A 52,715-nucleotide genomic window follows, 5' to 3' on the forward strand; every position below is an offset into this window, starting at 1 on the left:
TCCTCCCATTGAGGAGCGTTAGTCCTCCCAGTGATGTGAGCAGGAGTCCTCCCAGTGATGAGTAGGAGTTCTCCCGGTGATATTGTCACAATCCATTTTTGGTTGAGTGGCAGCTCTGGTTCCACTATGATTTAAATGTAGCTTTTTTCCTTTCAGGCCATGAGGGGTTAATGTCAGTTTCCCTTGCTGGTAGTGTACTGCAATTGCAGAGTTGCAAGGTCAGTAGATGTAGGTGGTGACCACTCCCACCATCCTTTAAATAGTCACCTGATGCTACAGCTGACAGTCCATGGTACAGCAATCTACCGTATGTTAACCAAGCCTGGCGTGCGGAGATCTCTGGTTGCAGTGGTGAATCTGCTGGTTTCGTAGAGTTCGTGGTCCAGGTGCCTTTCTTCTGCTGTGCGGTGCTTTGCAGCATAGAAGGCTATTAACCCCTCAGGGCTGGCTCCAGGTTTTTGAGGGCCCTGGGCGAAAGAGTCTCCGTGGGTCCCCCCCCCTTTAACACATACCACGATTCATGATGCACAGACACAGCAGAGAAATATAGGTATAGTACAATGCCAGATTTCACTTCTTACATGAGTGATAGCTACTGTAAATTCTACAATACCATACAGCAGAGGGGCTTTATATAAGTCTACCCCTTATATGCCAATTATGCGAGAGCGATGCGCGAGCCTTGCATTGCATCACCCGAACCGTCCGTATTTGTATGCATCTGCACACTCCTGTCCAAAGAAGGGGCGGCTGTGCAGGGTGAAGTGATGCGAGGCTCTCGCAAGTAGCACTCCGAGTCCGACCTAATATATAGTAATGATTGGTCACTTAGTCACTTACTAGTCCACGTGTGTGTTCTGGAAAATAAGTCCTGATAGTGGCGTTTCTGCACTGTCACTCTTGGAGTAGGTGACATGTGGATCCTGTGCTTTAGCACATGGCTAACTCTAGTGATCTAAGGTCCACAGGTCTAAGGGTATCAGTACCTGTAATATTACAGGCAAATCAACATTATAGAATACTTTTGGGTTTTCATTGGCTGTAAGCCATAATCATCTACATTAACAGAAATAAACACTGGAAATAGATAACTATGTTTATAATGACTATATAATATGAAGTTTCATTTTTTGTGTTGAGGACCTGAAATAAATTAACTTTGATATTCTAATTTTGTGACCAGCACCTGTATGCATACAACTTGATGAATAGGCTGTATTTTGTTTGTTTAGTATAATACACCCCATAGTCCTCCATATATTATAATGTTCGACACAGTACTCCATATAGTATAATACACTCCTCAGTCCTCCATATAGTATAATACACTCCTCAGTCCACCATATAGTATAGTGCACTCCTCAGTCCTCCATATAGTATAATACCCTCCTCAGTCCTCCATATACTATAATACACTCATCAGTCCTCAATATAGTATAGTTCACTCCTCAGTCCTCCATATAGTATAATACACTCCTCAGTCCTCCATATAGTATAATACACTCCTCAGTCCTCCATATAGTACAGTGCACTCCTCAGTCCTCCATATATTAAAATACACTGCTCAGTACTCCATATAGTATAATACACTCCTCATAGTCCTCCATATAGTATAATGCACCGCCATAGTCATCCATGTAGTACAATTCACTTCCCATAGTATAATGCACCCCATAGTTCTTCATATAGTGTAATGTATTCCCCATAGTCCTCGATACAGTATAATGTCGGCACTGATGGGGGGGGGGGTGAGTCGTTGCTGGCAGGGGGTGAGTCGCCTGTATCCCAGACAGCGTGAGTAGGCACCCCCCCTCGTCTCGCTAGGCCCCGGCACTTGCCCGTGTGCGCTGGGTGCTGACGCCGGCCCTGCCCTTAGTGACCAGGCCAGTTTTTACAGTTCTGACCACTGTCACCTTATGATGTTATAACTCTAGAACACTTCAGCAGATCCCACTGATTTTGAGATAGCTTTTTCATGACATATTGCACTTCATGTTAGCGGTAAAATTTCTTTGGTATAACTTGTGTTTATTTATGAAAAAAATGGAAATATGGCAAAAAATTTTGCAATTTTCCAACTTTGCATTTTTATGCCCTTAAATCAGAGAGATACTGTATGTCACACAAAATACTTAATAAATAACATTTCCCACATGTCTATTTTACATCAGCACAATTTTGGAAACAAAATTTTTTTTAGTTAGGAAGTTATAAGGGTTAAAAGTTGACCAGCGATTTTTCATTTTTACAACAAAAATTAGAAAACTATTTTCTTAGGGACCACCTCACATTTTAAGTCACTTTGAGGGGTGTACATGACAGAAAATGCCCAAAAGTGATACCATTCTAAAAACCGCACCCCTCAATGTGCTCAAAACCACATTCAAAAAGTTTATTAACCTTTTACGTGCTTCACAGTACCTGAAGCAATGTGGAAGGAAAAAAATGAACATTTAACTTTTTTCACAAACATTTTACTTCAGAAACAATTTTTTTTATTTTCACAAGTGTAAAAAGAGAAGATGAACCACAAAATTTGTTGTGCAATTTCTACTGAATGCACCGATACCCTCTATGTGGGGGTAAACCACTGTTTGGGCACACAGCAGAGCTCGGAAGTGAAGGAGCACCGTTTGACTTTTTCAACGCAGATTTGGTTGGAATTGAGATTGGACTCCATGTCTCATCTGGAGAGCCCCTGATGTGCCTAAACAGTGGACACCCCCACAAATGACACCATTTTGGAAACTATACTTCCAAAGGAACTTATCTAGATGTGTGGTGAGCACTTTGAACCCCCAAGTGCTTTACAGAAGTTTATAACGTAGAGCCGGGAAAATTAAAAAAAATCATATTTTTTCCACAAAAATGATCTTTCCGCCCAAAATTTTAATTTTACCAAAAGTAACAGGAGAAATTAAACCCCCAAAGTTGTTGTACAATTTGTCCTCAGTATGCTGATACCCCATACGTGGGGGTACACAACTGTTTGGGTGCATGGCAGGGCTTAGAAAGGAGGGAGCACCGTTTGACTTTTTGAACGCAAAATTGGCTGGAATCAATGGTGGCGCCATGTCATGTTTGGAAACCCCCTGATGTACCCCCTGAACCCCCCCAATTCTAACTCCCCAACCCTATCCCCAACACACCCCTAACCCTAATCCCAACCCTAGCCACAACCCTAACCCCAACACATCTCTAACCCTAATCCCAGCCCTAACCATAACCCTAACCACGAACCTAACCCTAACACACCTCTAACCCTAATCCTAACCCTAACCACAACCCTAACCCCAACACACCCCTAACCATAATCCCAACCACAACCCTAACCCCAACACACCTGTAATCCCAACCATAACCCTAACCAGAAACCTAACTCCAACAAACTCTTAAAGGGCCACTGTCACCCCCCTCCAGCCGTTATAAACTAAAAGAGCCACCTTGGGCAGCAGTAATGCTGCATTCTAACAAGGTGGCTCTTTTAGTTTTAGGTTCAAGTATACCCAAAATAAAGCATTTTTATACTTAGCCACAATTCCTGTCTCTAGCCAGGGAGGCGGGTCCTCACTCCCCAGCTCTAACCGCTCCTCTGCCGTCACTCCAATCTTCCTGTGCTTTCGGCGCCGCCCCCTCAGCGCTGTGTACGTTTCAAAACCTGCGCCTGCGCAGTGTACTGCTGTGCTGCGCAGACGCAGGAAGCTCTGGACGTCTGACGTCCCAGCCAGGCTTGCAGACTGCGCCTGCGCGGGCATTGCGGCCAGCCACCTTTGGAATCCCCGCCCCGCACTGTATTATGCACAGTGTTTGTCACTGTCCCCTGTTTTTTACCATCTGCAGTGGTGAGGCTAGCGACCTTACCGGCCAGTGCACTAGCCAGGGCAGTGTGAGGTGACAGTGAGGGACGAGGTTCGTGACAGCGGTGGGGGGGGGGAAGGACCCGCTTAGGCTGTTAGGGGAGTGTAGGGACAGGCTCAGGTTGGAGCAGGAGATGTCCATCCCTCATTCCCTATCGGTAGGGCCTTCCTCTCCCCATTTCCATCCCGTTGAGTGTGTGTTGTGCCGTCCGCTGATCGACCCCCTGTTGGGTCCTTACATTTCATGACAGATATAAATGGGAGTCCTCCCAGTGATGAGCTAGTGCTCAGGAGTCCTCAATATTCATGAGTTGACGATTATCCGCTCCCACCACTGATTGACACTTTCCTCCCTCAGTAATCAGTAGAGGATTGGTGCACACAGATCATTAATACTGAGGACTTTATCCTCACAGCGCAATGCATCTAATAAAGTGTCAATTTCACAAAAAGTGCAGGACAAGCAGAGAGCAGAGCCTGAGGAAAACTCGGGCGTCATGTAATAGCAGTCCTGACTGGTGCACAATCATGTCACGGCAGCCACTCACCTGATGGACATCTGGTTGTGATGCCGCAACAGTTGCCCAGGGACAGACACCAAAATGTATCTAATATCTGTCTCTATATATCTCTGTGTTACCATATCTCTTACAATATCTAATCTGCTAGTTTACATGTATGGAGCCCCTAGTACAGCAGTGCCCTCTACATACACAGCAGAGAAACCATCACTATATACAGTATATACAGTGCCATGAAAAAGTCTCTATACCTCGTGACCTTTTCACATTTTTCACATTACACCGGCAAACTTAACCCCTTCACCACCTTGGGATTTTCCATTTTTGCATTTTCGTTTTTTTTGCTCTCCTTCTTCCCAGAGCCATAACTTTTATTTTTCCGTCAATATGGTCATGTGAGAGCTTTTTTTTGTGGAATGAGTTGTGCATTTGAACAACGCCATTGATTTTACCATATTGTGTACTGGAAAACAAGAAAAAAAATTCCAGTGCAGTGAAATTACAAAAAAGTGCAATTCCACAATTGTTTTTTTTTTACCATGTTAACTAAATACTAAAACTGACTTGCCATTATAATTCTCCAGGTCATTACAAATTTTCAGATACCAAACATGTATAGGTTTCTTTTTTATTTATGTGGTAAAAAAAAATCTAAACTTTGTGAAAAACAAAAAAATTGGTGCCATTTTCCCAGACACATAGCGTCTCCGTTTTTCTGGATGTGAAGCTTGGTGAGAGCTTATTTTTTGCACGCCGAACTGCTTCTTAGTATAACTACAGCTGTTCTGTGAAGGCCTCAGAGGTTTGTGTGAGAACATTCGGGGACAAACAGAAACATGAAAACCAAGGAGCCCACCAGACAAGTCAGGGATAAATTTATGGAGATAAGTAAAGCAGGGTTAGGTTATAAAAAAAAAAAAAAAAAATAGCCCAAGCTCTGAACATCTCATGGATCACTGATCAATCCATTATCCAAAAATAAAGCGAGTATGGCACAACTGCAAACCAATCAAGACATGGCATCAACCTAAGCTGACATCCCACCAATCAGGAAAGCAGCCAAGAGGCCCATGGTCACTGGAGGAGTCGCAGAGATCCACAGCTCAGGAGGAAGGATCTGTCTACAGGACAAGTGTTAGTCGTGTACGCCACAAATCTACCCTTTATGGAAGAATGGCAAGAAGAAAGACATTTTTGAAAGCCAGCCATAAGAAGTCCTGTGTGCAGTTTGCAAAAAGCTATGTAGGGGACATGGTGAGCATGTGGAAGAAGGGGCTCTGGTCAGATGAGACCAAAGGAGAACTTTTTTGGGTAAGTGCAAAATGCTATACAGCTCTGGCAAAAATTAAGAGACCACTGCAAAATGTTCAGTTTGTCTGATTTTTCTCTTTATAAATTGTTCATTTAGTCTATAAACTTCTGACAACGTCTCCGAATTTCCAAGCAATAAATTTTGTATTTTTTTTCCTGAAAAGGAGAAATGGTCAAAATTAAAAAACAAAAACAAACAGTGTTTTCAGACCTCAAATAATGCAAAGAAAACAAGTTCATAGTCATTTAGAAACAACAATACTAATGTTTTAACCCCTTAACGACCGCCGATACGCCTTTTAACGGCGGCAGTTAAGGGTACTTAACAAAAGTAAATAGCGCCCCCCAGAATCCGATTTTCTCCGGGGTCTCGGCTGCCGGGGGTAGCCGAGACCCCAGAGAACATGATTCGGGTTTTTTTTTACTGACTCCGCTTTTGCGATCGCCGGTAATTAACCGTTTACCGGAGATCGCAAAAAAAAACAAAACGCGATTTCCCTTTTAATTTCTCTGTCCTCCGATGTGATCGCACATCAGAGGACAGAGAAATGGGGTCCCAGATAGCCCCCCAATACTCACCTGTCTCCCCCGGTGCTCCTCGTGGCTCCCGACGGGCGCTGCCATCTTTCTCCGGCCAAAAAATGGCGGGCGCATGCGCAGTGCGCCCGTCGGCCGGCATCGGGAGTATCTTTGGGGTCTCGGCTGCCGGGGGACCCCAAAGAACATGATCGGGGTCGGTTATACTCACCCCTGTTTTGCGATCGCCGGTAATTAACTGTTTGCCGGCAATTGCAAAAAAAAAAGTGGTGTGTAATTCTGTCGTCTGATGTGATCGCACATTAGAGGACAGAGAAATAGGGGGATTCGGGGACCCTATTATACTTACCGGTGTCCCTGGGTCCTCCTGCTTCTTTTCCTGGCCGCCGGCGTCTTCTTTGGCAAACAAAATGGCAGGCGCATGCGCAGTGCGCCCGCCTTCTGTCGCCATCTGCCGGCCGGCAGGAGAAGGCAGTTGGGGCTAAAATTAGGGTTAGGGCTAGGGATAGGGTTAGGGCTAAATTTAGGGTTAGGGTTGGGGCTAAATATAGGGTTAGGCTTCTTTCACACTTGCGTCGGTACGGGGCCGTCGCAATGCGTCGGCCCGACATACCGACGCATGTTGTGAAAATTGTGCACAACATGGGCAGCGGATGCAGTTTTTCAATGCATCCGCTGCCCAATCTATGTCCTGGGGAGGAGGGGGCGGAGTTACGGCCACGCATGCGCGGTTGGAAATGGCGGACGCTGTTGTGAATTCTGTGGCTGAATTCACTCCTGTGGTCACAAGTGGTACTGCAGCTTCTGAGCTTCCTCCCTCAGGTGTTCTGGTGAGCTCGTTAACTGCTTCATTACTTAACTCCGCCTGATGCTGCTATCCTTGCTCCTTGTCAATGTTTCAGTGTTGGATCTGAGCTTCTCCTGATTGTTCCTGTGACCTGCTGCTCTGTATAGCTAAGTGCTTTTTGCTTTTTTGTTGCTTTTTTTCTGTCCAGCTTGTCTTTTGTTTTGCTGGAAGCTCTGAGACGCAAAGGGTGTACCGCCGTGCCGTTAGTTCGGCACGGTGGGTTTTTTTTGCCCCCTTTGCGTGGTTTTGCTTTAGGGTTTTTTGTAGACTGCAAAGTTCGCTTTACTATCCTCGCTCTGTCCTAGAATATCGGGCCCCACTTTGCTGAATCTATTTCATCCCTACGTTTTGTCTTTTCATCTTACTCACAGTCATTATATGTGGGGGGCTGCCTTTTCCTTTGGGGAATTTCTCTGGGGCAAGTCAGGCCTATTTTTCTATCTTCAGGCTAGCTAGTTTCTTAGGCTGTGCCGAGTTGCCTAGGTAGTTGTTAGGCGCAATCCACAGCCGCTTTTAGTTGTGTTTAGGATAGGATCAGGTGTGCAGTCTACAGAGTTTCCACGTCTCAGAGCTCGTTCTTGTATTTTTGGGTATTTGTCAGATCACTGTGTGCGCTCTGATCGCTAAGCACACTGTGTTTCTGGATTGCCTTCATAACACCTGTCATTAGCAAACATAACAGTACAAGGAGACACACTAATGATTCTCAATAGAGGGAAAGAAAAAGTTCTGACATCATTTTTTTTTTTTTTTCTGCTCTGTGTTCACTTTTTTTTTTCCCCTAGACATTTGGGTGATTCTGGACACAGGTGTGGACATGGATATTCAGGGTCTGTGCTCTTCAATGGATAATCTCGTTATAAATGTACAAAAAATTCAAGATACTATTGATCAGAAATCTATGTTAGAACCAAGAATTCCTATTCCTGATTTGTTTTTTGGAGATAGAACTATGGGCGGCACGGTGGCGCAGTGGTTAGCACTGCAGCCTTGCAGCGCTGGAGTCCTGGGTTCGAACCCCACCAAGGACAACATCTGCAAAGAGTTTGTATGTTCTCTCCGTGTTTGCGTGGGTTTCCTCCGGGCACTCCGGTTTCCTCCCACATTCCAAAGACATACTGATAGGGAATTTAGATTGTGAGCCCCATCGGGGACAGTGATGATAATGGGTGCAAAAAATGTAAAGCGCTGCGGAATATGTTAGCGCTATATAAAAATAAAGATTATTATTAAGTTTCTAAGTTTCAAAAATAATTGTAAGCTATTTCTGGCCTTGAAACCTCATTCTTCTGGTAATCCTATTCAACAGGTTTTGATTATTATTTCTTTTTTGCGCGGCGACCCTCAAGACTGGGCATTTTCTCTTGCGCCAGGAGACCCTGCATTGAGTAGTGTCGATGCGTTTTTCCTGGCGCTCGGATTGCTGTACGATGAGCCTAATTCAGTGGATCAGGCTGAGAAAAATTTGCTGACTTTGTGCCAGGGTCAGGATGATATAGAAGTATATTGTCAGAAATTTAGGAAATGGTCAGTACTCACTCAGTGGAATGAATCTGCGCTGGCAGCTTTGTTCAGAAAGGGTCTCTCTGAGGCTCTTAAGGATGTCATGGTGGGATTTCCTATGCCTGCTGGTTTGAATGAGTCTTTGTCTTTGGCCATTCAGATCGGTCGACGCTTGCGCGAGCGTAAATCTGTGCACCATTTGGCGGTACTGCCTGAGGTTAAACCTGAGCCTAAGCAGTGCGATAGGACTATGACTAGAGTTGAACGGCAGGAATACAGACGTCTGAATGGTCTGTGTTTCTACTGTGGTGATTCCACTCATGCTATTTCTGATTGTCCTAAGCGCACTAAGCGGTCCGCTAGGTCTGCCGTCATTGGTACTGTACAGTCCAAATTCCTTCTGTCCATTACCTTGATATGCTCTTTGTCGTCGTTTTCTGTCATGGCGTTTGTGGATTCGGGCGCTGCCCTGAATCTGATGGATTTGGATTATGCTAAACGTTGTGGGTTTTTCTTGGAGCCTTTGCGGTGTCCTATTCCATTGAGAGGAATTGATGCTACACCTTTGGCCAAGAATAAACCTCAATACTGGGCCCAGCTGACCATGTGCATGGCTCCTGCACATCAGGAAGTTATTCGCTTTCTGGTGTTGCATAATCTGCATGATGTGGTTGTGTTGGGGTTGCCATGGCTACAAACCCATAATCCAGTATTGGATTGGAATTCCATGTCGGTATCCAGCTGGGGTTGTCAGGGGGTACATGGTGATGTTCCATTTTTGTCGATTTCGTCATCCACCCCTTCTGAGGTCCCAGAGTTCTTGTCTGATTATCAGGATGTATTTGAAGAGCCCAAGTCCGATGCTCTACCTCCGCATAGGGATTGTGATTGTGCTATCAATTTGATTCCTGGTAGTAAATTCCCTAAAGGTCGATTATTTAATTTATCCGTGCCCGAACACGCCGCTATGCGCAGTTATGTGAAGGAATCCCTGGAGAAGGGACATATTCGCCCATCGTCATCACCACTGGGAGCAGGGTTCTTCTTTGTAGCCAAGAAGGATGGTTCGCTGAGACCGTGTATTGATTACCGCCTTCTTAATAAGATCACTGTTAAATTTCAGTATCCCTTGCCATTGTTATCTGACTTGTTTGCTCGGATTAAGGGGGCTAGTTGGTTCACTAAGATAGATCTTCGTGGTGCGTATAATCTGGTGAGAATCAGGCAAGGAGATGAATGGAAAACTGCATTCAATACGCCCGAGGGTCATTTTGAGTATCTAGTGATGCCGTTCGGACTTGCCAATGCTCCATCTGTGTTTCAGTCTTTTATGCATGACATCTTCCGTGAGTATCTGGATAAATTCCTGATTGTTTACTTGGATGACATTTTGATCTTCTCAGATGATTGGGAGTCTCATGTGAAGCAGGTCAGAATGGTTTTTCAGGTCCTGCGTGCTAACTCTTTGTTTGTGAAGGGATCAAAGTGTCTCTTCGGTGTGCAGAAAGTTTCATTTTTGGGGTTCATCTTTACCCCTTCTACTATCGAGATGGATCCAGTTAAGGTCCAAGCCATCCAGGATTGGATTCAGCCGACATCTCTGAAAAGTCTGCAAAAGTTCCTGGGCTTTGCTAATTTTTATCGTCGCTTCATCTGTAATTTTTCTAGCATTGCCAAACCATTGACCGATTTGACCAAGAAGGGTGCTGATTTGGTTAATTGGTCTTCTGCTGCTGTGGAAGCTTTTCAGGAGTTGAAGCGTCGTTTTTGTTCTGCCCCTGTGTTGTGTCAGCCAGATGTTTCTCTTCCGTTCCAGGTCGAGGTTGATGCTTCTGAGATTGGAGCAGGGGCGGTTTTGTCACAGAGAGGTTCTGATTGCTCAGTGATGAAACCATGTGCTTTCTTTTCCAGGAAGTTTTCGCCCGCTGAGCGTAATTATGATGTGGGCAATCGAGAGTTGCTGGCCATGAAGTGGGCATTCGAGGAGTGGCGTCATTGGCTTGAAGGAGCTAAGCATCGCGTGGTGGTATTGACTGATCATAAGAACTTGACTTATCTCGAGTCTGCCAAGCGCTTGAATCCTAGACAGGCCCGTTGGTCGTTATTTTTTGCCCGCTTCGACTTTGTGATTTCGTACCTTCCGGGCTCTAAAAATGTGAAGGCGGATGCTCTGTCTAGGAGTTTTGTGCCCGACTCTCCGGGTTTATCTGAGCCAGAGGGTATCCTCAAGGAAGGAGTCATTGTGTCTGCCATCTCCCCTGATTTGCGGCGGGTGCTGCAAAAATTTCAGGCGAATAAACCTGATCGTTGTCCAGCAGAGAAACTGTTCGTCCCTGATAGGTGGACTAATAAACTTATCTCTGAACTTCATTGTTCGGTGTTGGCTGGTCATCCTGGAATCTTTGGTACCAGAGAGTTAGTGGCTAGATCCTTCTGGTGGCCATCTCTGTCACGGGATGTACGTACTTTTGTGCAGTCCTGTGGGATTTGTGCTAGGGCTAAGCCCTGCTGTTCTCGTGCCAGTGGGTTGCTTTTGCCCTTGCCGGTCCCAAAGAGGCCTTGGACACATATTTCGATGGATTTCATTTCTGACCTTCCCGTTTCTCAAAAGATGTCAGTCATTTGGGTGGTCTGTGATCGCTTTTCTAAAATGGTCCATCTGGTGCCCTTGGCTAAATTGCCTTCCTCCTCTGATTTGGTACCTTTGTTCTTTCAGCATGTGGTTCGGTTGCATGGCATTCCTGAGAATATTGTTTCTGACAGAGGTTCCCAGTTTGTTTCAAGGTTCTGGCGAGCCTTTTGTGGTAGGATGGGCATTGACCTATCCTTTTCCTCGGCTTTCCATCCTCAGACTAATGGCCAGACCGAACGAACCAATCAGACCTTGGAAACATATCTGAGATGTTTTGTTTCTGCAGACCAGGATGATTGGGTGTCCTTTTTGCCTTTGGCTGAGTTCGCCCTTAATAATCGGGCCAGCTCGGCTACCTTGGTTTCTCCATTTTTTTGCAATTCTGGGTTCCATCCTCGTTTCTCTTCAGGACAGGTTGAGTCTTCGGACTGTCCTGGTGTGGATTCTGTGGTGGATAGGTTGCAGCAGATCTGGACTCAGGTAGTGGACAATTTGATCTTGTCCCAAGAGAAAGCTCAACTTTTCGCTAATCGCAGACGCCGTGTGGGTCCCCGACTTCGTGTTGGGGATCTGGTTTGGTTATCTTCTCGTCATATTCCTATGAAGGTTTCCTCTCCTAAATTTAAACCTCGTTTTATTGGTCCGTATAGGATTTCTGAGGTTCTCAATCCTGTGTCTTTTCGTTTGACCCTCCCAGACTCCTTTTCCATACATAATGTATTCCATAGGTCGTTGTTGCGGAGATACGTGGCACCTATGGTTCCATCTGTTGAGCCTCCTGCCCCGGTTTTGGTGGAGGGGGAATTGGAGTATATTGTGGAGAAGATTTTGGATTCTCGTGTTTCTAGACGGAAACTCCAGTATCTGGTTAAATGGAAGGGTTATGCTCAGGAAGATAATTCCTGGGTTTTTGCCTCTGATGTTCATGCTTCCGATCTTGTTCGTGCCTTTCATGCGGCTCATCCTGGTCGGCCTGGGGGCTCTGGTGAGGGTTCGGTGACCCCTCTTCAAGGGGGGGGTACTGTTGTGAATTCTGTGGCTGAATTCACTCCTGTGGTCACAAGTGGTACTGCAGCTTCTGAGCTTCCTCCCTCAGGTGTTCTGGTGAGCTCGTTAACTGCTTCATTACTTAACTCCGCCTGATGCTGCTATCCTTGCTCCTTGTCAATGTTTCAGTGTTGGATCTGAGCTTCTCCTGATTGTTCCTGTGACCTGCTGCTCTGTATAGCTAAGTGCTTTTTGCTTTTTTGTTGCTTTTTTTCTGTCCAGCTTGTCTTTTGTTTTGCTGGAAGCTCTGAGACGCAAAGGGTGTACCGCCGTGCCGTTAGTTCGGCACGGTGGGTTTTTTTTGCCCCCTTTGCGTGGTTTTGCTTTAGGGTTTTTTGTAGACTGCAAAGTTCGCTTTACTATCCTCGCTCTGTCCTAGAATATCGGGCCCCACTTTGCTGAATCTATTTCATCCCTACGTTTTGTCTTTTCATCTTACTCACAGTCATTATATGTGGGGGGCTGCCTTTTCCTTTGGGGAATTTCTCTGGGGCAAGTCAGGCCTATTTTTCTATCTTCAGGCTAGCTAGTTTCTTAGGCTGTGCCGAGTTGCCTAGGTAGTTGTTAGGCGCAATCCACAGCCGCTTTTAGTTGTGTTTAGGATAGGATCAGGTGTGCAGTCTACAGAGTTTCCACGTCTCAGAGCTCGTTCTTGTATTTTTGGGTATTTGTCAGATCACTGTGTGCGCTCTGATCGCTAAGCACACTGTGTTTCTGGATTGCCTTCATAACACCTGTCATTAGCAAACATAACAGGACGCAACGTACAAAAAAATGATTTTTTTTGTGCCGACTGTCCTCCAAAACACAACTGATCCAGTGCACGTCACGATCCGTCGGCAATACAAGTCTATGGGCAAAAAACGCATCCTGCGGGCACATTTGCAGGATCCGTTTTTGTCCAAAATGACGGATTGCGACGGATGCCAAACGACGCAAGTGTGAAAGTAGCCTTAGGGTTAGGGTTGGAGCTAAAGTTAGGGTTGGGGCTAAATTTAGGGTTAGGGCTAGGGTTGGGGCTAAAGTTAGGGCAAGGGTTGCGGCTAAAGTTAGGGTTAGGGTTTGGATTAGGGTTGGCATTAGGGTTACGCTTGGGATTAGGGATAGGTTTGGGATTAGGGTTAAGGTTAGGGTTGGGATTAGGGGTGTATTGGGATTAGGGTTAGGGTTGAGATTAGGATTAGGGGTGTGTTGGATTTAGGGTTTTGATTAGGGTTATGGTTAGGGTTGACATTAGGGTTGTTTTGGGGTAAGGGTTGTGATTATCATTAGACTTGTGATTAGGATTATGGATCGGGTTGGGATTAGGGTTAGGGGTGTGTTGGGGTTAGGGTTGGAGTTAGAATTGGGGGGTTTCCACTGTTTAGGTACATCAGGGGGTCTCCAAACACGACAGCCAATTTTGCACTCAAAAAGTCAAATGGTGCTCCCTCCCTTCTGAGCTCTGCTGTGCGTCCAAACAGTGGGTTACCCCCACATATGGTGCATCAGCGTACTCGGGATAAATTGGACAACAACTTTAGTGGTCCAATTTCTCCTGTTACCCTTGTAAAAATAAAAACTTGGGGCTACAAAATCTTTTTTGTGGAAAAAAAAATATTTTTTATTTTCACGACTGCATTATAAACTTCTGTGAAGCACTTGGGCATTCAAAGTTCTCACCACACATCTATATAAGTTCCTTGGGGGTCTAGTTTCCAAAATGGGGTCACTTGTGGGGGGTTACTACTGTTTAGGTACATCAGGGGCTCTGCAATCACAACATAACGCCCACAGACCATTCTATCTAAGTCTGCATTCCAAAACGGCGCTCCGTCCCTTCCGAGCTCTGCTGTGCGCCCAAACAGTGGTTTACCCCCACATATGGTGCATCAGCGTACTCGGGATAAATTGGACAACAACTATTGCTGTCCAATTTCTCCTGTTACCCTTGTGAAAATAAAAACTTGGGGGCTACAATATCTTTTTTGTGGAAAAAAATATATATTTTTTATTTTCACGACTCTGCATTTTAAACTTCTGTGAAGCACTTGGGCATTCAAAGTTCTCACCACACATCCAGATAAGTTCCATTGGGGGTCTAGTTTCCAAAATGGGGTCACTTGTGGAGGGTTTCTACTGTTTAGGCACATCAGGGGCTCTCCAAACGCGACATGGCGTCCGATCTAAATTCCAGCCAATTCTACATTGAAAAAGTAAAACGGCACTCCTTCTCTTCCAAGCTCTGCGGTGCGCCCAAACAGTAGTTTACCCCCACATATGGGGTACCGACGTACTCAGGAGAAATTGCACAACAACTTTGTTGTCTAATTTCTCCTGTTACCCTTGTGAAAATAAGAATTTGTGGGCGAAAAGATCATTTTTGTGTAAACAAATGCAATTTTTTATTTTCACGGCTCTACGTTATAAACTTCTGTGAAGCACTTGGGGGTTCAAAGTGCTCACCACACATCTATATAAGTTCCTTAAGGGGTCTCGTTTCCAAAATGGTGTCACTTGTGGAGGGTTTCAACTGTTTAGGCACATCAGGGGCTCTCTAAACGTGACATGGCGTCCGATCTCAATTCCAGCCAGTTCTGCATTGAAAAAGTCAAACAGCACTCCTTCACTTCCAAGCTCTGCGGTGCGCCCAAAAAGTGGTTTACCCCCACATATGGGGTATTGGCATGTTCAGGAGAAATTGCATAACAAAATTTATGGTTGCATTTCTGTTTTTACACATGTGAAAATAAAAAAAAATGGTTCTGAATTAAAATGTTTGCAAAAAAAAAAGTTAAATGTTCATTTTTTCCTTCCACATTGTTTCAGTTCCTGTGAAGCACGTAAAGGGTTAATAAACTTATTGAATGTGGTTTTGAGCACCTTGAGGGGTGCAGTTTTTAGAATGGTGTCACACTTGGTTATTTTCTATCATATAGACCCCTCAAAATGACTTCAAATGTGATGTGGTCCCTAAAAAAAATGGTGTTGTAAAAATGAGAAATTGCTGGTCAAATTTAACCCTTATAACTCCCTAACAAAAAAAAATTTTGTTTCCAAAATTGTGCTGATGTAAAGTAGACATGTGGGAAATGTTATTTATTATCTATTTTTCCTGACATATCTCTCTGATTTAAGGACATAAAAATACAAAGTTTGAAAATTGCAAAATTTTAAAAATTTTCGCCATATTTCCGTTTTTTTCATAAATAATCACAAGTAATATCGAAGAAATGTTACCACTAACATGCAATAGAATATATCACAAAAAAAACATCTCAGAATCAGCGGGATCCGTTAAAGCGTTCCAGAGTTATAACCTCATAAAGTGACTGTGGTCAGAATTGTAAAAATTGGCTCGGTCATTAAGTACCAATTTGGCTCTGTCACTAAGGGGTTAACTCAGGAAGAGATCATAAATCAGTATTTTGTGGAATAACCATGATTTTTAATCACAGCTTTCATGCGTCTTGGCATGCTTTCCACCAGTCTTTCACACTGCTCCTGGCGCAAAAATGTAAGCAGTTCTTCATTGTTTAATGGCTTGTAGTCCAGTCAAAATACAGTTTGACCCGGAACAAATTCCAAGAAAGCGGTTTATGATTTTTTTTATTACTATTATATGTGGGGAACAACATATTAAAAGTTTTCCAAAAATTGATCACCACAAAGGTCCTAACTATAACGTCATAAGACGATGACAGCCATCGCACTAAAAATAACGAATATTTCCCTATTTCAAAGCTGTAGCTTTAGGTTACAGAAGAGTTTGCATTTTGTATACTATATATTTTCATATAACAATTTTTATACAAAGTTTTATACTACCTACATGGATAGGCGAGGTCATGACGTCATGACATATATGTACATTTCTAGAAATCATAGAATTAATACACAGTGCATTTTAAGACCTACTTCATCACTGAATAAGCGTGTCAAGTCAATAGTCACTATTTTCATCATCAGACACTGTTTCCTCACTCATATTGTCACAATGCCCTTCTTGACATGGTCCACATACCCATGAACAGGTAAGTCCGTGTCTTTTGCAAGTGCACCGAAGTGTACTACAACCACGAGAACAATTGCAGTGAATTATTTTCAGAAGTGTTTCTGGCGCGGGTGAAGTATCCATCATCACTGGAACTAGACCGTTGTTCTGCAATTCCCATCCCCATTCAGAAGTGTCCATGGCCTCACCATTGTCCATCCAAAGCATCACTTGGAGGTAACTCCGAAGGGCATGATACTTCATTGCAGAGGAGGTCGGTGGCAGTCGTTCAGGTGTAACAAAGATTTTGGCTGAACCAACTTTTTTGCAGAGAGTAGAATACCTCATTGCAGACAGATTGTCTCCAGGTTTGCCCCCGAACAATGCCACCATTGCTTTACACCCAGCGTCTTCAATCTCAGCTCTGGTTTTGTTAGGTGTGGAAAAGATTTTAGCACAGCTATTTAAGACCGAGTCTCCCTTCAAAACCTTGTGTAGACCAAGTTTTTTTCCAATTCCAAAAACCGCGGAAGTGGTATGGCAACCTGTGAATGCATGAAGGAACAGAAGACTGCTGCAGACATGGTTTCCCAGGAACTTCTTCATAACCTTAATGTCATATTTTATTGCAGGACTCCCTTTATCTGAGTAGAAATAAAGCTCGTTGCCATCGCTGGTTGACGCGTGATGAAGTAACAACACCAAAAGATCTGTATCTTCGCCAATGAGACTAGTACCTTTGTTGGAGGACATTGACACTGCTGCCTTAACAATCTCCACATCTGCATCCCCCTCTGATTGTATTATGTAGCAACCTCTGTCATTCATGCGCTGTGAAACGAGATTGATAAGAGACTGTTTGTTCTCCACATTCAAAAGGAAGTCCTCCTTTTTCCCAACAAATTTCGTTCCTTCAGCAATGTTCACTTTGTTACTTGTTCGTTTTTTGCGCCGTCGCTGATGGGTAATGTCCTTAGTGTTTGGTCCTCCAATGTAACCATCAAATACTATTACAGCCTTACCATAGTGCTTTAGTGTGACAGATGCATAGTCTTCAGCGATTGAACAATATGTCTTTCCTTCTGACCACTTCAGTCGATGGAGAAGAGAACCTCCGTCAAGAACATAATGTTCTAACTTCTGGTACATCCTTGAGTACTGCGTCATCTGAACTCTGTTCTTTTATAGCAGCCATCAGTTATGCTTTGTTTGGTTTGCGTGTGAGATGTTTTGCCTCAGAGAGGGTTGGTGGGTATGGTGAAAGTTCATAAGCCATCACCTCATCAAGGGAAAGATCAGCAGTTTGAGACACCACAAGAAACCTTTGGAACAAAAGAGCGGGGTCTATTGTTTTGTCCTTAGCAACGTCAATAGCCTCACTGGATGCCAGGGTCTTGGCTTTCATTGACTGCTTGTACTTAACTGAAAACAGTGATTGACCCTCCATGAACAGGTTATGGACATTCACATCCTTATTTGCATTGACACCGGTGATAATGTTGTAAAGAGACACTTCATCAGAGAAAGGTGAAAAGGTCTTGAGTTTATCTGCAATTTTCTCCATGTCTTCACGATCTCTTCTCCACAGATACTCAAGAGTAGAGAAGATGCATGACTTGTCTCCGGAATACATGTCAATGATGGGCAGGAAGATTACCGAAGATGACCCCGGAAGATCACAGTCTTTATGTAGCATGTGCATCATTCCATTCCAGCTCGGTGCAGGCTGTTTGAAGCGTAAAGACATCTTCCACAATACATCAACACGATGGTCAATGGCGTCGAGAAATGGCAAGGGCTTGAATTTTATGTTTTTGTGTGTTTTGCGAAACGGTATTCCCTTACATCATCTTTGCTTTGTTCAACTATCTCCAAGTTTGCAGTCATCCGTCTGAGAACATTGCGACTGACCTTCCTTCCTGGAGTCACAGTAGCTACCTTCCCCATGCCGTGGAAAGTCCCCTTCCCATCTAACGCGATGGTATTATGATCGACGTTATCCGCAGCGAACAGCAGTGCTGTATCCAGTCTGTCTATCGTACCACCGAGTACATCCTGGCCAACCGAAGGGGCAGCATTTTCCTCGAATAGCTGAACTTCTGAATATGATGAGCAATATCCCATGGCTGAGAGACTGTCTGCAAGAAATCGGGACCTGAAATGATGATGGAGCTGGACTGCTAACCCAAGCTGCAATGGAGCTACTACAGCCCTGGGACGTACAGCCTGAACAACTGATTATGCAATGCTTGCGACCTTCCTGTGAATGTTATTTCCAACGAAGACTGTTTCAATCAAGCAAAGCAAACTCAGGGGGAGATAATCTAAGGCAGACTGACATTCAAGCGAAGAAGTCTTCGGATATTCATCGGTTGAAGATGGGATCTTAGACTTGATATCACTCTTGATTAGTTTGGCCACAGTCTCTATGATGGCTCTCTTCTGGGCTTCTTCATCCATTTCCTGACTACGGAAATAGTCCCTCAGGATTATTCTGGTCTTTTCACGGAACGTTACAATGTTAGGCAACCCTTCACACTCTGCTATGAATAGCAAATCGCCATACCTCTCCTCCAGCCTATACCTCAGCCATTTATTACTATAGGCAGCACTGTCTCCTTCTAGAAGATACTCCGTCATTTTCTTTGCAAGATCTGTGACAGTCAGTTGCTCTTCATCGTTGTCCTTGATAAATGCACACATTCTCAAGAATGCTTGCTCTTGGTCCATGTTCATCGGCCTCCCTGCCTTCCGCGGTTTATTTGCAGTAGATCCACCACCATGACGCATAGGAATTCCGTAATTTGTCCGAAAGTTAATGTCACATGAACGATGATGCAGACAGTCTGCAGCATGTAAGTCCTTCCCAAAGTACGCGATTCTCCCTTGAATGGTGATTGCCCAGTCATCATTACGCTGTTTGCAATGTGACATGATGGACCCTACAAATCCATCCGTTTTAACAAAGCTATAGTCATCAAAATCACTACTAGATCTTGTCTTCACCACTTCATGTCCACAGAGCAAACACTGTGTCGTGCTATCATAGGATCCAGTAGACACCCGTGTACCTCTCTTGGCAGGTGAATGATGAATGGAAGTAGCTTTCTTATGCAAGTCTATTTGCTTCTTGTTTATGTAGTTCATATGACATCTCTTATGCACCACTGCTTCAGCAGCTACCACAGTGCTAACTTCCCTCTCAATACTGGCTTTATTGATCCCTTCAGCTCCTGTCACACCAATCACCACTCTTTCTCCGTCATTTTCTACTTCATGGCTGCATAAGGGGCAAGTTTCTTGACTTTCCATCATTCTCAGCTCTGTAAAAGAAGATAAATAAATCATTAAATAATAAATATAATAATAGTAGTATTTGTAAAATAAATATGATAGACACTGAAAGGCGAGTCACATTTAACATTTTACAGCTTTGGCGGCCATATTCTTTGACGTCACATTTAGACCCTTTGTGGTAACCCTATCTTGGTAAACTTTTAGTATGTTTTCCCTACATATAATACTACAAAAAAAAACAAAACAATAAAACGCTTTCTTGGAATTTGTTCAGGGTAAGGTATTTTTTTTTCTTATTTTGACTGGACTATTGTGTCTATCCATCATTGTCTTGATTACATTCCAGAGGTTTTCAGTGGGGTTCAGGTCTGGAGATTGGGCTGCCCATGACAGGGTTTTGATGTGGTGGTCTCTTAATTTTTGCCAGAGCTGTATGTGGCGGAAAACTAACACTGCACATCACCGTTAAAAAATACAATCTCCATTGTCTCACGTGGTGGCAGCATCAGGCTGTGAGAAGGCTTTTCATCAGCAGGGGAAAGGAAGTTGTTCAGAGTTGATGGGAAGATAGATGGAGTTAAATACAGGGCAATCCTTGAGGAAAACCTGATAGAGGCTGCAGAAGACTGGGGTGTAGGTTCACCTTCCAGCAAGACAACGACTCTCATCATCCTGCCAGAGCTACAATGGATGGTTAAGATCAAATCATATGTGTGACCGGCCCAGTCACAGTTCAGATCTAAATCTCATGGAGAATCTGTGACAAGACTTGAAAATTGCTCATTACAGACGTCTCCATCCAATCTCACTGAGCGAGAGTTAGGGGCAAAGAAGAAGGGGGAAAAATGCCAGCTCAAGATGTGCAAAGCTGGAGAGACAGACCCCAAAATACTTTGGAGAAAGGTGTGAGCAGGGCCGCCATCAGGGCATTACAGTCGTGACTGGCGTATGGGGCCCGGTGAGCAGAGGGGGCCCGCATCGGGCCCCCTCTTACCTGCTCAACGGGCCCCTACCGGCAGCAGCAGGCTGAACCGGGCCCTTAGCGGCGGCCGGCGCTACAGCTGTTTAACGCTATTGACGTGCGGGCCCGTCGCCGGCGAGTGCATGGTGCAGCTGCGTGGAGAGAGCAGGAGCGCGGCAGGTAAGCAGAACTTTTTTTTTTTAATTGAGAGCGGCGATCCGAGGGGGGGGGGGGGGCAGTAAAGCTGGACACAGAGGGGGCAGTAAATCTGGACACGGGGGGGCAGTAAAGCTGGACACAGGGGGGGGCAGAAAGCTGGACACAGGGGGGGCAGAGTGCTGGACAGAGATGGGGCAGAGTGCTGGACAGAGATGGGGCAGAGTGCTGGACAGAGATGGGGCAGAGTGCTGGACAGAGATGAGGCAGGATTGGAAACAGATGGGGCAGAGTGCTGGACACAGATGGGGCAGGATTGGACACAGACAGGGCAGAGTACTGGACACAGATGGGGCAGGATTGGACACAGATGGGGCAGAGTGCTGGACACAGATGGGGCAGGATTGGACACTGATGGGGCAGAGTGCTGGACACAGATGGGGCAGAGTGCTGGACACAGATGGGGCAGGATTGGACACAGATGGGGCAGAGTGCTGGACACAGATGGGGCAGGATTGGACACAGATGGGGCAGAGTGCTGGACACAGATGGGGCAGAGTGCTGAACACAGATGGGGCAGAGTGCTGGACACAGATGGGGCAGAGTGCTGGACACAGATGGGGCAGAGTGCTGGACACAGATGGGGCAGAGTGCTGGACACAGATGGGGCAGAGTGCTGGACACAGATGGGGCAGAGTGCTGGACACAGATGGGGCAGGATTGGAAACAGATGGGGCAGAATGGAGACAGATGGGGCAAGATTGGAGACAGATGGGGCAGGATGGATACGATGGAGACAGATGGGGCAGGATGGGGAGATCATATGGGGCAGAATGGATACTCATGAGAGCAGGATGGGAGAACATATGGCTGGAGCCTGGAATGAGACACACGGTGTTAGGACTGGCGGAACGCACCAAGAGAGATGTAATGGATGCGTTCGCAGTCCGGGGTCCACCGTGCAGGTGAAACCTGCTGCTAGGACATGACAGACGATATGGCGGTACTCATAAGTATACACGCGTGGGTTAAACCTCACCCAGCGTGAAGAAAGCGATCCTGTTGCGTCACAGGATCGCGGTACCGCACATAGAGCGCGAGCAAGTGGTCAGCGAACTAGACCCTAACAGGGATAGTAGTCCTATTAGACCCTTGCTGGCACTACACCACAACTGGGTGTGAAAAGTATATACAATAGAGGCACCGAAGTGCAAACTGTGCCGTGCTGGCAGGCACCACTAAGTACCCAGACATGGGTCAGGAAGCGCACACAGGCACGTGGCGCCGCACTGGCGGTCACAGCAGAGGACGCTGACACGTGTGTGACACGTTGAGTGTTAAGTCGGGCGCTAGATAGCAGCCATACACCATACGCGAACAATCATACAGTAGGGTAGGGGTATTTAAAGGACGACTTGCACTCACAACAAACACACGTATAAAGTTGTACACTAGCGCATGGCCGTGCGGTCATGCGCAGTTTATATAGCTGCAGGACAGGAAGCGGCCACAGAAACTTTGCCCTTCCAAGACCTGCCAAGAGGACCAATAGAATGCGCTGCAGAGTCTGAGCACATGACCCTCGATCTCCAACGGGAGATCTTGCCCTGGGCATGCTCAGTGTGCGCAGACAAGGACTTAGTCCCAGAGAAGTCCACTCGCTGCTGACCAGTATTGGCTTTAAAGGCAGAAGCTGGAGAAGCAGCAGTAACTCTTCTCACAGAGTCAGACTGAGCGAGACGCTGGGATCGACGTCCCTGCTGAGCAGGCTCCACTGCGGCTGGAGGAGAATGGGAGACCGCAGCGGAGACGGATCGAGATTCCCCCTGTGCAGCAGAGGAAACTCCACTCCTAACATTACCCCCCCTCCTAGGGCCCCCCCCTCCTTGGGCCTCGCTACGTTCGAAGGCAGCAATGAGCTGTGGGGCCCGAATGTTTTCAGCAGGCTCCCATGACCTGTTCTCTGGACCATAACCCTTCCAATCCACCAGATAGAACTTTTTGCCGCGTACCACCTTACACCCCAAAATAGCGTTCACCTCGTAATCGTCCGTAGACGAACCCGATGTCCCGGCAGATGACTCGGAAAACCGGGACATGTATACGGGTTTCAAGAGGGACACATGAAAGGTGTCGGTGATACCCAAGCGTGGAGGAAGAGCCAGGCGGTAGACCACAGGATTAACCTGTTCGAGAACCTTGAAGGGACCCAAGTAGCGAGGAGCAAACTTAGTGGACTCAACTCGCAGCCTGATGTTACGGGCGGAGAGCCACACCAAGTCGCCAGGGACAAAAGTCGGAGCAGGGCGCCGATGAACATCGGCGGAGGACCTCATTCTCTCCTTGGAGGCCCGAATGGCATCCTGCGTGCAATCCCAAATGTCCCGTGCCTCCACAGCCCAGTCTGCCACCCTGGGATCAGCGGAAGACACAGGCATGGGCACTGGAACACGCGGATGCTGGCCGTAATTTAAGAGGAATGGAGTCTGACCGGTGGAGTCGGCTACGGCATTGTTAAGTGCAAACTCTGCCCACGGTAGCAAGGATGCCCAGTCATCCTGTCTGGCAGAAACAAAATGTCGCAGATATGTGACCAAGGTCTGGTTGGCCCTTTCTACCAACCCATTCGTCTCGGGATGATATGCCGAAGAGAGATTTAACTCAATACTGAGTAAACGACATAGCTCCCTCCAGAATCGAGACGCAAACTGGGGACCCCGGTCACTAACAATTTTGTCTGGCATACCGTGTAAGCGAAAGATATGCTTGATAAACAAGACAGCCAACGCCCGTGCAGATGGTAGCTGTGGAAGAGGCACCAAATGCACCATTTTGGAGAAATGGTCGGTGATCACCCAGATAATGGTGCAATTACGAGACTTGGGTAAGCCCACCACAAAGTCCATCCCGACCATCTCCCAGGGCCAGTCAGCCACGGGCAGAGGGTAAAGCGAACCAGCTGGCCGTTGCCGAGGAGTCTTGTTCCTGGCGCAAGAGACACACGCCCGAACGTACTCCGCGACATCACGAGCCATATGCGGCCACCAGTATGTCCTCGCCAGTAACTCAGATGTCCTTTTAGTACCAAAATGTCCACCCACCCTGGACGAGTGCGCCCAAGAGAGAACCTCCGGCCGCAAACTAGATGGAACAAAAGTCTTGCCCGGGGGCACAGACTCCAGCGAAACCGGGGCCACGGTTCTCAAACTCTCGGTGGGGACAATAAGCCGAGGCTCCTCCTCCTCCTCCGCAGATGACACAACGGAGCGAGAGAGAGCATCGGCCCGAATGTTCTTCTCCCCAGAAAGGAAATGGAGGGTGAAATGAAACCGGGAGAAAAACAAGGACCATCTGGCCTGGCGAGAATTCAACCGCTGAGCTGTCTGCAGATACACCAAATTTTTGTGATCTGTGAAGACTTGGAAGGGAAAACGTGCTCCCTCCAAGAGATGTCTCCACTCCGAGAAAGCCAACTTCATGGCTAGCAACTCCCTGTCCCCGATGGAATAATTCCTCTCTGCTGGTGCGAAGGTCTTGGAGAAAAAGAAGCAAGGATGCTTCCGACCTTGAGCATCCTTTTGGAAGAGGACTGCTCCAGCACCAACAGAAGAGGCATCCACCTCCATGATAAATGGCTTATCAACATCGGGGCGATGAAGTATGGGAGCGCTAGCGAAGTGTGACTTTATAGAGATAAAGGCCTTGGAGACCTCCTCAGACCACAATTTAGGATTTGCCCCCTTCTTGGTGAGGGCAACCAAGGGAGCTACCAAAGTTGAGAAATGCGGGATGAACTGGCGATAATAATTGATGAACCCCATAAAGCGCTGCACCGCTTTAAGAGAATGAGGTTCCTGCCAGTCCATCACAGCCTGTAGTTTGGCAGGATCCATAGCCAATCCCTGGGCAGAGATGATGTAGCCTAGGAAAGGTAAGGACTCCTGCTCAAACATGCACTTCTCCAACTTGGCATAGAGGGAGTTTGCCCGTAGGAGGTCGAAGACTTTGCAAACATCTCTCCGGTGGGAGTCAATATCTGGAGAGTAGATGAGAATATCATCCAGATAAACTACGACCGAGGTGGAAAGCATATCCCGGAAGATATCGTTCACAAAGTCTTGGAAAACGGCTGGGGCATTACAGAGCCCAAAGGGCATCACCAGATATTCATAGTGCCCATCCCTGGTGTTAAAAGCCGTCTTCCATTCGTCCCCCTCACGGATGCGAATCAGGTTGTAAGCACCCCGCAGATCTAATTTAGTAAATACCCTTGCTCCCCGAAGCCTATCGAACAGTTCAGATATCAAAGGCAAAGGGTATTTATTCTTAACGGTGATGGCGTTAAGACCCCTGTAGTCTATGCATGGACGCAATTCCCCACTCTTCTTCTGCACGAAGAAGAATCCTGCCCCAGCAGGTGACACTGACTTCCTGATGAACCCTCTTGCCAGATTTTCCTGTATATACTGTGACATTGCCTCCGTCTCCGGGAGAGATAGCGGATAGACTCGACCCCGGGGAGGCTCAGCACCAGGCAAGAGGTCAATAGGACAGTCATAGGGGCGATGGGGCGGAAGGGTCTCCGCCGCCGTTTTGGAGAATACGTCTGCATATGACCAATACTGCTTGGGGAGAGAGGATAGATCTGCGGATACCTCAGTAGTAGCAACCTGAACGCACTCCCTCTGACACCTACCCCCACAAGATTCACCCCAACCCAGAATTCTGCCTGAGGACCACTCGATATGAGGAGAGTGGTACCGTAGCCAAGGTATTCCCAACAGGATCTCATCAATTCCTTCCGGAATGACGAGCAGAGAAATTATCTCCTGATGAGATGGCGACATGGACAGAGTAAAAGGGATGGTCTGGTGTGTTATCTGTGAGGGCAATGTCGACCCATTCACCACTCGCACCGTTACTGGTTGAGCAAGCATAACCAAGGGTATTGCGTGACGTTGGGCGAAGGCAGAAGACATAAAGTTGCCCTCTGCCCCAGAATCCACGCAGAGCTCTACCGAGTGGGAAAATGAGCCAATAGTAATTGTCCCCTTAAAGGACAACTTAGAGGCAAACGTCGCCGTGTCTAGTGTACCTCCACCAACTACCACTAGACGCTGACGTTTCCTCGACCGCTGAGGACATCTGGTGGCTAGATGTCCTGACTGCTGGCAAACATGACAGACCCTGAGTGCACAAGCGGTCCGGGACTTAGATCCTGCTTGTGACACCTCCCTGGCCTCATGTGACTCAGGAACCAGGACTGGAAATTCAAGAGGTTTGGCAAAAGTAGGAGCCAGCCGAAACCTCTGCCTACACTGGGCTCGCTCTAACCTCCGCTCGTAAAAACGGAGGTCAATTCGAGTGGAGACAGTTATTAACTCCTCCAGTGTGGCAGGAATCTCCCTAGTGGCCAGAGCGTCCTTTACGTGGTCAGCCAAGCCCCTCCAAAATATGGGGATAAGAGCTTTATCCGACCAATCCAGCTCAGATGCTAAGGTGCGGAATTGGACGGCAAAATGACTGACCAAGGACTCACCCTGAGTTAATGCCAGCAATTGGAGCGCAGTATCATGGGTGACTTGAGGTCCTAAAAAGACCTGTTTCAGAGCGCTCAGAAACAGCGGAGCACTCTGCACCACATGATCGCCACGCTCCCACAGCGGCGTAGCCCATTCCAACGCCCTGTCCGACAATAGAGACAAAATAAATCCCACCTTAGCCCGCTCTGTGGGAAAACGTGTAGCCAGGAGCTCGAGATGAATAGAGCACTGACTCACAAATCCCCTACAAAACTTGCTATCACCAGAAAATTTTTCTGGCAGCGGGAGGTGAGATAATGTCGGAACAGGGGTGGCAATGGACATAGTAGCTGCAGCCACGCTGGCAGCCTGTACAGCTACTGCAGTAACATCCACAGCTGAGGTCGCGCTCTCGAGAGCCGCCAACCTACCCTCCAGCTGCTGGATATGCCGCAGAGATTGCTGTATGTCTGTCATCACTAGCCAGACCCTGGCGCTAGTGTAATGTTAGGACTGGCGGAACGCACCAAGAGAGATGTAATGGATGCGTTCGCAGTCCGGGGTCCACCGTGCAGGTGAAACCTGCTGCTAGGACATGACAGACGATATGGCGGTACTCATAAGTATACACGCGTGGGTTAAACCTCACCCAGCGTGAAGAAAGCGATCCTGTTGCGTCACAGGATCGCGGTACCGCACATAGAGCGCGAGCAAGTGGTCAGCGAACTAGACCCCAACAGGGATAGTAGTCCGATTAGACCCTTGCTGGCACTACACCACAACTGGGTGTGAAAAGTATATACAATAGAGGCACCGAAGTGCAAACTGTGCCGTGCTGGCAGGCACCACTAAGTACCCAGACATGGGTCAGGAAGCGCACACAGGCGCGTGGCGCCGCACTGGCGGTCACAGCAGAGGACGCTGACACGTGTGTGACACGTTGAGTGTTAAGTCGGGCGCTAGATAGCAGCCATACACCATACGCGAACAATCATACAGTAGGGTAGGGGTATTTAAAGGACGACTTGCACTCACAACAAACACACGTATAAAGTTGTACACTAGCGCATGGCCGTGCGGTCATGCGCAGTTTATATAGCTGCAGGACAGGAAGCGGCCACAGAAACTTTGCCCTTCCAAGACCTGCCAAGAGGACCAATAGAATGCGCTGCAGAGTCTGAGCACATGACCCTCGATCTCCAACGGGAGATCTTGCCCTGGGCATGCTCAGTGTGCGCAGACAAGGACTTAGTCCCAGAGAAGTCCACTCGCTGCTGACCAGTATTGGCTTTAAAGGCAGAAGCTGGAGAAGCAGCAGTAACTCTTCTCACAGAGTCAAACTGAGCGAGACGCTGGGATCGACGTCCCTGCTGAGCAGGCTCCACTGCGGCTGGAGGAGAATGGGAGACCGCAGCGGAGACGGATCGAGATTCCCCCTGTGCAGCAGAGGAAACTCGACTCCTAACACACGGGGGCTAGAATGGCGAATATTACCATAGGGGCTAATTAAGCGATATTATTATTGCAGTGATGTATTTATTTTATTTTTTGAGTATACTGTTTTAAATGGGGGGGGGGCGGTCCTGTTACTGTGTAGAGTGATACTATGTTGCCTTCTTCATGTGGTGTAATGTAGAAGTTGGGAAAATTAAGTAATGTGTTCTACAAGCGGAACTCGAGATAGCTGTTTTATTTCCTGCAGAGACGAGTCCTGGCTGGATGAAGTGATGGCGGTCTGTGCTGGATGAAAGATGAAGGACTTCACCTAGAGACGTCACTGGTGAGTCAGTGTTACCTATACACTGACACTATACATTGTATACTATATACAGAGGTCCTGTGTACAATGTCACCAGTGATCACTGTATTACCTATATATTATATACAGAGCTCCTGTGTATAATGTCACCGGTGATCACTGTATTACCTCTACACAGACACTGCATACTAATTACAGATCTCCTGTGTATAATGGCACTGATGGTGATAGTATGGTGTTTTTTTTTTTTTATTACTGATCAGTATTGTAGTATTCAGTCATTTGTGGTAATATGCGGTCTGGTCATGGTGTAGCGGTATTTGTTCCTTGTATTTTATATTATTCGATCACTGTGGTGGTAATATGTCATCTGGTCATAGTGCTGTGGTATTTGTTCCTTGTATGTAGTATTATAGGTCATTTAAAAAATTGAAAAATAAATAAAAATATACCTAAATTGTATTGCATATTTTAACAAATATTTAGTAGGTTACAGTAGAGTAGGGCCCGGAAAAAAAGTGTCTACCGTGTTATGGTGGCGGCTTAAAAAATCTTTTGGCCAAAACAAAAGCTGCCGCTAAATGTGTGATCTGGTGATGGGAACTGTTAATGTGTGATAGGTGAGAAGTGGAGATTTTCCAAGAGAGAGCGGTGGGACTGTGGACAGTTCGTGGGGTAAAGCCTGGAGGCGGGGCTGGGGTGGAGCCTGGGCAGAGTTTCAAGGGGGCCCCGAAAATTTTGCCAGTATGGGGCTCCAAAATTTCTAGTGGCAGCCCTGGGTGTGAGAGACAGACCCCAAAAGACTGCAGCAGTATTAGCAGTGAAAGGTGATCTTGCAATGTACTGACTCGGGGATGAATACAAATGCACGTCTCAATTTTCAGATTTGTATTTGTTAAACATTTAAAAAACCCTGTATTATTTCCTTTAGTAAAAAGAAAAAGGTTCCTGGACTCACCGCGTACGTTGTGATCTCTCCACTATTGAACGAATGAGTGCCACTCCTCTGCTAGCAGGCAGTACATAGGAAAGGATGTTCTAGGAAGTGCCATCTCTTTTTCTTCATCCTTTCCTATCATTTCCTTTACACTTCACAAATTTTTGCTACTTTGTGTTGGTATGACATAAAATCCAAATAAAGGACATTTAAGTTTGTGTGCATGTGTGTGTTGTGTGTGGCATGAAAAAAATGAAATGGATACTTTTTCAAGGCAATGTATGTTCAGTATATGGCGGTAATTTTGGTCTTTCCATAGATCTTATAAGATAATGCTATCTATAATATAACGCTGGGAGCGTCACTCTGTCCGAAGCCTCTATAGACTGCGCAGGCGCAAGCGCTGGCGCAGTCTGGGCCTCACAGAGCGACGCTTCCGGGAGATCGCGGTGTGCGTTCACACTGAACGCACACCGCGATCTCCAACAGAGAAGCTGGGACCGCCAGGAGGTTGAGTATTGGCCATATTCACCTGTCCGGCGTTCCATCGCTGAGCGGCGCCATCTTCCCGGTCTTCGGCCTGTGACCTTCAGTTCAGAGGGCGCGATGACGCGCTTAATGCGCGCCGGCGCCGCCCTCTGACTGAACAGTCACAGCCAGGAGACCGGGAAGATGGCGCCGCTCAGCGATGGAACGGGAGAGACAGGTGAGTATAGGAAGTGCTGGGGGGCCTGAGCTGGCGGCGATACCGGCACCTGACCACCACAGCGCGCCGGTGTCCCCGCCTGCTCAGGCCCCCGGATGGGTGCAGCACATGACAGGATGGGGACGCAGGATGGGGACGCAGGATGGAGATGCAGGATGGGGACGCAGGATGGGGACGCAGCACATACCAGGATGGGGACGCAGGATGGGGACGCAGCACATACCAGGATGGGGACGCAGCACATACCAGGATGGGGACGCAGGATGCGGACGCAGCACGCGGACGCAGCACATACCAGGATGGGGACGCAGGATACGGACGCAGCACATACCAGGATGGGGACGCAGGATGCGGACGCAGCACATACCAGGATGGGGACGCAGGATGCGGACGCAGCACATACCAGGATGGGGACGCAGGATGGGTGCAGCACATGACAGGATGGGGACGCAGGATGGGTGCAGCACATACCAGGATGGGGACGAAGGATGGGTGCAGCACATACCAGGATGGGGACGCAGGATGGGTGCAGCACATGACAGGATGGGGACGCAGGATGGGGACGCAGGATGGGGACGCAGGATGGGTGCAGCACATGACAGGATGGGGACGCAGGATGGGTGCAGCACATGACAGGATGGGGACGCAGGATGGGGACGCAGGATGGGTGCAGCACATGACAGGATGGGGACGCAGGATGGGTGCAGCACATACCAGGATGGAGACCATATACCAATATAAATGCTCGCCACCCGGGCGTAGAACGGGTTCAATAGCTAGTAGAAATATATTGTAGAATTGCTAGGTGGAAGCATTGTTGGTAGTCATGATGGGGCGGTATTATTTGGGCCTTGTATGGTGGTTATCGTTGGTAATATTGGACTTCATATAGGGATTTTTGCTGATTAAGAGGATGGTGGTATTACTTAGGCATTAAACGGTGGTAATATTTGGTCTTAGTATGGCGGTATTACTTGAGCATTGAATGGTGGTAATATTTGGTCTTTGTATTGCGTTAATGCTTTAGCATTAGATTATGGTAATATTTCATCCTGATATGTCGGTATTGTTTTATAACTACTGTACATATTTATATAAAAAAATTTTTTAGGGGGGGCTAAATGTAAATGCTATTATTGTTGCTGTTACAATATTTCAGCTTTAGGATCCTATTTTTTGTATGTCCAAACTTTCTAAAAAAGAAATCTCAGCATTGTCCTACACGTCCGGCGTTCCATCGCTGAGCGGCGCCATCTTCCCGGTCTTCGGCCTGTGACCTTCAGTTCAGAGGGCGCGATGACGCGCTTAATGCGCGCCGGCGCCGCCCTCTGACTGAACAGTCACAGCCAGGAGACCGGGAAGATGGCGCCGCTCAGCGATGGAACGGGAGAGACAGGTGAGTATAGGAAGTGCTGGGGGGCCTGAGCTGGCGGCGATACCGGCACCTGACCCCCACAGCGCGCCGGTGTCCCCGCCTGCTCAGGCCCCCGGATGGGTGCAGCACATGACAGGATGGGGACGCAGGATGGGGACGCAGGATGGAGATGCAGGATGGGGACGCAGGATGGGGACGCAGCACATACCAGGATGGGGACGCAGGATGGGGACGCAGCACATACCAGGATGGGGACGCAGCACATACCAGGATGGGGACGCAGGATGCGGACGCAGCACATACCAGGATGGGGACGCAGGATACGGACGCAGCACATACCAGGATGGGGACGCAGGATGCGGACGCAGCACATACCAGGATGGGGACGCAGGATGCGGACGCAGCACATACCAGGATGGGGACGCAGCACATACCAGGATGGGGACGCAGGATGGGGACGCAGGATGGGGACGCAGCACATACCAGGATGGGGACGCAGGATGCGGACGCAGCACATACCAGGATGGGGACGCAGGATGGGGACGCAGGATGCGGACGCAGCACATACCAGGATGGGGACGCAGGATGCGGACGCAGCACATACCAGGATGGAGACGCAGGATGCGGACGCAGCACATACCAGGATGGGGACGCAGGATGCGGACGCAGCACATACCAGGATGGGGACGCAGGATGCGGACGCAGCACATACCAGGATGGGGACTCAGGATGCGGACGCAGCACATACCAGGATGGGGACGCAGGATGCGGACGCAGCACATACCAGGATGGGGACGCAGGATGCGGACGCAGCACATACCAGGATGGGGACGCAGGATGCGGACGCAGCACAAACCAGGATGGGGACGCAGGATGCGGACGCAGCACATACCAGGATGGGGACGCAGGATTGGGACGCAGGATGGGGACGCAGCACATACCAGGATGGGGACGCAGGATGCGGACGCAGCACATACCAGGATGGGGACGCAGGATGCGGACGCAGCACATACCAGGATGGGGACGCAGGATGGGGACGCAGGATGCGGACGCAGCACATACCAGGATGGGGACGCAGGATGCGGACGCAGCACATACCAGGATGGGGACGCAGGATGCGGACGCAGCACATACCAGGATGGGGACGCAGGATGGGGACGCAGGATGCGGACGCAGCACATACCAGGATGGGGACGCAGGATGCGGACGCAGCACATACCAGGATGGGGACGCAGGATGCGGACGCAGCACATACCAGGATGGGGACGCAGGATGCGGACGCAGCACATACCAGGATGGGGACGCAGGATGGGTGCAGCACATGACAGGATGGGGACGCAGGATGGGTGCAGCACATACCAGGATGGGGACGAAGGATGGGTGCAGCACATACCAGGATGGGGACGCAGGATGGGTGCAGCACATGACAGGATGGGGACGCAGGATGGGGACGCAGGATGGGGACGCAGGATGGGTGCAGCACATGACAGGATGGGGACGCAGGATGGGTGCAGCACATGACAGGATGGGGACGCAGGATGGGGACGCAGGATGGGTGCAGCACATGACAGGATGGGGACGCAGGATGGGTGCAGCACATACCAGGATGGAGACCATATACCAATATAAATGCTCGCCACCCGGGCGTAGAACGGGTTCAATAGCTAGTAGAAATATATTGTAGAATTGCTAGGTGGAAGCATTGTTGGTAGTCATGATGGGGCGGTATTATTTGGGCCTTGTATGGTGGTTATCGTTGGTAATATTGGACTTCATATAGGGATTTTTGCTGATTAAGAGGATGGTGGTATTACTTAGGCATTAAACGGTGGTAATATTTGGTCTTAGTATGGCGGTATTACTTGAGCATTGAATGGTGGTAATATTTGGTCTTTGTATTGCGTTAATGCTTTAGCATTAGATTATGGTAATATTTCATCCTGATATGTCGGTATTGTTTTATAACTACTGTACATATTTATATAAAAAATTTTTTTAGGGGGGGCTAAATGTAAATGCTATTATTGTTGCTGTTACAATATTTCAGCTTTAGGATCCTATTTTTTGTATGTCCAAACTTTCTAAAAAAGAAATCTCTGAGCATTGTCCTACACGTTAGGACGATATATTAAAATCTGTTGCAAATTAGCAAATGTAGGATCTTATTGTCAACATTCTGTAACTGCCCCTAAAGATTGTGCATTGTGCATAAATTATGCAGCCTTTCTTCCCCCCCCAAGCACCAATTCTCCCCTATAGCGCACACATGGCAGATAGTGTGCCGCCATGCAGCACATCAGAGATAGAAGTAGATATAAATAAAAGCTCACTATGTTGCAGAGCAGATGACGCCCTCCCATATCCCATTTAGTCCTGACACCCTACACCCTGTGAGCCTGGAAGCTTCTGCTTCTCGTTCCTTCCAGAATGTGGCATCCCCTGGTATAAAGAGCAGCTGGAGAGACAGAGGATGGCAGAGGAGACGCTTTACATAGACCAATAGCCAATATTACACAGCAAAGGCACCAGGCTAGAAGAGGAATCAGCTCGGAGCTACCACATCCAGAAAAGGGGACACCAACCTGCACACGTAAAGATCGGCCATAGATCAAGAGGGACACACGAATCAGGTACAGGGGGACAATGCTTAGTAATCGCATTAAGGAATTGTACAGAAGTATCTAGTTTACGTGTATCAATATGTATCAGGATAAGTCATCAGTATCAGATCGATGGGGGTCCAATACCTGACACCCCTTACAATCATCTGTAGCTGAAGGAAGAGCACTGTGTACATAGTCGAAAAAGCACAGCTCCATACAAGGTGTAGAGAACGTCACCAATACCGCACAGCAATTAAATGCTTGTCTCCAAAAAATCAATTAACTTAGTGATCGCTCTGGGTCTGACTGCTGGGACTTTAGCAATCTCGAGATAGAGGCTTTGAAAGTCCAAAATGGGGCTCCATACTGAATGGGACAGAGGTGTGAATGTACCGCCTCCGCTCCCCTCACCGTCCACGGGGCTGCACACAGCATTGGATATTTCCATCGGTCCTTAAGACAATAAATGGAACGGAAGTCTGTATGCTCACCTCATCTCAATTTACGAGCTGTAGAGACCCATTCTTGGGATTGCTGGGGGTCCGACCGGTCCACATTCATAGGGGATAACTTGATTTTGTGCAACACCACTACCCAGTATACAGAGCTGGGCTGTCTCGACTGCATATATTGTATATTCTTTAGCACTGTAGGACCAGCTATTAGATGATCATTGGGGTGTCCGGGACTGGACCCCCACAAATCTGATAGGATAGGTAATCAATCTTACTCCTGGACAACTCCTTTAATCATCCCATTAGTTTTTTCTATGAGGAAAACATCTGGTCATCTGCGGTTTCCTAAGTGGTTGAGGACTACAATCTCACATTATACATTTGCATTCTCCAGGATGCCCGAGGAAGCCAGGATAATGGAGGAAGAGGTGGAGACCTTCGCCTTCCAGGCTGAGATCGCTCAGCTGATGTCTCTGATCATCAACACCTTCTATTCCAACAAGGAGATCTTCCTGCGAGAAATCATCTCCAACTCATCTGATGTAAGTCCAAGCTTTGCAAACCTAAGAACCTTCTACATTGGGTTAATTTGAACCCTGGTACAAGCATCATGAATGCACCGCCACCTCCTGTTATGAAATTGCTCCATGTACTGTGGTCTACATTTGTCAACCATGCATAGATGTCGCCAGTCACCTACATGTCTCCACAGTGTCAATGTCACGTTGATAACAATCTGATCTTGGTATATTCCATATTTCAGGCTCTGGATAAAATCCGCTATGAGAGTCTCACCGACCCCAGTAAACTGGATTCTGGAAAAGAGCTGAAGATTGACCTGATCCCTAACCAGCTGGATCGCACCCTGACTATAATAGACACTGGCATCGGTATGACCAAAGCTGATCTCATAAACAATCTGGGCACCATCGCCAAGTCCGGAACAAAGGCCTTTATGGAGGCTCTGCAGGCCGGAGCAGATATTTCTATGATTGGTCAGTTTGGTGTCGGCTTCTACTCAGCCTACCTTGTAGCCGAGAAGGTGACGGTGATCACCAAGCACAATGATGACGAGCAGTACATCTGGGAGTCCTCAGCCGGAGGATCCTTCACTGTTAAAGCTGACAGTGGTAAGTCATCAATTGCATAGTTACTCCACAACGAGGTCTCCGCTCTATCGGCACGGTCTCCACTCTATCGGCTCGGTCTCCACTCTATTGGCGTGATCTCCGCTCTCCTCTCTAAACAACCTTCCATTTTTTTTATCAGGGAAGTCCTTGGGCCGTGGGACAAAAATTATTCTACACTTAAAGGATGATCAGACTGAGTACTTGGAGGAAAAAAGGATCAAAGAAGTTGTGAAGAAGCATTCTCAGTTTATTGGCTACCCTATCACTTTGTATGTAAGTATACAATATTGTTCCTTGTAGAGTTACTGCAAATGGTTTCACAGGACCCGGTCCAATGGCCACATCAGTAATCTGTCACCACAGGATGGGAGCCCAGCAAACCTGATGGCATCCTCAGCTCCACTTATGGTTAATCAAAAAAAAAGCTTTGGAAGCCATCTGGTTAGAGGCAGTTCTCAGGGCTCCCATTGATGTGGCCGATGGAGCGGGTTGTGCAAATCGATTTGCACCAACTTTAGTTCCTTGAGGTTATACTTGCAAAATAAACTTTTAACGGAAACTTGTTTCCCATTGTTGAACCACTCCCATTGCATTACTGTCCCCTACATCATAAGCATCAACTTCAATGAAAGCCTAGCATACGCGCATTACACACTGTCCTTTTCAAGGCAGCGGATTCAGCCAAACGCATGCGCACAGCTGGGTGATGCACATGTGCCAGATGTCCGGTGAATTTGACAATGTGCTTCATTAAGGAATTGCAGGAGCTGAAGCCCAATATGGGACATTTAATCTTGAGTTTGCAACTTTTTCAAAATAGCTTAGTCATTGTACTAAAATCATAGGGTGACTGCTGGGGGCCACAATTTGATCACAACAATGAAGGTATTGGTTTTCCTATTGACTGTCATGATGGTCGCACACATTCATAGTCTATGGCACTAACGTGTCAGGAGCCTGTTATAATTATGTCATACCAGCAGTTGAATTGCGAAATTCTATAAAATCTTCATACAGGGTTTCCTTATTGAACAGGTTGAAAAGCAGCGCGAGAAGGAAATCAGTGATGACGAAACTGAAGAACAAGTCACAGAAATCAAGGAAGAAGAGAGCAGAGAAGAAAAACCCAAGATTGAAGACGTGGGATCCGACGACGAAGAAGACAGCAAGAAAGGGGGAAAGAGAAAGAAGACGAAAAAGATCAAAGAAAAGTACATTAACCAAGAGGAACTGAATAAAACCAAACCCATCTGGACCCGCAACCCCGATGACATCACTAATGATGAATATGGAGAGTTCTACAAAAGTCTCACCAACGACTGGGAGGATCATCTGGCAGTAAAAGTGAGTGGGCATTATCTGACACAGTCCAGATCTATCATACACCTTCCATAAGGAGAGGAATTGTAGTAGTTATATTCTTGTACATAGGAGCAGTATTATAGCAGTTATATTCTTATACATAGCGGCAGTATTATAATAGTTATGTTCTTGTAGAAAGTAATAATGCCCTGTGTGCCCCTTTGATAGTTACAGTAACTTGAGTTCCCCTATAATAATAAGTGCCCACTCAACATTGAATAATGTCCTGAGTCTCCGCCCCTGTACAGCTACCCTATACACAGTATGATGCTCTCTTATACTGTACATAACTTAATGCCCCCTCACTGTAATGTATCCCCACACTGTATGATGTCCCCCCTAGATAGCCTCCATATAATATAATGTACCAGATAGGCCTGTGTAGTATAATGCTCTCCCCATATGCCTGTATAGTATAATGCATTCCCCATAGGCAGGGCCGGTTTTAGACAAATTGTGGCCCTAGGCAAAATTCAAAGTGGGGCCCCAGATTATGAAATATTGCACTAACAGCATTACAGGCAATTCAGTGTATTGAAGTGAGTTTTGAGCTAGCAGCAACATCTTTAAGGGGCAAGAAGCCACTCGAATAACAAAGACAACATTTCTGTCCAAGGAGGGGGCCATGCATTCCAGAATAAGGGAGAGGGGGGCATGTATATCAAGATAGAGATGAGGCTACCATGCATACCAGAATGGGGATGAGGGGTCCATGCATACCAGGATGGGGATGAGGGGACCAGCCACACCAGGACTGGGATGGGGATGGGCATCATGCATACCAGGATAGGGATAGGGATAGGGATGAGGGTACTATGCATACCAGGATAGACATGAGGGGGCCATGCATACCAAGATAGGGATGAGGGGGCCATGTATACCTGGATTGGGGACATATATACCAGGATGGGGTATATTAGTGCAGAATTGACCACATTTTTCTTCACTTTCTATTGTCCTCCTCTAAAACATTGGGTACATAACTACAATATGAGGAACTGGATAGGGACATGACTACAATATGGGGACCTGGATATGGGGACATGACTACACTATGAGGACCTGGATATTTGGACATGACTACACTATGAGGACCTGGATGTGGACATAACTACAATATGAGCACCTAGATGGGGACATAACTACACTATGAGGACCTGGATGGGGACATAACTACACTATGAGGACCTGGATGGGGACATAACTACACTATGAGGACCTGGATGGGGACATAACTACACTATGAGGACCTGGATGGGGACATAATTACAATATGGGGACATAACAAATGTGCACTCATATTGTAGTTATATCTCTATATTGTAGTTATCACTACATCCATAATGACTCAAGCTCTAAAGAAATAAAAAAAACACAGCAAAATGTACAAAAGGTGTACAGAAAATAAATGGTTTCACTAAAAATGTCACTCCCCATTCGCCTGTATAGTATAGTGCTCTCCCCATAGTCCTGTATAGTACAATGCACACAGATAAAAAAATAAATCCAATACTCACCTCTCCTCCTTGTTCCGGTGGTGCTCTGAGCGCCCGCACATCTCCAGACAGCAGGCGCCGAGTACTGACGTCATCGCGACCCCTGTCAGTTTCTCCATCAGTGACGTCCGACGCTTAGAGGGGGATGATGGGGGAGGGAGCGGAACACTCCTTCTCTCATCAATGCGGTCAGCTGTATCTAGCAGATACAATTGCATTGTGATGACGGGCGGGGTGGCCCAATGCCGGCACCCCCCCCCCATCCCGGCTCCTCAGGGGCTCCATAGCGGCAGTGCAGGGAGATTGATTCTCCCTGCCCTGCAGCAGAATGTAACTATATCGGCGTGCTGTTCCCGTCGATAGTTACATAGCGTAGCTCTGGGTGGGCACCCTCAGAGCAAGGGGCCTGGGGCGACCACCCCCTGTGAAACCCCCCTCCCCCTCCGGTAGCTACGTTACTGAGCAGGATTATAGCAGTTGTATTCTTGTACATAGGGGCAGTATTATATTAGTTATACTCTTGCAGATGGGGCAGTATTACAGTAGTTATATCCTTGTACATAGGGGACAGTGTTATAGTGGCTATATTCTTGTACATAGGGGACAGTCTTATAGTAGTTATATTCTTGTACATGGGGGCAGTATTATAGTAGTTACAGTTAGGTCCATATATATTTGGACAGAGACAACATTTTTCTAATTTTGGTTATAGACGTTACCACAATGAATTTTAAACAAAACAATTCAGATGCAGTTGAAGTTCAGACTTTCAGCTTTCATTTGAGGGTGTTCTGTCTTCATACACGTTGATACGGTGTGTGATCCAACATACGGCATAAACCACTTCTGTCTCCCAAATAAGCAGACTGTTCTCTGTAGTCTAACTTGTTTATTGGTAAACATGAGCGCGGTAAAACGGATAATCTTAACCGGAATGGCAAGTAAGTGAGGTAGTTCAACACAGCAGATTAACACGTGTGTCCAGGGAAATACACAGAGAGAAAATGGAGTTTCCCCTTCCCATGATACCTTGGTGAATCCCAGAATGCAACACTCTAATAGTTACTGAAAAACACAGGTAATAAATGTAACCACCACTGGGTGGTGCTATAACACAGCAAAACCAAAACTATGGTATTAAACCTTTTTAATACAAGATATGAACCTGTCCTTCGCTAGAAAGGGCAGAACAGAGGGTATCCACATTAAAATTGGATGAAGGGTTTAGGAGTTTCAGCTCCTTAACATGTGCCACCCTTTTTTTAAAGGGACCAAAAGTAATTGGACAGATTCAATAATTTTAAATAAAATGTTCATTTTTAGTACTTGGTTGAAAACACTTTGTTGACAATGACTGCCTGAAGTCTTGAACTCATGGACATCACCAGACGCTGTGTTTCCTCCTTTTTGATGGTCTGCCAGGCCTTCACTGCGGTGGTTTTCAGTTGCTGTTTGTTTGTGGGCCTTTCTGCCTGAAGTTTAGTCTTTAACAAGTGAAATGCTGCTCAATTGGGTTGAGATCAGGTGACTGACTTGGCCATTCAAGAATATTCCACTTCTTTGCCTTAATAAACTCCTGGGTTGCTTTGGCTTTATGTTTTGGGTCATTGCCCATCTGTAGTATGAAACGACGACCAATCAGTTTAGCTGCATTTGGCTGGATCTGAGCACACAGTATGGCGGCTCTGAATACCTCAGAATTCATTCGGCTGCTTCTGTCCTGTGTCACATCATCAATAAACACTAGTGACCCAGTGCCACTGGCAGCCATGCATGCCCAAGCCACCACACTGCCTCCGCCGTGTTTTACAGATGATGTGGTATGCTTTGGATCATGAGCTGTACCACGCCTTCGCCATACTTTTCTCTTTCCATCATTCTGGTAGAGGTTGATCTTGGTTTCATCTGTCCACAGAATGTTCTTCCAGAACTGTGCTGGCTTTTTTAGATGTTTTTTTAGCAAAGTCCAGTCTAGCCTTTTTATTCTTGATGCTTATGAGTGGCTTGAACCGTGCAGTGAACCCTCTGTATTTACTTTCATGTAGTCTTCTTTTTATGGTAGATTTGGATATTGATACGCCGACCTCCTGGAGAGTGTTGGTCACTTGGTTGGCTGTTGTGAAGGGGTTTCCCTTCACCATGGAGATTATTCTGCGATCATCCACCACTGTTGTCTTCCGTGGGCGCCCAGGGCTTTTTGCATTGATGAGTTCACCAGTGCTTTCTTTCTTTCTCAGGATGTACCAAACTGTAGATTTTGCCACTCCTAATATTGTAGCAATTTCTTGCATGGGTTTTTTCTGTTTTTGCAGCTTAAGGATGGCTTGTTTCACCTGCATGGAGAGCTCCTTTGACCGCATGTTTACTTCACAGCAAAACCTTCCAAATGCAAGCACCACACCTCAGATCAACTCCAGGCCTTTTATCTGCTTAATTGAGAATGACATAACGAAGGGATTGCCCACACCTGTCCATGAAATAGCCTTGGAGTCAATTGTCCAATTATTTTTGGTCCCTTTAAAAACAGGGTGGCACATGTTAAGGAGCTGAAACTCCTAAACCCTTCATCCAATTTTAATGTGGATACCCTCAAATGAAAGCTGAAAGTCTGAACTTCAACTGCATCTGAATTGTTTTGTTTAAAATTCATTGTGGTAATGTCTACAACCAAAATTAAAAAAAATATTGTCTCTGTCCAAATATATATGGACCTAACTGTATATTCTTGTACATAGGAGCAGTATTATAGTAGTTATATTCTTCTACATAGGAGCAGTATTATAGTAGTTATATTCTTGTACATAGGGGCAGTATTATAGTAGTTATATTCTTATACATAGAGAACAGTATTATAGTAATTTTCAAGTACATAGGGGCAGAATTACAGTAGTTATATTCTTGTACATGCGGTCAGTATTATAGTAGTTATATTCAGGTACATAGGACAGTATTTTAATAGATAAATTATTGCACAAGTATGAAACCTGTGCTCCATTACTGGTGTTGCTCTTTTTCACATTGAACTGATGTTCCCCTTTTCTTGCTTCCAGCATTTCTCTGTGGAAGGACAGCTTGAATTTCGAGCCCTTCTTTTTGTTCCCCGACGGGCTTCCTTTGATTTGTTTGAGACCAGGAAGAAGAAGAACAATATTAAGCTGTACGTACGGAGAGTCTTCATCATGGATAATTGCGAGGAGCTGATCCCGGATTTCCTGAGTATGTTGTTATACATATAAAATGTTACCCTCATAGTTTTCATTCTTTGTCAGAACACATACAGTGTTTTTCGTGTTCTTGAAAAACCTTATGGTCTCACCTTCTTCACATTTTCTTCAGATTTTATGAAGGGAGTAGTGGACTCTGAGGACTTACCTCTCAATATCTCCCGTGAGATGCTTCAACAGAGCAAAATCCTTAAAGTCATCCGCAAGAACATGGTGAAAAAGTGTCTGGAACTATTCACCGAGCTGGCGGAGGACAAAGAGAACTACAAGAAGTTCTATGAGCAGTTCTCCAAGAATATCAAGGTAAGTGTAGTCCAGGACAAGGACCTGCAGAAACTTTCTTCTTAGAGTTTTCTTCAAAAGCCATGGATTATCAAATGAGGAGATGGTCAATAGAGAAGACATTTGTATTGAATTATGAATTTAATATTTCTAATTTTATAGCTTGGAGTTCATGAAGATAACCAGAACCGTAAGAAGCTTTCTGAGCTCCTACGTTATCACTCCTCCTCTTCAGGAGATGAGATGATTTCTCTGGCCGAGTATGTATCCCGCATGAAGGAAAACCAGAAACACATCTACTACATCACAGGTAAGAGCTGGCCTATTGAAGTTTAATATCAGGCATCACATCTTCTGAACTTTCTTAATGATCATCTGGTTTTGTTCCTTGAAGGAGAGACCAAAGACCAAGTAGCCCATTCCGCTTTTGTAGAAAGTCTCCAAAAACGCAGTCTAGAAGTGATCTACATGACTGAGCCCATTGACGAATACTGTGTTCAACAGCTCAAGGAGTTTGATGGAAAGACTTTGGTCTCAGTAACTAAGGAAGGGTTGGAGCTTCCAGAGGATGAAGAAGAGAAGAAGAAGCAAGAGGAAATCAAAACTAAATTTGAAGATCTCTGCAAGACTATAAAGGATATTCTCAACAAGAAGGTGGAAAAGGTAGGCCTCCTTGGACTTTGTTTTTCCAAACAACTTTATTAACATTTTCAACCAAAACAAGACATAGAGAGAGCAAGGTTAACACAAATGCAATGACATAAAACATTTATGAAGCATAAAAGTAAAAATAGAATAAAATAAAATAACAAAACAATAAATACATTAAATTCTTATGGAAATATTTCCAGCCAGCAAGACCATTTTTTCAAAAAGGAAGGAAAACAGCCTGTCAGCAATGCCAATTTTTGTCATAGGATTTATGCAAAGCCAGTTTGTCAATAATTTCTTGTGAATAGGGTACTTTAGAAGATTTTAAAAAAATAAATAAATAAAAAAAAAAAGGATAGATTGTAACTTGCATGTTCATTGTGCTCAGGTGGTCATCTCAAACAGATTGGTTGAGTCCCCATGTTGCATCGTGACCAGCACCTATGGGTGGTCTGCCAATATGGAGCGTATCATGAAGGCCCAGACTCTACGGGACAACTCTACAATGGGCTACATGACAGCAAAAAAGCATCTAGAAATCAACTGTGAACATCCGATCATAGAAATGTTGAGGCAAAAAGCAGAGGCCGACAAGAATGAAAAGTGTGTTAAAGATCTGGTTACCCTTCTGTATGAAACTGCCCTCCTGTCGTCCGGTTTCACCTTGGAAGATCCGCAGACACATGCAAACCGCATATACAGGATGATCAAACTTGGCCTAGGTAAGTAAGAACCTAATTTTTCGGCATCTCATTAGCTAGAACGATTATCTTAAGGTCTTTTAACCCCTTCACGCTGCAGCACTTTTTTGCTTTTCTGTTTTTCGCCCCCTTTTTCCCATAGCCATAACTTTTTCATTTTTCCGTCAATATGGCCATGTGAGGGCTTGTTTTTTTGCGGAATGAGTTTGTACTTTTGAACAGCAGCATTGGTTTTACCATGTCATATACTCAAAAAGGGGAAAAAAATTCCAAGTACGTTGAAGTTGCAAAAAAAAAGTGTAATTCCACAACTGTTTTTTGGATGTTTTTTTACCATGTTCACCAAATGCCAAAACTGACCTACCATTATGGTTCTCCAGGTCATTATGAGTTTGTAGATACCAAACATGTCTAGATTTTTTATTTAAATGGTGAAAAAAATCCAAAGCTTGTTAAAAAAAATGCGTAATTTTCCGAGACCTGTAGTGTCTCCATTTTTCGTGATCTCAGGTTGAGTGAGGGCTTATTTTTTGCGTGCCAAGCTGACATTTTTATTGATACCATTTTGGTGAGGATACGATGTTCTAATCGCCCGTTATTGCATTTTAGTGCAATGTCGCGGCTACCAAAAAATCGTTATTATTATTATTATTATTATTATTATTAATTCTGGCATTTTGACTTTTTTCGCTACACCATTTACCGATTGGATTAATTCTTTTTATAGCTTGATAGATCAGGTGATTCTGAACGCGGTGATACCAAAGATGTGTATTTTTTTATTGTTTTATTTTGAATGGAGCAAAAGGGGGTGGTTTTAAATATTTTTAAAAACTTTTTTTAACTTTTGTATTGCTTCAGTAGTCTCCATGGGAGACTAGAAGCTGTGATATCCCGGTTGCCTCTGCTACACACAGGCAATGATCAGATCGCCTTTGTGTAGCAGAAATGATCACTTGCTATGAGCGCTGACCACCAGGCGGAGCTCATAACAATCAAAGAGGTCTGCTGGAGAACTCTCCTTGTCATGCCGACCCATCGGTGACCTCATCGGTGACCCCATCACATGATCGGGATTAGTGACGCGCTTCTGGCGCGATCACATTAAATGCTGCTGTCAGAGATTGACAGCGGCATTTAACGAGTTAACAGCCGCTGGTGGATTGCTGATTTGCCAGGAAAGATGTGCGTTCAGCGCCGGAGCCTACATCAAAGGAAGGGACACGACATGCGCCGTACATGCACGGCACATGTCGTGAAGGGGTTAATATCAGTTATGAGTTGTTGTCCATCAATAAAAGACGGGCACTCAGATGGTCTGACCTCTGATATCTAGTGCCAGAGCACACCGTGATGTCACAATACATTGATAATTCACACAGTGATGTCACATTACAGGGATAGTGCAAACATTGGTGTCACAATACAGGGATAAGGCAAACAGTAGTGTCATAGTACAAAGATCATGCAGACAGTGGTGTGGTGTACATACACGGTGACCTACAATTTTATTAGACTCTTTCACTTTTGCTCTCAGGGATTGATGAAGAGGATGTCACTCAGGAGGATTTCTCAAGTCCAGTCCTGGAAGAGTTGCCTCCACTAGAGGGCGATGAGGACACATCCAGGATGGAAGAAGTGGACTGAGAGCAATGAAAGTGTCCTATGTTCTTCTGTGAATATGCTTATATTACCGTGTCTTACAGACGTCAGAGAACACTTCACTATCTCCTATCTTGTGATACATAGTTGGAGCTGTAATAACTCTATTACTAGTCACTTCTGAGCTGTTTGATGAGTGACTTGGATTAATGTTGAAGCTATCTTCTTCCTTAAGGTGACTTGCACTTTTTCGTAAAATGTCCGGTTATTTTATTAATAAAAAGATTAAGCGTCAGTTTTGTCATGATTTGTCAGTGTATATTTTAGATGCATTTTTCTAGCTATGTTGTAACACCATACCCAAATGACATCATGCTCTGACCTTTCCAGATATTGCATTGAGATTTCTTTTTCTCATTGTGATGTCATATGACACTTTCACAACCCCATACTCAGACCTTCTGGGTACTCCATGCTCCTAGGCATTGTATCGAGATCCCCTTTTTTCCGCTTTGATGTCATGCAACACCCCAATAACAACATGACCTTCCCAATTACTGCTTTGGAATCCGTTTTCTCCCTATGATGTCATACTACACCCCAATTATGTCATAGTTAGACCATCTGAGTATATGGGACCACAAAATCATATAAGGAAATCAATTATCTGGTCATTTTAAAATATTAGTCTTAGACTTTAATTAGTCTTTTGATTTAGATTTTCAGTGTTTCAGATCAGATTTTCATCAATGTTTTGTATCCATTTCATCAATATTATGGTTCAGATTTTCATCAATATGTCAGTTAAAATTTGTGTCAGTCTTTCAGATCAGATTTCATCAGTGTTTGAATCAGATTGCATCAGTGTTTGATCATTGTATCAGTTTCAGAGTTTAATAAGTGATTTTCTTGTGCTTAAAAAAGAAAAATACCAAAGCTTGTCCTATCCATTACATTGTTAAAAAGGGACAGTACTCAGACTTCACACAGGTGGCATACCTATAGATTTTTATTCATGATTCTGACCCATCGACTTTTATACATATTAGTCCCAAAAAAAGAAGGTCAAGAACACATTCACTATATAGATACACTAACAGCCCAACTGGTATATTAACAAGGCCACAGAATGTTTACGTTCAAAAATTGAAAATTTATTGACAATAAATAGCATAAAAATGTATTTTACACATAATAATACAACAAGATGCCTCCAATCCAATCAACCGGTACTGGGTGCGTTGCAGTTGTTTTAGCCAAGAATAGTATTAAAGATATATATAAGGAACATTTCCATTTTGTCATGTGACTTCTATCTAATAGCTAAAGATGTATATTTATGCTCTACTGGGCTACTGAGGAAAAAACCCACTGTGCTATGGTGCCAGGACAGCTCTACAGCAAGGGCTATAACGGCCTACATCATTTACCATGAATAAATCTCAATCTAAATTATGGCCAAAGCACCATGAATATAAAAGCACCTGGATAATATACACTCTGTTTGATGAAGTAGTTACACAGGGGAACCCCAGTAGTGACCTAATAAGGAGACATAATTACCTCTGCACACACACACAGGACCGGTGCGATAACCCTATGCGCGTTTCGATAAGATTCTTCTTCCGGGGGCGTGTGTTCTTGGGAGCAGAAATGGGAGCCTATTTAAATGAGTATCCAGCCAATAGCTGTGAGTTAAGAATCACCGCACTTGTAAGTGAAACACCTAACGCTATATCCTGTGCGACCGTACTTGCTGACGTAGATGTGATGGTGCCGCGTTGCTTGGTAACCATAGCCTCAACATGAGGCGCTAGGGAGCTCCTACATAGTATGCGCAGAAGCGGAAATGAGAGCAGAGCCGTGTATATCTAAACATAGCGCTGATACACTGCGCAGCTGCCAGCCGGAATGTTGCCTAGCAGCCATGACACAAACGATAAATTAGTGCGCAAGTGCTAGAATGAACACGGCCCATTACCCAGCGCATACCCTGTAGTGCGCAGCTGCGGACATAGAAGTGAAAGTAAGTGACGTAACCTGTCCCTGCCCCACTATCAAACACACGCCCCCGGAAGAAGAATGTTATCGAAACGCGCATAGGGTTATCGCACCGGTCCTGTGTGTGTGTGCAGAGGTAATTATGTCTCCTTATTAGGTCACTACTGGGGTTCCCCTGTGTAACTACTTCATCAAACAGAGTGTATATTATCCAGGTGCTTTTATATTCATGGTGCTTTGGCCATAATTTAGATTGAGATTTATTCATGGTAAATGATGTAGGCCGTCATAGCCCTTGCTGTAGAGCTGTCCTGGCACCATAGCACAGTGGGTTTTTTCCTCAGTAGCCCAGTAGAGCATAAATATACATCTTTAGCTATTAGATAGAAGTCACATGACAAAATGGAAATGTTCTTTATATATATCTTTAATACTATTCTTGGCTAAAACAACTGCAACGCACCCAGTACCGGTTGATTGGATTGGAGGCATCTTGTTGTATTATTATGTGTAAAATACATTTTTTATGCTATTTATTGTCAATAAATTTTCAATTTTTGAACGTAAACATTCTGTGGCCTTGTTAATATACCAGTTGGGCTGTTAGTGTATCTGACCCATAGACTTGTATGGGTGATTTTGATTTGTCACTTGGAATAAAAATGGACATGTCTCTATTTTTCTGTGGACTAGTTGGTCCGCAAAAAGACACGTACATGTGAATTGCTGCCTGGACAATAATGGATACAAGTGAAAAATGCAGATAAAACACATATGTGAAAAACGGCCATAAAAATGAGGAGTAAAGCCGGGAAGCACGATGAACTGTTAATAATGCTAACCTGGCACTGAACATAGAGATTGTTTGATTTCTCAGGAAGATTGCAGTTGAGTAAGACATAACAGCAGAATCAGACAACGGGTCTTTGTAGTCTGTAACCATGGAGACACACAGGTCTGCATAAGAGCTGTAAGCAGAAAAGCATTACTAGGATATTGTACAGAAAGGTTCATATAAATTGACCCCCTCCAATCAAGTTCATGCTCTTCAGCTGCCCATACACATTCAATAGGAAAACCCGCCAATTCCAACAGGACAAGCAGACCACCTGCTGTGTACGGGGGGCTCCCTATTTATCTTCGGCAGCATATGTCGGGCAAGGGAAGGATAGGGCAGTTGGATTTCATCTGCTCGATCCTTTTCCTCTCCGTTGAGATAAGCTGATGCCTTATGTTTATAGGGTAGGACACCGCTGTCAGCGGCATTTAACTGGTTAATAGCGGCAGGTGGATCGCAATTCCACGTGCCGCTATTGCGCGCACATGTCAGCTGTACAAAACAGCTGACATGTTGCAACTTTGATGTGGGCTCACCGCCGAAGCCCCCATCAAAGGGGGAGACACGACATGCGCCGTACTAGTACGGGGCACATCGTGAAGGGGTTAAGAAACACTAAAAGACATCAAGAACAAAAATTGTGGTAGTCAGTAATGGTTACTTTTTTTTAACCAAACATAGGGGAAAAATTATGGAGTCACTCAATTCTGAGGAAAGAATTATGGAATCACCCTATAAATTTTAATTCCCAAAACTAACACCTGCATCAAATTAGATCTGCTCGTTAGTCTGCATCTAAAAAGGAGTGATCACACCTTGGAGAGCTGTTGCACCAAGTGGACTGACATGAATCATGGCTCCAACACAAGAGATGTCAATTGAAACAAAGGAGAGGATTATCAAACTCTTAAAAGAGGGTAAATCATCACGCAATGTTGCAAAAGATGTTGGTTGTTCATAGTCAGCTGTGTCTAAAATCTGGACCAAATACAAACCACATGGGAAGGTTGTTAAAGGCAAATATACTGGTAGACCAAGGAATACATCAAAGTGTCAAGACCGGAAACTTAAAGCAATATGTCTCCAAAACAGGAAATGCACAGCAAAACAAATGAGGAATGAATGGGTGGAAACTGGAGTCAACGTCTGTGACTGAACTGTAAGAAACCGCCTAAAAGAAATGGGATTTACATGCAGAAAAGCTAAACGAAAGCCATCATTAACACCTAAACAGTAAAAAACAAGGTTACAATGGGCTAAGGAAAAGCAATTGTGGACTGTGGATGACTGGATGAAAGTCATATTCAGTGATGAATCGTGAATCTGCATTGGGCAAGGTGATTGTTAGGAATGGCGGAACGCACCAAGTTTAAGATGAAATAGTATTAGGTGCGTTCGCAGTCCGAGGTCCACCGTGCAGGTGAAACCCTGCTGCTAGTAGTGACGGACGATATGGCAGTACAATGTGAATACACACACGGGTTAACTTCACCCTGTGTGAAGGAAGCGAACCCTGTTGCGTCACAGGGCCGCGGTACCGCACCAAGAGCGCAAGCAAGAAGTCTCAGAACTCAATCCCAAGACACAGGATTTGAGTTCATAAAGACCTCATGCGCTTGACACCGCAACTGGGGTGTCAGAGTGACAGAAATAATAGTATTAAGATGCACGAGAGTGCGTGCGGTGCCGCACTGGCGGACGCCACTAACCACCCAGGTTTGGGTCAGGAAAGCGCAGAGAAAGCGCACGGCGCTGCACTGGCGGTCACAGCAATTAGACGCTGAAATGTGTGTAACGTGCTGATGGCTTGGTCAGGCGCTAGATAGCTTCCATCATTCGCGAACAGTCAACAACACTATGAATGGGAATGATTTAGGAGCTTTCATCCATCGACATACATCCATCTACACACACACATTATAAAGTCAATACTAGCGCATGGCCATGCGAGCGTTAAATAGTTGCAGCACGTTTAGGACCTTCAAAGAAGGACCAATGGAGTTGCTGCAGTACCTGAGCATGTGACCCCAGATCTCCACTGAGAGATCTTGCCCTGGGCATGCTCAGAGTGCAAAGCAGGACTTAGTCCTAGCACCTACAAGGACCTTCCAAGAAGGACCTTAGCTGCAGTATCTGATCATGTGACCCTCGATCTCCACTGAGAGATCTTACTATGGGCATGCTCAGAACGTGAAAAGCAGGACTTAGTCCCAGAAGCGTCTGCTCGCCGCTGCCCAGCGCTGACTTCAATGGCAGAAGCAGGAAATGCAGCAGTAACTCTTAGCACAGAGTCAGACTGAGTGAGATGCTGGGATCGACATCTCTGCTGAGCAGGCTCCACTGTGGCAGGAGAAGAATGGGAGACCACAGCGGAGATGGCCCGAGATTCCCCCTGTGCAGAGGCAGGAACTCGACCCCTAACAGTGATGATGCTGGAACTTTTGTTTGATGCCGTTCCAATGAGATTTATAAAGATGACTGCCTGAAGAGAACATGCAAATTTCCACAGTCATTGATGATATGGGGCTGCATGTCAGGTAAAGGCACTGGGGAGATGGCTGTCATTACATCTTCAGTAAATGCACAAGTTTGTGTTGATATTTTGGACACTTTTCTTATCCCATCAATTGAAAGGATGTTTGGGGATGAGGAAATCATTTTTCAAGATGATAATGCATTCTGCCATAGAGCAAAAACTGTGAAAACATTCCTTGAAAAAGACACATAAGGTCAATGTCGTGGCCTGCAAATAGTCCGGATCTCAATTCAATTGAAAATCTTTGGTGGAAGTTGAAGAAAATGGTCCATGACAAGGCTCCAACCTGCAAAGCTGATCTGACAACAGCAATCAGAGAAAGTTGGAGCCAGATTGATGAAGAGTACTGTTTGACACTCATTAAGTCCCTGCCTCAGAGATTGCAAGCTGTTATAAAAGCCAGATGTGGTTTCCTCAGAATTGAGTGACTCCATAATTTTTCCCCCACGCTTGGTTAAAAAAAAAGTAACCATTAGGCCAGTCTCACACGTCCAGATAATTCCGGTACCGGAATTATCTGTGTCCGTGTGCCGGTGCGTTTCTGTGGCACATCAGTGTGGCACACGTGCGGCACACGTGTGCCGCCCGTGTGCCCACTGGGTACCACACGCACCGTGCCGGAGACAGCGCTAAAGTTTAGCGCTGTCCCCGGCATCGTGCTGAAGCCCCATTCATATCTTCCCTGCAGCAGCGTTTGCTGTAGAGAAGATATGAATATTAGTGTGTAAAATCAATATCCAGGACCCCAAGAAACCTCCCACCCCCTGTGCGCCTCCCCCCCCCCGCTGTGATTAAAATACTCACCCAGCTTCCGGATCCCTCGCAGCGTCCTGTCCTGGCCGCACCTTGTACTGTATGAACGGTCACGTGGGGCCGCTCATTTACAGTAATGAATATGCGGCTCCACCCCTATGGGAGGTAGAGCCGCATATTCATGATTGCAATCGGTGGCCCCACGTGACCGCATACAGGAGAAGATGCGGCCAGGAGAGGAAGCAGCGCTGGCAGGGGAGCGAGCCGGGTGAGTATTTTCAGAACAGCGGGGTGGGGGGGGGGGGAAGGGCGCACAGGGAGTGGGAGGGCAGGGATGCACATAGATCTTTATTTTAAACACACTTATTCACATCTTCTCTACAGCAAACGCTGCTGCAGGGAAGATATGAATCGCGGCTTCAGCACCAGTGGGGGGGACAGCGCTTAATGTAGCGCTGTCCCCTGCACGGCACACGGACTGCACACGGGCAACGTCCGTGTGCGGTACGTGCTTTACATGGACCCATTGACTTTAATGGGCCCGTGTAATACGTGCGCTCCCACGAACACTGACATGTCTCCGTGTTTGGCACACGGAGACACGGTCCGCAAAAAATCAATGACATCTGAACAGATGCATTGATTCTTATGTGTCTACGTGTGTCAGTGGCTCCGGTACGTGAGGAAACTGTCACCTCACGTACCGGAGCCACTGACGTGTGAAACCGGCCTTACTGATTACCACATTTTTTGTTCTTGATTTCTTTCAGTGTTTCTTAAAGACAGAAAATTGCCATTTGAAATGACTTTAGTTTTGTGCCATGTCTGTGATCTGCTTTTTGTCTACAAAATTAAACAACGGAATGAACATCCTCCAAGGCCGGTGATTCCATAATTTTTGCCAGGGGTTGTATTAGTCACTGATGTTGGGCTCAGTCATCTAGACCAGGGATCCCAAACCACTGGTCCGTGGACCAGGACCGGGTCTTTGTTTTTTTTTTGCCGGTATGTGGCACCGCCGCAGACCAGCACTAAACACTGACACTGTGCTCTGTGGCTATATATATGGGGGATTACAGGTGTGGAGCCATTATATTATCTGCAGAGCTGTATGGGGATTACAGGTGGAACCATCATACTATAGATAGAGAATCACATGTTGGGCCATCATATTATATATACCCTGCCACCATATGACTAAAATCCCTTACCCCTGCCCCCCCCCCCTGCTGGGCCATGGAAAAATAGTCTTGCTTGAAGTCAGTCCCTGGCGCAAAAAAGGTTGGGGGCCACTGATCTAGACCACCCTGGTCCAAGACATATCAATGCCAGTGTTAATAACCTGTGATATCAGCCAGTAATGAAAAGCTCCTTACCTTTTCCTCCTCAATTCTGGTGTATTTAGGCATAGCCTTTGTCATCATGACGAGAATTGACACATGATTCACACAAGTGCAAACACGCCTAATATATGAGCTGGAAGCCTTTAGGTAACACTGAATCACTGAGCATCACCCTGGCATGGCAAACATACACACATTCATCTGAGGTGAGGGTCGGACATGTTGGATCCAATTTTTCAGTCAGTCTGCACGAGCGTCCATCCGAGGCGAGGTGTCGGTCATGTTGGACCCGATTTTTCAGTCAGAATGCACGAGCATTCATCTGAGGCAAAGGATCAGATGTAGGATCTGATATTTCACTCAGAACATACAGGCGTCCATCTGAGACAAGGGGTTGGACATGTTAGATCCTATTTTTCAGTCTGAACGTACAAGCGTTCATCTGAAGAGAGTGGCGGATATGTTGGATCTGATTTTTCAGTCAGAAAATACGCGTGTTCATCTGAGAACAGAGGTCGGATGTGTTAGATCCGATTTTTCACTCAAAATTTAAACGCATTCATCTGAGGCAAGGCCTGGACATGATAGACCTGATTTTTCAGTCAAAACATACACGCGTTCATCTGAGGCAAGGGGTCATCCATGTTGAAACTGATTTTTCAGTCAGAACGCAAGAACGTCCATGTGAGGAAAGGGGGTGGACATGTTGGATCTGATTTTTCATTCACAGCGCAGGAGCGTACACCTAAGACGAGGGGTGAGACATGTTGAATCCAATTTTTCAGTTAAAACGTATG

General features: G+C 46.0%; 1 protein-coding gene across 2 annotated transcripts; it reads left to right on the top strand.

The window, feature by feature from the left end:
• The first annotated feature begins 419 nt into the window (after window positions 1–419).
• Window positions 420–44,742, top strand: LOC138648332 (heat shock protein HSP 90-alpha-like). Of its 2 annotated transcripts, none has more exons than XM_069737986.1 (11): window positions 420–550; window positions 34,394–34,541; window positions 34,763–35,129; window positions 35,269–35,402; window positions 36,165–36,473; window positions 41,038–41,203; window positions 41,324–41,514; window positions 41,656–41,803; window positions 41,888–42,156; window positions 42,533–42,866; window positions 44,383–44,742. In XM_069737986.1, exons 2-11 carry the CDS (start codon window positions 34,395–34,397, stop codon window positions 44,490–44,492), a joined length of 2,175 nt encoding a protein of 724 aa, XP_069594087.1. In that variant the 5' UTR covers window positions 420–550; window position 34,394; the 3' UTR covers window positions 44,493–44,742. The 2 variants fall into 2 exon arrangements, with proteins under 2 accessions (XP_069594087.1, XP_069594078.1); XM_069737977.1 differs by lacking the exon at window positions 420–550 and adding an exon at window positions 33,213–33,571.
• The last annotated feature ends 7,973 nt before the right edge of the window (window positions 44,743–52,715 follow it).

This window comes from Ranitomeya imitator, chromosome 1, assembly GCF_032444005.1.
Source record: "Ranitomeya imitator isolate aRanImi1 chromosome 1, aRanImi1.pri, whole genome shotgun sequence".
Classification (NCBI taxonomy): Eukaryota; Metazoa; Chordata; class Amphibia; order Anura; family Dendrobatidae; genus Ranitomeya; species Ranitomeya imitator.

Bases quoted from the DNA above. Each gene is read 5' to 3' on its own strand.
- LOC138648332 (XM_069737986.1), top strand. From the start codon at position 34,395: ATGCCCGAGGAAGCCAGGATAATGGAGGAAGAGGTGGAGACCTTCGCC. The intron at 35,403-36,164 runs GTAAGTATACAA...CTTATTGAACAG, and splicing joins GCTACCCTATCACTTTGTAT to GTTGAAAAGCAGCGCGAGAA. The intron at 42,157-42,532 runs GTAGGCCTCCTT...CATTGTGCTCAG, and splicing joins TCAACAAGAAGGTGGAAAAG to GTGGTCATCTCAAACAGATT.